Raw genomic sequence first — 70,527 nt, 5'->3', positions numbered from 1 at the left:
TAATGAGTTTAAGTCTTCCGCATTACTTTCTGTTGATATTAAATTGAAATGTTAAGGTTTAGATTGGTTGGTTCGCTCACATAGGAGGGTAAGTGTGGGTGCCAGTCGCGGCGCGGTTTTGGGTCGTGACATATAGAGATGCTCAATCAACCACCATTGAAGTAGAATGTTGCAACCTTGGAAAAACGGGAACCCATTTTTACACAGACTTAAAGATCGATAAATGTCGGCCAAAATGACTGGGGCCAAACTACAGTACTTCTTTTCTTCTTGTTTTCTACCAATTCCTCTGAACATGGCGTCCACTACCATCACGACCCGGGTGTCGATTTCATTTTCTTCATCTTTAGGGAACACCATAGTTCCTAAAAGGCATGCGGAGAAAGCGATAGTCTGGGTTTGCCTCCAGGTACTGTGATTGTGGAATTCATTCGGAAATAGTCTGAAATAGTTGTCGTGCCCCCATCTCTCAAAAAATCTCATTAGTGGTATATCGTGGGTTTCCAACCAATTTGCATTTACTAGTAACAATATGTTCTTCAATTCTTCACTAGTTGGCCTATCTGGAAGGAGGATGTGATGATTGAGACATTTTTTCCTTTTGCCACATGTCCCGATAGAGTCCAGACAATCCTTAATTTCCTCTAGCGTGGGCGTTATTTCAACATCTCCGAATCGAAAAACCATCTTCTTATCGTCCCAAAACAGAGTGATAACCTCGATAAACGTGAGCCATACCTTGAAGTCCATTATTGAAGGTAAGTGACCCAGGTGAACCGAGATTTCTATCTTTTGACAATCTTTGAGGTTGTCCCACCATACGCGGAGGATGTCTGGCGTCTTGGTGACCATGTTGAAATGAAGGAACTGACTCGACATCTACAAAACATACAACAAGTTAATTGCCATTCCCCACGACACAACAAGCATTTAAACACGCAACATCCTTCAGATTTATCACACAAATATGATCGTCCTATCGAGCCGTGGGATCTTTGGACGGTCATTCTAATGGGCCCAACACTCCTTGGGTGTTGGGTCGTCTTAGGCCAATGCGCTATTTTCGGGATTGGATTTCGCTCTATCTTAGTTTAACTAAGAGTAGGTTGTATTTAAAGTGGAAAGGGTGACCCAAGCGGACTACTTGGGCTGGGACAGTTAACGATCGTTGACTATCAAGTAGCCAACTACACTCGTCAGGGTGCCCCGAGAAAATTTTTGGTTAATGAACGACTGCGAACCCGCATAATCGTCCTTTAGTGGGAATGAAAATAATTGTCGTTTGACGGAATATGTCATGCCATGAATGAAACGGTTTATAAAGCAATAAACACATAAAAAAACATACACATAGCCAAATAATGTTAGTTTTAAGGTTAGAATCCTCTCAAATTCCCCAGTAGAGTCGCCATTTCTGTTTTATCCGAAATCGGAAAAATATTAATTTGAAGAGTTTTTGACTTTTTAGAATCGCCACTTAATTTTTGAAGAAAAATCAAGAAAACCATTGTTTTCAAAAGACTTAAACAGACAAAAATCACTTGAAAACATTAAAGAGGGTTCGGGGATTCTTATTAACGTCTTAGGAAAGTTTGAAGGCACCTAAGACGTTCCGCTAACCTACGGCTATCCGACAACTAACTTTATTTGGCTAATACATAAAATTTCGATAAAAAGTAGTTTTCAGAGTTGTTTCAAAAAATTAATGTCTAACTTCTACCTAAGTGAGATACCTAACTTGACGAAATTATTTTGAAAACATATTCGAACTTGATTTTCTTTTAAGTTGTTAAAACCAAACGGCATTTGCGGGGATTTGAGGGGTCTCTTAACTTAAAACTAACTAACCAAATAAATCAAGTAAATGAATCAAGAAATAAGAAAGAGGAAAACAGATTTGGGTCCAAATCCGGGTTCTGTTCGCCTTGACCGGTTTTTGGACCCACTTGTTTTGGGTTTTTTGACCCGTTTTTCTTTTCTTTCGTACCTGTCCTAGACTAAATAAATAACTACACAAAATAAAATAAAGTAAAAAAACGACAAGGGCTTATGCCCAAAAAAAATACAATGCGAAATGCGAAAATAAAATGATCTTCTAATCCATCTTCTCCGACTATCTTCAATTCTTGAAACTTCGGATCTGTTCTCCAATTTGGGGGGGGGAATTCGATGAAAAGAAATCGAGTCTTAATGACTCTCTCATGATGCAAAGGAGGAGGAGTTCATGACGAGCTCGGGTAGGTTTCACATGCAACAAAATGATGGTAGAAAAAAATTAATACACGAAATTATAGACAATATATAATTTGATCAAAATGAAATTAAATCTAGAAAGGCCAATTATGGAATTTGAATTGAGCCAAAATGTTTGACTCTACAGGAAGACCAACTGAACCAAATTAGTGACAAAATTAACGAGCAATTAGGGATATTTGCTGATGACACGCATATAAATGCATATGTATTCCTATGAACATGTTATATACACGGATGCACATCACTTGCTAATAAGAAAACCCAAATGTTCAGAGAACAAATACATGCATGTTGCCTAATTAATAAATAAGAGCACCACATATTTTGACCTTATGACTTTATTTAATGAAATTTAATCAACTTCCATTAGCACACTAAGGGAGACTAGCAAATGAAGAAAAACAGATACAGTCGTTTAAGCAAAGTAAAATAAAGGTATGAAATTGCGCCGGTCAGTAAACAACCTAAACATAAATGAAGCTCGTTATATATACATATATATATATACGAATCCACTAATTGAAATAAGGTAAATTGGATAATTTAAATAATAAAACAATACTAATAAATGATAAGAAGAAAGGTAGCAGCAACATGAACTAACAAAAATACTATCACGTCACCGAGTGCTTCAAACCACAAGCTTTGATGTAGATACATTAACTAGAAACAATTGCAGTAACAAAAAAAAAACATGACCGCCTCGCTAAGATTTTGTTAAAAATGAAGCACAAAATGGACAGAACGATTTATGCTAAATAGTAACATGATTTAATGACAAACAAATACAACAGATTGCAACAAAACCAGTATACTAAGAACATTGTTATACTATGTCGAACTCTAGTTCAAAACTAAAACAAAGAATAAAGAATGAATTATAATCAATCACAAAACTACGGAAATCATAGATTAGACGGTAAAGCAAGAAACCTGCGGTATATGCATGACAATAAGCCTCTTAATGATCTTTCCAAAGGGTAGCGGAAGAGAGATAGAGAAGTCAAGAGCAAGCAAAGGAGGCAAAATGGAAGGGTAACACCATCAGTATATAGCCAAATCACGAGGGATGCACACATAACACATCATTTGTCAAAATAATGAACCAGCATGACAGAGACTAGAGGACCAAAACTTCAGACGAGCGATACAACAAAAAATTTTTGATATGAGCTACAACACCGTTTACCAAATCACAAATAATTTTTTTTCTTGAAACCTTAACATATTCCAACAACTAGTGAGTAAAGCTCAAATAGATTTTCAGGGAGGTATTAAATGTCACACATAGAAATCGTGCAGCTGTCAGCTTGCACTAAAAAAGGCCAAAATCGTAATGTAATATTACATTTAGAGGGCAGCGAACAGGGAACGAAACAAGCAGAGATGAGCGAAAACTATCACGCCAAAGAAATTGAAAATTTCACGGGACTCCAAAGTCGACGAATGAAAACAAACAGAGTCTGCCCAAGGAACTTAAACCCCTTTGTAAACTATCCCTTAGTTTCCTGGAAGTATTTCAGAATTTATCGTGACTACTCAACAAAATTTGTTAAACTAGAGTTTTCACAAATATTTCCACAAAAAAAAACCCTTTTACTCTGCGGCTCCCCAAAAAATCCTCCCCCTCAGAAAGTTGAAGAGAAATATATATAGGGGGTATTAGGGTTTCGGAAAAAGGGAAACAAGGGTAGAAAGGGGATGACCAATTCTTTTTCCCACCCAAATTCGAATTTTTTTTCAGAGGATAAGGATGAGCGAGCAGGATTTAGTACCAAAATGTACCAGCCACACTGGAACTCGAAGGAAGGTCATCCGATCTTGAGCAAAGGACGCGTAAATCGTGGAGATCACTCCATTTGGCCTTCTCAACGTACAAACTGCTTTTCCCTGAGGGTTGTACGAATAGAGAAAAGGGAAAAGAAGAGAGTGACGCGCGAGTGGAGAGAGGGAGAGAGACGGACGCGTGATTGGATTTATCCATGTAGAAATCACTAAAATCTCTGGGTTGGACGCTCTGAGGGAGAAGAAGAGAACGAGCGTGTCGCTACGCGTCTCTTGGATCATATCAACAAAAGAAAAATCAAGCAAGTCGGGTCTGGAAATCTGGGGATGGGAATTGCAGAATTGAATTGGCTGCTTTCAAGGAATGGGTTTAAAGGAGATGGGTTGGGTTTCAATGGTTGGGCCTGGATATGTGAATAGGCTGGAATGTGTTAGATGACCCAAAATATTACCAATTTAACTAAACTGACCATTGGCCCATCTGACTAAGTTTAAAAAATAAGACGAAATAATATAATTAATTAACAAGCTTCTTAATCTCAACGAAATAAAATAATTGATGTAACAATTCAAAAATGTCATTACGCTAATTGGTAAAATATTTAGACAAATAACATCTCTAGAGGTGAATTTTGAATAATTTTAAAAAATATGCTAATCATATGCGCAATTATAAAAACATGGCTATTTGACTAAAAACTAAACAGATGATGATATTAATTTAAAATAACTTTTAAAACATTTTAATTTCAATACCTTAGTTATTTTATATCGTTTAAAATCTAGAAGCTCATTAATTAATTTATTAAAAGGGTTAAAATTGGGTGTCAACATTCACAAGCAATGATTTCACTATCTCTGACATTTAATGTCACGACATCTTGAGTATTTATCAATATTATCAAAGATAAATTGTCTTTGATTACATATTCTGAAATTGTGCTCTTAACTCAATTATTTTTGCATAAACAATTTTGTGAATGTCAAACTACAGGTTGACAACAAACGCACATGTGATTATCTTATAAATACATCTTTTTATCATGTCACATGATAGGTGAACGAGCCCATATTCACCTTTTTTACTTTTAAGAATTTAGAGATTTAATCTCAACATTAGTTGATCCAATCAACTTGTCATGAGAACAAACAACAAAAGAATTCTGGAAGAATCTTCTAGTTTTTCAATGTATGTTCATTACTCAGTAGCACATCTTTGGGATGACCAAATTATTCATGCCAACTAATAAATTATTAGTACTTGTAAACTGCAAGTTTATTATGTCATGTGCCTTTTTGCTTTAGTAAATTCTCAATTTATTACTATTATATGAGAAAATTTCAACTTTAATACTCTGAGAGTACATTTCAAATATTTTTTTTCCTCAATTACTCTACCTCTTCTAAAGGTGAGTCGTGATCCCATCACTAAATAAACTACTTTGATTATCAGAAAATTATGCATGTAATCGTATTATTTGTGCTAGCATTTTTTGCAAACATCAAGTTGCGAGATAACAATCGACACACATGAGACCATCAAGAAGAAACATCTATTAGGATCATTAAGTATCTAAACAATCCACTAGGTGGATGAATATGTCCACAAATATTTGTATATGTTCCTACAATGCAGAGGATTCAATCTCAACTTTCTATATGATGGTCTCACAATTAACTTGTCTTGCTAACAAACAGTACAGGAAAATTCGCCATTTAAAAAAATTTAGTTTCTTCCATGGATGTCCATTTTAATTTTCCATAATTCGTCTAAACATTATAGACTAACGATATCCTAGACAATCGTGTCAAACTAAGAAAGTATTGGAATTAGTAAACTTCTTATTTACCATAGAATGTGCCTCAATTGTACTAATTCTTATCCAATACAAGCCTGAAGATAAAACATGAAATTTTTCTATAATAAATGTCTTCTTAGAGACAGACATTCTGGTGATACCGCATCATTGACGAAAGCTTGCTATCTTTTTCACGTCTAGCATGATGTCTTATCACCTCGTTCACTCTAAAGAATGGATATGTATTTTTACCATTTATCAAAGACTCTCATTCTTAATGAATGGAACACAATCATCTAAGTATATCAAATTATGATAACTTAGTACCTCATTCTATATTCATGTTTATCATTTAATCAATTGTCTTCTTTTAGACATTTATGCACTGCTACATTCATTTTGGGAAATGGATCTGCTTCAACTAGATATATTTCATGACTAGTTTTATCAAAAACTCATTATTTCCCTTAGTCATCATAATATCATCAATATGGTGCATTGAGACTCAAACCCAACGTCTTATGCCATAAATCAATGAGGACTTGAATCCAACATCTTTCATCACAAAGCATCAAGACTTCTGATGTCTTACCCTCTTGGTGCTATTGGACGTAAATCCATCGTCTTATTCTTTTGGTGCGATATAACTTAAATTCATTGTCTTACCCACAATGAGGCTCAACCTCAAGCCTTTGAAAATAATTGCAATTTTATCACTTTTGATGATCATTAATATGATTATATATTATAATTACACACAAAATTGAGACTAATGATTTCTTATAATCAACATTGGCAGTTAATAGATAAGTTTAACAGATCACGTACCTCATATAAAGATTGAAAATATATATTTCACTAAATTGTGCTTATTTAATTATTAAAATAAATTAAGGAATTCTCTTCCCACTCGGTTAAAATTAAACGTATAGAAAGTCGACAAGTCTCTTTAAATACTTACTTTAAATGGTACCTCCAGATCTGTTACATAAATAATTACTTCCTCCGTCCGGTAATGTTTGTCATGGTTTCTATTTTTAGAGTTAAACTATAAAAACTTTGACTAACATTTTAAAATGTATTTTTCATCATATTAATATGCAAAAAATTATAATTTATAGTACTTTTCATATAGTTTTAGAGTATCTAATTTTTTTGTTTATAATATCGAATTAATGTAATCTAATTTACCTTTGAAAATTAGTCAAACTGACTTTCGATAAGCGCAACATGACAAACAATTCTTGACGGAGGGAGTATAACATAAGAATAAATCATACCTTGAAGATATAAGAACCTTATTGCATAACTTATGCAAGATCTCTTTTGCACTTTTTCCGTCTTCTTCATAATTCTTTAAGAATAGAACAATCGTTCTGATAACGTGTTATGAAACTATATAAATTTAGAAGAAGAAGAAAGTAGGGAGAAGAGAAAATACTTCTTATTTCTCTTGAAGTATATTCAGGATTCATAAATCTTCTTTAAAATGAAGGAAAATCCTTTATTTATAGGGAAAACTTAACTTAGTCCTCAAGTAAGATTCCTAATCATATCATAAAAGGACTCCACATAATTAGACATTCACTATAATACAAATTGTTTATAACAATATTTTCATTTGCTAAATGTAGTTGGATTTTTTTGAATTGATTAATTAATTAATGTTATTTGACAAAAAAGTTATTTCCTTAAAAAGAGGCGCATCTTTTTATTAGTGGCTAAGTAGTGCTAATTAATTGAGGTCTTTCGGTTGCTAACTGTTTTTTGGCTACTTAATGCCAATACTATGTGCCAATTCCTCATATTATATTAATTTAACATTCATGTTAAGGGGTGTTTTTAGTTGGGAATATTATAGTAACTTAATATTCACGTTAGAAAATATATATTTTTAAAGTAGTCTAGATAGATATACAATCTTTCAGTAATGCTTCCGCTAGGCATATTGTTGTCCATCGATTTCTTTGACATAATTTGTGGCAGATCTTTTGAAAAACTACATAACTAGACATACTTCACTGTCATATGTAATTACTTTACCTCTTGTTCAAGACAATTACACATAATATCAATTTTAATAATCATACCATGTATTTTATAAGATTTAATGAGATACACATGAAATTAATTAAATATGATATTGAATCATTGTCTTAAAATTTAAACTCATTAGTTAATAGTCCATTAGCAATTCAAATTATTTCACTCACATTAGTCGTTTTCCTTCCCTAATCCCATTACTTGTACGTATCTCTCACCCCCACTCCCACCTCCCTATCTCTCTCTTCCGTAATCCTCTTAATGTTTATATCTTCTTAATCAACATTATAAATGGAGGTTTGTTATTATTTTTTTTCATTATTCTTATGCATCTTGAAGTGTAATATTAGGTCTCAAGAGGAAAGAGATACAAAAGGTATTAGATGTACACATATCTAAGTAAGCGTTTATATATCTGAGTAATGATTATAAATATTTTATGAGAAAATTAGTATTTATTTTGTTGCTCGACGGTGGCAAGGGTTCGTAAGTTACTTGGAATTTTTCAACTAATTATTTCTTGTTTCCCCTAATTTAACTGACAACGATAGGTATATTATTGTGCCCTAATTTATTTGTTGCTTTTAGGAATTCTAATATTACTATTGTTGTGAAACTCACGCACATCACATTTGAAACATTTATAAATATGAACAATTAAATACTTTATTCCACTCTCATAAAGATACTCTACCTTCATAATTTGTTGCTAAATTCATGTGTTTCAGTTACATTTTATATTAAGATACACATTGTTAGATGTATGTGTTTATTATATATCTCAGATACATGCTTTTGGATATAAGGTATGAAATTGATATTTGATCCATCAAATTATATCTATAAATGATACATATTATATAAACAGATACATGAAATTAAAAATTAGATCATGTAAATAGATACATGAAATTAACTAGATACATATAACAAGTAAATGATAGTAAAACTAGATACTTTTATGATACATATGAATGTACTTATATGATACTAAAGGGTCGCTTGATAGAGTGTATTTCGAAAAATAATGCATGTATTAACATTGTGTATTACTTGTACCTTGTTTGGTACTTTTTTCTAACCTATGTATAACTAATGATCGCATTAGTTATACACTATATTGTTTATTAAGGTGTGTATTACCAATACCATAATTTCTAGGTATTAACAATACAATGATTTTAATGCACGCATTAGCTCAATTAAAGACTCAATTGCCCCTAAAATCACTTTTTACATCCTTTCCTTCATAATAATGGAAGGTTTTGAAAATATTATTTTCTATCTAATACATGTTATTTTTAATGCATCGAACCAAACAATGCATAAATATAGTCTATGTAAAAGTAATACAAGCATAACTAATACATGCATTGTTAATACAAGCATTACTAATACATTCTATTTAGCAATAGTATTTATTCTTATATACTTTACCCAATGATCCCTAGCGTTTAGTTTGTTGGATACATCACATAATTGACAACAGATAAATCAAATTAATGAATTTATTAATTTTAAGAGTAATAAAATGAAATTAATCAAATTACATGATCAAGATATACATATTTTTGACTTTTCTTAATAATATTAATGAATTTATTATTACAAAAAATAATAAAATGAAATTTAATACTCCTTAATTTCTATCTTATATTAAGAGATTTGATTAATTTAAATATTCAAAATTAATTGTCCATTTTCCCGAAAATCCTCAATTACTCATCTAATTAAGAAATTAATGGCAACAAATTAATTTAAACAAATAAAACATGTATCTCAATTTTAAAATTTGACGGATACATGTATTTCAGTGGATTCAAACTTTTCCTAAGCACGTAATATGGTAGAACAAATAATTTTTGAACTATTAAAATCTTAGTAATAAGGACTTAATCTAGTGAGATTTATGTTGTTTGCCCGACTTTTTTTTTTTTGCATAATACATAAATATGTCATTTGACTTGACCTTATCTGACGTCTGTGTCCTCCAACTTTGAATATGCACAAATAAACACTTAAACTTGTATAAAATTGAGAAACATTTGTCCTACATAGCACCCTACATGACAATTTTGTGCCTATATGTATCATGTCATGTAAGATGTATGTTTCTACTTGTTCAAAGTTTCCACTTGTACACATCCAATGTTAGGAGGCATAATGTACTTGAATGGTGTATTTATGGATTGACAGCATTTTGGAAAGACTCTGTCCAACTCAAAGAGAAAAAATAATTCTCGCCCCTACAATACTTATTGCCTTGTAGAGACAATTGGTAAAAGGTAGCAAACCAATTTCCCAAAATTAGTTTGCAAAATGCATGCCTATGATTCAACATTCAAGCTATAAAAATTGCAAACATCAACCACTGTACAAGAGGTGTAAGACCACAACATGCACAAAACAATGCAGGGAGTCCCTCACAACTAATTTACCTACAGTGGCATAAGGGAAAAAACAGAATGGCCCTCCTAATCTGCAACAAACCTACTAAACTATCATACAATCACAACTCACTCTTGCTTCTAAGTACAAACATCCCTCACTGACGCCTACTAGACTGCACAACACTATCCCAAACCTCAAAACCATCAATTCTTTGGCTTTCTGATATTGTTGATTCAGAAGGATCAGATTCAACTCCCTGAAACTTCTTTAATTTTGCAATTTGAACCCACATATTTGCCAGTTCGTTTTCAAGATAGGCTTCTCTTTGTTTGGATTCTTCAACCTTACTCTGTAATTCAGCTTCTTTCTGATCCCTTTCCACAAGAGCAGCTTCATATGAAAGCTCCCTTTCCCGGCTCAAAGCAAGTTCTCTTTTCATTTCTGCACTCAATACATTTTGCTCATTTCGTCTCGGATGAGGATCTCTTCTTCCATTTCGCATGGCAACACTTGGCTTACGCTGGGTAGAGGAACTCTTCTGGGTGGTGGCTAGCTCAGCAGCTAATTTCTCATTATGATTCATTAGCTTCGCAACTTCTTCAGAAAGTGCCTTTAATTCAACAGCTGCTGCAGACGCTAGCCCTTTGGCATACATACTCTCTTCTGCCAATTTCTGGTTCCGGAGCTCCAGTTGCTCCTTCGCCTCAACCAGTTCCGACACTTTCTTGTGGAGTTCTTCAATCTCTCTTGCCTAACAGGAGCAAAAGCAACAATTCAGTTTACATATTGTTGTGGATGAGGTAGTGGATACATAACAGAAGAATGTTAATTATAACTTAATATGTATGGGGTACTTGTTGGTACCATAAGAATCTTGAACATTTTGTGTGTAATACAAACATGAATGCACAGACATAAATCTGTAATTTCTCCAAGTGTCATAATCGAACAATGCCCCACCAGTGAAGTGTCAATATCTTTTGTCTTTTTCTTTTACAAAAAACAAGTTATGTTATTTCGTACCATATAGTTCTTTTCTTTGTAGAATCTTTCCCCCCAAAAGTAATGAGAAGAATTCTAGAATGGATGCTACCTATGCCAGGATCAAGGATAAATGGAAACTTTTTGGTAAGACCTTCTCAATTGTAGACAATATCTTATTACGAGTAACTCCAACAACTTCATACAATTCTTTTCTTTGTGGGGTCTTTTTCACCTACAAGGTAATGAGAAAATTCTAGAATGCATGCTACCTATGCCAAGATCACAGATAAATGGAAACTTTATTGATGAGACCTTCTCAATTGTAGACAATATCTTATAACGAGTAATTCCAACAACTTCAAAAAGAGGCGATTTCGGTGAACGAATAATCATTGAGTCCTCTTTCTGGACAACACATAAGTTCCTGCTATTTTATATATCCCAGAAAAAAAGGGCAAAACCTATCAGTACTGTCGATGATATTTTAAAAAAGGGAGAGGTTTTTAAGGAACCCACCTCATCCTAATTCATCGACATTCAATTAATGAATTACAAAAAAAGGAGTACTGATTGGTATATAACTTTGTAAGACTTCTCTTCTATTTTTTGGTATCTTCTCTATTTCCATTGTATTTGTATTTATTTATCATTGCTTCTGCTGAATTTTGTATTCTATAATGACAACTTTATATTTTGTTGATTCATGAAATATTAAATATGACATCCCTTCCAAAATTGAGGAAAACAATTTCCAAACTCCACTTCATTGTTTAATCCCCCACCCCCCCACCCCCAAAGAAAAAAAAGTTTTTGAAAAATATTTCAAATTTTATTATTTTTTACGCCACCCGTCAATTTTTTAAAAAGAAACCACCCCTCTAACCCTACTCCCCCGCAACCCCTACCCAGGCCATTCCCGTCAAAAAACAAATTTTAAGAAAAAATTGTTTTTAGGAAATATTTCAAATTTAATTTATTTTTTTTCATTTTTTAGGCCACCCAAAAAATAACTATTTAAAAAATTGTTTTTGAAAAATATTCATATTCGTTTTTCAAATTTGAATTTTTCTTTCCTGGTTCGGATTTTGGAAAGGTCATCGGGGTCTTGTCCTAGTTTGGATGACGGGGTCGGATTCTAGATCAATTATTGGGGTTGATTTTAGGATCAAAAATTATTTTCCAGAAGAGTACTTTTTAGTCTCAAGCCAAAAATAAAAAATATTTTTCATTCACCAACCAAACATTAAAAAGTATTTTCTACTCACCAACCAAACATGAGAAAATAAGTTAGAAAATTCACTTGTTTTCCCTGAAAACATTTTCTAGGAAAACAATTTTCTTTCATACCAAACACACCCTTATTCTTTATTTATTCTCCCATCTATACTTTTTTGTATCTATTTTTTTTGGATTATATTTGATTTGGCCTTTGATTTTCTAATTTTATATTCCTTTTGGCTTTTAATTTGGGCCACCGTGGGATTATTGGGTAAAGGAAGAACATCATAATACTCTCCCACAACCTCCTTAGAGATGTAAAACTTCAAGAGAAGTCTTCATTCTTACTGCCTGTGATGATAAACTTCGCCAAAGCCAGGAGGAGCTATGTGGAAAAGCTATTTTCAGATCTCCTCTCACTCACAGATTCCTCATGATGAAATGGCTATAGATACAAATTGTTGGTCTTTAGCAAATAAATTAGGGAACAACATAGAAAGGCTTAAGAGAATATAATGCAATGTTGACAAAGGAAATTGTTTTATTAATAATTTAGAGACATATAGTTGCAATTCCTAACTAAAAATACAAAAACATGCTAATGACTTATATGCAAAATCAAATCACAAAATGTAGGAAAGTAACTCCTAAATTCACTTAACAAAATAACAATTTGAAATCCTAAAAGTTAGCTAATGATAGACTGCAAAGCTTTTGGAGATAATGCAGTTATCTATTTTATTTTAGAGATAATGCAGCTATCTATTTTATTTTTGCAATATCCTGAGACATATTTTCAACAAATGAGTTGGCCCTCAGTAGATAAAACTGGGTCTGTTTTTAAAGCTGTTTTGTTCATTCAAATGTGGCTTCTTGCTGACCCATGAATGACCCTATATTTAAATTGCGTGCCCCACCCCACCCCTCCCTCGCTCGGGTACACGTGTCTCTGATCCCTTGCTAGCGGTATAATTTAAAAAGGATTGCTTGTTCATTGTTATAGAATGTATATAGACTTGATTCCTAGTAGAATACATTGTCTTATTTAGATAGTAGATTTGTAGCAATTAGCAGATTCACAGGAATCATCTTTCATTTCTTTCCTAAGTTAGCACACAATCTATTGTATTTATACATTGCTTACCTATTGAAATAAGACATCTTCTATCTGATATGATTACGTGGTATCAAAACCTATAGGCTCGATTCATATTCAGAAATTGGGAACTCTTCATAGGCTCTATTCATATTCAGAAATTGGGAACTCTTTGTAGGCTCTATTCATATTCAGAAAAAAAATTGGGAACTCTTCTCTGTTTATTCAAGAAAGAACTGATCATTTCAGTCATCTCCGGCGTCGCCTTATCTGTTTCAGCGCATCCCGAGTTTTCGCTGGTGTTTAAAACACCCTTTGGAGAGTTTTGATTTCCAGGTTACTCTCTTCCCTGTAGCTTCTGCAAATTCAATTTGGTATTCATCTTTTGTGCTTCTGCGGCTGCACTTCTTCTAGGATTCAAATTATTGTTGGATTTGTGGGTTGCTTGTGGTGGTTATCCCTGGTTTCTTAGTTCTTTGTTGTTGCTGCTGGGATTGGGATCTGTAACTCTGGGTTACACAATCTGCTTAAATTTTTTCAATTTTATTCTATTTTACGTTGTAATATTGATTTTCTCAAAAATTTGCTGAACATTGACGTTGTGTCTCTGCGATTGAGCTGCCTGTGGGTCCCTCTATTAGCCTTTCAGATTATTCTCTAGATACCATATCTGCATTTCTCTTCATTTAACTACTGAAGTTAAAACTAAAAATGGATGGAAGTGAGAGAGAAAGCAATCACAGAACTCAAGCAACTAATGTTGTTACTAGTCAGTCTTCTGATATTATCGCTTTGGTTTCTACGGAGAAATTTGCTCAACATAAAAAATCATTGATGGGATCCGATTCTGTTAATGCATTTTCTGAGCCAGATAAGATATGCCTTATTACCTCCTCAAATAAACGGGTTATTGATTCAGGTGCCACAAATCACACGACAGGGAATCCTAGTATTTTTTCTAACTTTCGACCACACAATTAACCATCTCCAGTTACTGTAGCTGATGGTTCAACTTGCAATAATGTTGGATCTGGGACTGTCAAACCAACGTCCAATATTACCTTGATATCTGTGTTAAGTCTACCGAAGTTAGCCTTTAACTTGATTTCTGTCAGCAAAATTACTAGAGATCTGAATTGTTATATCTCGTTCTTTCCGAATTATTGTTTGTTTCGTCATCTTACGACAAATCAAGTTATTGGTAAAGGACATGTATCTAATGATCTCTACATCCTTGATGAATGGGAGTCTCGATTAGTTGTCCGCTCGAGTGTAGTGTCTCTATTTGAAGCACATTGTCGATTGGGACACCCTTCTCTGCCTTTGACGAAGAAACCTTGTCCTCAGTTTCAAAATATTCCTTCGTTGGAATGTGAATCATGTTGATTTGCAAAACATCATCGCAGTTCAATGGGTCCAAGGGTTGACAAGTGAGCTGAGTCAACTTTTGAGTTAGTTCATTCTGATGCTTGGGGACCATGTTCTGTCGTTTCCAAATCAGGGCATAAGTATTTTGTCACGTTTGTGGATGATTTCTCTCGGATGACTTGAATTTATTTTATGAAGAGTTTCTCAGAAGTGTTTACCCATTTTTGTGCCTTCTGTGCTGAAATCAAAACTCAATTCAATGCTTCAGTACATATTCTAAGGAGTGACAATGCTAAAGAATATATGTTAGAATTGTTTCAGTCATACATGAGACAAAACGGTATTCTTCCCCAATCTTCGTGTGTTGACACACCCTCTCAAAACGGCGTTGCTGAGAGAAAAAACAGTGACCTACTTGAGACAGCTCGAGCACTTATGTTCCAAATGAAGGTTCCTACGCAGTTTTGGGCAGATGCGGTCTCTACAACTTGTTTTCTGATAAACCGCATGCCATCGATTGTTCTTGTTGGTAATATGCCTTATAGTGTTCTTGTTCCAAACAAGTCACTATTTCTGGTGGAACCTAAAGTGTTTGAGAGCACATCTTATGTTCGAAATGTTAGACCATCTTTTTCCAAGTTAGATCCCAAGGCATTAAAGTGTGTTTTTCTAGGCTATTCTCGCCTTCGGAAAGGATATCAGTGCTATTTTATAAAACTCAGCAGATATCTTGTGTCAATTGATGTGATATTTTCAGAGACTACACCGTCTTTCTATGCACCTCCCATTTTTACTAATTTAGTCTATCAGGTTACTCGTTTTGGACAAAACAATCAGACGATGTGGCTCTCCCATCCCCTAGTTTTTCTATTGAGCAGGAATCGATTGTGCCTTCAAAAGCCCGAGTAACCACCGATTGTTCTTGTTTACTCGAGGAGGCGAGAAAACCGAAGATACATGTCCATCACCAATTACTTCATCACCAAATCTTGATCTCCCTATTGCTCTTCGCAAAGGTACACAGACTTGTGAATCTACATATTCCATTGCTAAGTTTGTTTGCTATGATCGTTTATCCTCAACATCTAGATCCATGATTGTTTCTCTAGATACTGTTTCTGTACCTAAAACAGTGAGCGAGGCTTTGAATCATCCTAAATGGACTGAAGCAATGCTTGAGGAAATTCATGCCTTAGAAGAAAACTCGCACGTGGAATTTGGTGGATTTACCCAACGGAAAGAAACCAGTGGGATGTAAGTGGGCGTTCACGGTTAAAACTAATCCCGATGGTTCTGTGGCAAGACTTAAGACCAGACTTGTGGCTAAAGGGTATGCTGAGACATATGGAGTGGATTATGCAGACACATTTTCTCCGGTTTCTAAACTCACTTCTATTCGCTTGTTCATTTCTCTAGCTGCTTCAAAGAATTGGCCTTTACATAAGTTGGATATCAAAAATGCTTTCCTTGATGGTGATCTTCAAAAGGAAGTATATATGGAGCAACCACCCGATTATTTCTCTCAAGGGGAGTATGGGAAAGTCTGTCATTTGAAGAAGTCATTGTATGGCTTGAAGCAAAGTCCTTGAGCTTGGATTGGCAAGCCCAGTGAGGTAGTTCAAGAGTTTGGGTTGAAAATGAACAAATGTGATCACTCGTTCTCTATTGTCAATCAACAGCTGACACTATCCTTCTTGTTGTATATGTTGATGACATTATCATCACATGCATCTCTTCTCCAAAGTCTTTTTTGCATAATAGGTTTCCTACAAAAGACTTAGGTCAGTTGAGATACTTCTTGGAAGTAGAAGTAAATAAAAGCAAGAAGGGAATTTTTCTATCTTAGAGAGAGTATATTCTTTACTTGCTTGCGGAAACCGGGCAGCCAAACCTTGCAATACTCCAATGGTTCACATGATGCATCTAATGAAAGATGATAGTGATCCTTTTGATGATCCACACAAATATAGAAGGTTAGTTGGGAATTTTTTATTTATTTATTTTTGATGACAAGGGAAACCCGCAGCCACTACCCTTTGGGTGCGCACAGGGTAAAAAACCCGCTCCTATGCAATAGCCCGCAAACCACATAGGAGAGGTAACCCGCACTAGGCAAGCCTGATGCGACGAGCTCGACCTAGAAGGCAAACCCCTTGCTTTTGCTGGCAAGGGGTTTCGAACTTGAGACCTCCAACATGGAAGTCCCAAGTTCAAACAACTGGGCCACCCCGAAGGGTGGTTAGTTGGGAAACTAAACTACCTTACTGTGACTTTTTCGAATATTGCTTTTGCGATAAGTGTTGTTAGCCAGTTCATGTCATCACCTACGATCAAACATTGGGAAGCTTTTGGCACAAATTCTATGTTACTTGAAAGGTGCTCCTAGACTAGGAATATTGTATAACAATCACGATCATACCCGTGTTGAGTGTTCTGCAAATGTTGACTATGCTGGATCCAAAATTGATAGGAGATCGACTAATGGCTATTGTGTCTTTGTTGGATGGAACCTAGTTTCATGGAGGAGTAAGAAGCAAAGTGTTGTATCTCGATCAAGTGCAAAATCTGAGTACAGAACTATGTCCCAGTCTACGTGTGAGATTATGTGGATACATCATCTTTTAATGGAAATTGGCCTAAAGCATCATACACCAGCAAAACTTTGGTGTGATAATCAAGCGCTCTTTATATTGCCTCAAATCCGGTGTATCATGAGAGAACTAAACATATTGAGGTTAATCATCATTTTATTCGTGAGAAAATTTAGGAGAACTTGATTTCCACGGCTATGTTTAGACAGGAGACCAACTGGCTGATTTGCTCACAAAGGCATTGCATGGAGCTCGAGTTGACTGGCTTTGTAACAAGTTGGGCATGACCAATATTTATGCTCCAACTTGGGGAGGGGGGGGGGGGTTATAGAATGTATATAGACTTCATTCCTAGTAGAATACATAGCCTTTCTTAGATAGTAGATTTGTAGCAATTAGCAGATTCACATGAATCATCTTTTATTTCTTTCCTAAGTTAGCACACAATCTATTGTTTTTATACATTGCTTACCTATTGGAATAAGACATCCTCTTCCATCTGATATGATTACATTCATAATCAAACAGCTATATACGATATCCCTCTCTATGAAGGGTTTCTTTGCCCATTGAAACCATCCTCTCCGGCGGCCACCATGGTCTACAATTCGCACCAAATGGGATTAATAAAGGTAAGACCATTATCATCTAACTTAACCTCTTTCGGAACTTCAGCCCCTTCTACTTTGATTCTCATCCTAACCTATTTCAAGTGATTCATTCATGATGTTCCCTCCTCTATTTCCAGCCAACCTCCACAGAGGTTCCCAATGGCTTCGAATATTTTCTGTCCAAAGATGGAGAGGAAGACCCATTGCTCTTATCCATGTTAAAGTTTTCCCATGGTCGCAGCATCCGGCAATAGGGCATCACCATTTCAAATGTATCTTCATGCTTCCAACACCATTCTCCCAGTAAGATATGCTCTTCCATGTGTTTGTTCGGGAACTTAAAGTAAGGAGTAGCCACCCATTTCATATCTGTTAATTCCAAAAGTATTCTTCCAAGTGCTCACAGCCCACTTATGTTGGTTCTTCAAATTTACATTGAAACCTCCCACAATGCACCAGCCTAACAGTCCATTATAAAGATTTGCAGCACCGCCGGAAATGATATGTTGATATGAGATACATTAAGCCTCCTTCATCTGCCATTTGCTGGCCCTAACTGAGTCTCCATAAGGAATCTTAGGGTCTGTTTTCCTAGGAATATTTGTAACAAATGGTCCTTTATATTCATTGATGAAGTTATCAATCTAAAATGCTATGTCTCCCCCACCCTGCATTGAATGTAATTTCTGGAATAATAATGATAGATCTGTTCCCTCCTTGCACTGTAACGATGCTTATATCTTCCGAACTTGTGTTTTCTCAAACAAAAGAAGTTTGCCTGTTGCTTGTGTTATTACCACCTTCTCGTATGAGTCTCGGAGTCTTTTGATGACTCTTGTAACACTAAAACCATCCATTCAATGGCTTCCTGCTATAGGTTGAACTGCTCATCAAATTACTACTTCTTCCAACCCATTCATACCAAACTTCGGCTCTGGCTGCTAGTCTGGTAATGACGTAAGACTTAAACCTACTACAGATTCTGTTTTACCCCATGAAAATACACCAGGCTATAGAGTAATCATTAAGAGATGATTAATAAACAAATCGTAGAAGAACTCTGGAAATAAACCAGAGGTCACCAGAGAAAAAAGATTTCCCTCCCCCTCGAAAGCTGTGCCTGAGAGCCTTTCTAATTTTAAAATAGTACTTATTTTGAATATGCAGATATATCATGTTACTTTATGCAGATAGATCAGGTTACTCTCTTTGAGATTACACTTATTAAAAGAGTAGGCTATTGAAAGAAACAATGCTCTAAACCTGATCCTAATACAATCCATCCCTCTAATTTCAGAACTCTCTATTTCATATCTTGCCCGAAAATGAAATGTTCTAAACCAACCAGATAATCTCTCCTTTTAGTCTTGTCTGAAATATTATTCTGAACCAAATATTGGAATACTTATTCAAAACATCGAAAATATCACTTTAACCTACACAATAATGGAGCACCATCTTAAGTAGAAAATGACGCAACACAATCATCATGAACTATCACACTTAGTTCGCATTACAATTTATTTTTTATGAATGTGGTGTCCGGGCCAGCTTTTGTGCACCTTGACTAATTCACTAGATACCTGCCACCTCCCACCAGCAACAAGTACCAGATAACTTTGTCCACCAAGGCTAGGACAGATGGGAAGAATCACTAGATCACCTAGTGATTTTTCCCCATTTGAGTTTTGAACCTGAAACCTCAGTATTCTCAACCACTTCATTGACCACTAGGCCACACCCTTGGGTGCAGTTCGCATTACTATTAAAGATGAGAGACTTATTGAATATGAATATCACAAGAATAAGTCATTCCATAGGGTATATACTTGTGGCAGAAGCGGGAAACAGGGTACAGGCAGCCTCTTTCAGTCGGAAAATAAAAATAGATTAGGCATGGCAAAGATTAGGTATTGCAAGGAGAAAAACATAACAAGCGAAAAGTTGCATAGATGTACACTTATGTATAAACAACAGTAATATGATTATCCAGGATGTTTCATCAAAAAGAATATGATTGTGAGGTTGCGTATTTAACGGTAGGTGGCAAAGGCGATAAGAATCCTAAAGACATTTGCAGAAGGTTTTCTTGATGTGGAGAAACACTTTGCAAATCAAAATGGGAACAAAATGTAAAATGCTGAGAGAATATGACCTTAAGCTTGAAGCTGTTATTATCCCTCTAGTAAGATTCTTTTTGTTCCATCTTTCTCATTCTAGCAAATCATTTTCTTTTGTGTTGCAACAAACATATAGATCCCGAGGTATATGTGTTGAGTGGCCAACAAGACAGTAGGTGATATGCAAGAGTTTCTACTCAACAGAGAAAAACAGATGAGAACCTGGGCCTGTAGGAATAATGATTCTTTTGCATCCTTTAAGGCAACACTCTCCTTTTCAGCTCTTAGTTCCACAAGTAAACTTTTGGTTTCAGATAGACGTTGTGAATGGGCAACTGATGGATTGCGGTTTCTCTGGTCTAGGGCATCAGAAAGCTGTTGCTTTAAGGACACAATTGCTTCTTGTAGATTCTCACATTCATGGGTCTATCAAAATAAGAAATCTCATTAGACCAGATTCCATGGATCAATCAAAATTCCATGAGGAAACAGCTGAAAGAGGCAATCCACCTTTTGATTTAGCTGGTCCTGAATTATTCGATTATCAGCAGCTCTAACCTGGCAAGAGCAATATAACTGGATGATGTTTCCTACAATTGAAAGGATATGCATAAAATCGAACTACAAGGAGAAATGGAAGAAGAAATATTCTTAGTGAAGGCATGCAAGTCGCACTACCTCAAGTTCAAAAGACTTCTCATTCAACTGTGCCAAGAGCTCAGCAACAGACTGTAGAGTCCAGACAAAAGAAAAAACAGTGTAAATGGAGAAATATACTATCACAGATCTGCTGCCACCGGAATAGTAGAAGAAACCAGACTGTTTTATTTTTGATGAAGTAAACCAGCCTCTTTTATTTGATAAGGTAATAAATTATTGATGTAGAAGAAGCCAAACTTACAACAGTTTCTTCCTGGTTATCCAGCTTATCAGAAGGGCTAATAATGGACTCAGCAATTTGCATCTCCAGTGAAGCTATTTGTTCATTCTTCATTCTTATTTCATCCTTCAATGTCCTAATCTCCATCTTAAGCACTCACAGAGTTAATAGTCGGAAAGTATTTGCATTTAAAAGAAAACAATAAGATGAAAAAGATATTGTTTCATGACTTATACTTGCACTTGTTCTTTATTTGGACTCTGTGTAGATTCCTCTGACAACCGTTTTAAAACACTTGTATGCAGTGCCACTTCACCGGACAAAATCCTTTGCTGCTCTCTCAGAAGGTCAATTTGATCAATTGTCTTCATGCTAGCCTATTACACAAGAAGTAAAACTATGAGTAACAAGACCATGAGAAAGCACTGTAAGCATGACATTGTCAATTTATGCTTAAACACAAAGCTGACAGTGATTCCATGTGGGAGCTTTCTAGTATTTATTTCATGATATAAAACTTTGGATCCAATCACTAGTTTTCCCATCTGGCACTTCTCAGAGAAACTTCACACACCCTAAAAATGGAAGAATTTAAGAGCAACTGTTCCAGATCAACACTATATTTAACTTAATCTGCTAATACAATATTGGGGTTTGCTATAAGACATTCAATAGATATACTAATGTTCACTTCTTTATCAAACAGTGCAAAAATTATTAACTTTCATACCAGAGGAGTCTCTGGGTCCAAAAGGCTGTCTTCTGGAACTTCTTTATCTAATCTAACATCAGATAAATGCTCTGCTGATGGCGTGCTTTCTGTCGGTAAAGAGTGTGAGTTTCTTGATTCCATGTGATTTTCGGCTTGAGGAGTGGATGGTGTACTAGTTGACTTGAGTCCACTGGATCTATCACTAGTGCTAGCCAAGGTACCTGACCCACTGTCTCGTCTCTGCGAATAAAATAAGAATTTGAAGCAGCACAAGTAATAAGGTAAGGAAGTCCCGTTGAAAGCAGTAACTCAGATTATGGCGACTATTATCACTAGTTTCAAAGGCTTGATTGACCCTTGGGATTCAAAACATACAAGAATAGAAATTATTGCAATATAAACTGCAGTAAATATGCAATCAAGGCACACATAGAATTAAACCGACCATGCTAACCTTGATTAACACAAACTTCTTTTTGTTTTTTGAAACTGGTAATTTTATATACATCTCATTCTTAGCAAAACAGTACTTAGGTTGTACTGGAACCATATTTACAACATTTACTTCAAATTCCTATTATCTTTATCCTGAATTGAATCTAGATCATTAATTATAGAGATAAAATCATTAGAGCATAACTGATTACACCAAAATCTTACCATCAAAAGACAATTTAGCTCTAATCATTGATCAACACAAACTTCTTCATTTTTTAAACTGTCAACTTTGTAGGTATCTCATTGTGAGCAGAACAGTACATCCTATGTACTGAAACCACAATTACAACCTTAACTTCAAAATCCTGCTATCTTTATCCTGAATCGATCTAGAACATCAATTGTAGAGATAATATGATTCGAGTATAACTGATTACACCAAAAATATAGTATCAAAAGATAGTTTAGCTTGATCTTTTGCTTACTATCTCTATACTATCAAAACATCTAGAGTTTCTCTCCTTCTAGATTGTCCACCAAATGCTAGCAGGGACAATTCTCCATTTATTACTGCTTTTTGCCTGCAAAATAGCTTCCTCCCAACTCCAGATTGTTCGTAATCTTCACGGGCATAGTCCAAAGTATTCCCTCAAAATTAAGAATATCCTCCACAGTTGTCCAGTGACTTTGCAGTGAAAAGATTGATAGTTGACTATCTCAGCAGTCTCACCACAGAAGAAACACCTAGGGCATAATGATATCCCTCTCCGCATCAAATTATCTTGAATCAGTACTGCTTCCTTGGCTAACTACTATACAAAGCAGGCCACTGTTGTATGGTATTTTGACTTTGGGTGGAGTGGTTCATCCAATTGTAAGCATTACTAACTTTGAAAATGCCCTGTTGGCTTCCTTTACACCATAAGGTATCTGGTTCTTCTTCCAGAAAATTAAACTGGTCTATGTTTTAATGAAAAGGTGTGTCACTCTTTGAATCTCCCGGTCACTTAACTGCCTTCCAAAAATGAAGCTCCATCCTTGAGGTGTCCAGTGCTCTGCGCACTAGTCTTCTGCTGGTGAGACACTAATAAATTCATGTATGGAAAAGGTTTCTTGGCTTGCCTGCCTCATGCCATTCATCCCTCCCGAAATCAATTTTTCCCCATCACCCACTTTGATCTTAGTGTTAACCATGAATTCACTCCACAGAGAATTGATAGACCTCCATAAGCTAACTCAAGAGGGTATGGTTATGTCCATGGTCAACCAATTGTCTTCCTACCATACTTTGCACTGGTTACATCCTTCCAAAGAGGCTGATTCTCATTGCTATATTTTCATAACCATTTCATTCTAACAGACTTAACTCGGAATTTTCAGATTCTTGATTCCCAATCCCCCTCATCTCTTTCCAGTGATCACTAAAGTTGTATCCCTTCATTTCATTGTTTCCTTTCCAGAGAAATTTCCTCCTGATTTTATTCAGCCTGTTGATAATCCCCATTGGAATTGGAAATACAAACATCATATAGGTTGGAGGGAATCAAGGACTGAGTTGATGAGAGTCGATCTTCCACCCCTAGATAAATAATGAGTCTTCCATCTTTCCAATTTCTTCCCGCACTTCTTAATTACACTACTCCAAATTTCTGAAGGCAGAAATTTGGCTCCCCATAGCATCCCCAAGAAGATGGTTGGAAGATCCCGTACTATTCACTACCTAAGATGCATTTGGTGTTCTCTATATTTTGCACAACATTAATAGGGTATAAGAAGTTTTTCCTCTGGTTAATGTGTAAACCATAAATCCCTTCAAAGAGCACCAAAATATCACCCTCAAAGGTTTGAATTTATCTCCATCAGCATCATAGAGTATAGGTGTATCATCCACATATTGTAGATGAGTGATCTCTACACTGCCTCTCCAGTTCTGGCAACATCAAATCCTATAAGCCATCATTCAATTTTGTTATCGTGATCATATTGTTAAGCTAATCCATTGCTATTAAAAATAGGAAAGCTAACAAAGGGTCTCCTTGTCTGAGGCCCCTCTGTGCACTGAAAAAGCATGTTGGTGAGCCATTGATGAGCACAGAAAATCTCACAGTTGAAATGCAGTATTTAATCCATCGGATCGATTTCTTCCCAAAATCCATTCTCTCCATTGCATCCAAAAGATACCCAGTTGACATGTTCTAGCTTACACAAAATTTCAGGCTTCTTTTGCCTCATTCTGTAATCTACTGCTTCATTGGCTATTATGACTACGTCCATGATTGTCTACTTTTAATGGTCACTTGTATTAAATCAACAAGTTGGGTAATCACATTTTTTAACCTTTCGGTCAAAACTTAGAGAAACAGTTTACACGTGCTGCCAACTAAGCTAATTGGCTTGAAATCCCTCAGCTCTTTTTTTTTTTTTTTTGGACACAGGTAACAGTTGTGTGTATTAATCTTCAGCACTAAAGGCTGGGATCCCAAATTTACATCATGGAGCTACATACAGTTGCGTGTACTCAAAACTAAACAAAACTAGATCCTACTTCATCTTACAAAGAACCTAGGATATCTATAATAGCTATAGGATCATCTACATACTCAAAACTGCACCAATAGCAAAAAGTGATTGTGCAATTCATTTTAATCTTGTGTAAAGGACTACTGATGTTCTCATATCATCTCATATTTCTCTCCTTCCATATGGTCCACCAAATCATTGCTGGGACAATTTTCCATCTGCTTTGGTCTGTACTGCCACTGCCTTCATTGTTCCAGCTTTCTATAGCCTGACTTGCCCTTTGTGGCATGGTCCAGTTTGTGCCCCTTTTTCTTTTGATGAAGTAAGTTGTTTCATTACTGGCATCAAGAAGATGCAAAGAGTACAAAAGTAGATATGCTAGCTCCGTTACATGATAGCAGTTAAGACACGGGAGCCAGTCACCAATTCAAAAAATCTAGAGAAGGCTTAAAACATGACTATGTCTGGCCTAGAGATAAAGAGCTAATAAAATCTAAGAAAGCAGTGTAACTATTCACATAAGACGGGTTGGACCAACAAAAAGACTGAACAAACGCTTTGAGTGAGTGATAAACACTGTTGATTCCTTTCGGTCCATAGGCACCAAAATATACATGCTGGAATCATTCTCCAGGTGTTCCTGATGGCCCCATCAACTGTCAAATGGCCCCAACTCACAACAACTTCTCTGATAGTTCGAGGCATCACCCAGTTCAAACTGAATAGGGAAAGGAACATATGCCATATGCCTGCAGCCACCGCACAATGCAAGAAAAGATGATTTACTGATTCTGCACTTTCCTGACACAAGTAACACCTGCTGACCAGCTGGAAGTTTCTTCTACAAAGATTGTCCACTATCAAACAAGCATTCTTTAATGCCAACCAGCTGAAGCACATTACCTTTGGTGGTAGCTTTGTTTTCCAGATTAGTTTCCATGGACATAAATCTGTAATATTATTCTGGGCGTGCAACAATTTATACCCCTTCTTTACGGTGTATTCCTTTGCCTTGGGTTCCCAACACATGATATCCGTAGCTTGCGGATTCATGTTGTAACCTTCCGGTCTACCCATTAATTCAACCAGACTGTCAAGCTCCCAATCGTTGAAGTTTCTCATAAAAAGTAGATTCCATTGATTGTCCTCTCTGTTCTGTGCAACTGTAGAGTCAGAATCACGTGCTATTAGGAAGAGAGTTGGGTAAAGCTCTTTCAAGATGAAATTCCCAAGCCACCTATCTTTCCAGAATTTCACTTTCAGGCCATTCCCAACTTTGAAAGAAATTTGTTGAACAAAATCTTCGCAATATTTGCGTATATGTTTCCATGCCCCTACCCCGTGTGGAGAATTGCTTTGCTTAGTACACCAGTGGTTTACCATGCTTGGCTGCAACCACTTTCTCCCATAAGCTATTTCCCTTTATTCCACATCTCCATAGCCATTTTAACAACATGCTTTTGTTATGCTTGGCTAGGTCCCTGATTCCCAAACCCCCTTGCATCTTTGGTCTGACCACATTACACCATTTAACTAAGTGAAACTTGTGCCCTTCACTGTTACCCTCCCAAAGGAAGTTCCTCCCGACTTTATCTAGCTATTTCAAGACCTTGCCGGGCAATGGGAATAGTGACATGAGATACGTAGGGATACTATCCATGACACTATTGATGAGAGTTAGTCTACCACCCATAGAAAGATATTGCCTCTGCCTTTAGTCTACCACCCATAGAAAGATATTGCCTCTGCCAAGTAGCCAGCCTTTTCTCCACCTTCTCGATAACACTGCTCCAAACATCAATGGACTTATATTTTGCCCCCAAAGGGAGACCCAAGTAGGTTGTCGGGAAAGACCCAACACTGCAGCATAATTGTTCAGCTAAATCATGAAGATCAGGAACTGTATTCACTGGGTATATCACACTCTTCAGCATATTGATATGGAGACCTGAAATAGCTTCAAATATAAGAAGGCTCAGATTAAGATGCTCTACTTGGGATCTTTCAGCACCACAAAACATCAAGGTATCATCAACATAAAGCAAATGTGAGAAACTGATACTAAGGTTTCTATGTTGTTTCCCACTGTGAACCCCTCAATCCACTGCAACTGCTTGGCCCTGTCCAACATCTTGCTGACGCCTTCTATGGCAAGAATAAAAAGGAAGGGTGAGAGAGGATCACCCTGTCTGATGCCTTTCTGAGGAGAAAAAAATCCGACTGGGCTTCTGTTAACTAAAGCAGAGTATTTGAATGTAGTGATGCTGTATTTGATCCATTTAATCCACCTATCTACAAAACCCATCATCCTCAACATATGCAATAGGCAAGTCCAACTGACTTGATCAAAGGCCTTTTCCATATCCAGTTTACACAAAATGCCTAGCTGTCCACTTTTGAGCCTCTAGTCTAGAACTTCATTAGCTATTAAAACAGCATCTGCGATTTGCCTGGACTCGATGAAAGCATTTTGTTGCACCAAAATCAGCTGCCCAATCACAATTGTCTTTCCGTCAGGACTTTGGCAAGGATTTTGTAAACACTGCCTATAAGGCTTATCGGCATGTAGCCTCGGAGTTCAATGGCACCTTTTTTTTTTGGAACCAGTGCTATGAAAGAGGTATTGTTGGACCTGACCATGTAACAACGCTGATGGAAGTGATGCATTGCCCCCAAAACATCAGTTTTAATAAAATCCCATGTCTTCTGGTAAAATGCCATAGTATAGCCATCGAGACCTGGAGCTTTATTGGGAGCGCAAGAGTTAATTGTTGCAAGTATTTCGTCTTCCTCAAAAGCTCTTATTAACCATTCCTTTTGCTCCATCGTAAGGCTGGCTAGATCTTCAAAGGTTGCAGTAGGCCTCCATTGCTCTTTTCCAGTGTACAGATTTTGATAGAAGTTGAGAATTTCATTATTGATTTGATCTTTATCATCGATAATTGCATCTCCCACCTTCAGTGTATCAATCTAATTGTTCCTCCTGCGGGAGTTTGCAACCCTTTGGAAATATATGGTGTTTCTATCACCCTCCTTAAGCCAAAAACACCTGGATTTTTGCCTCCATGACACTTCTTCCGCCTTAGCGATCTGTTGTAGTTCCATTTTTAGGACCATCATTTTTTCTTTTTCTGCTTGGGGTGGGAGCCTGTTTTCAATTGACTACTCAATAGCCATAAGTTCATCCAGTGCTTTGCTCTTTCAGGTTTCCATCTTGCCAAAGATTTCTCTGTTCCAGTCGGTGATATCTTCTTTAAGACACCTCAATTTCTGAGAAAATAAAATCTGGACTACCCCTGATAGAGTAGTTCTGCCACCATTCTGTAATTTTATCTAAGAACCCTTCCTCTTGCAACCACATGTTTTCAAATTTAAAATAGGAAGGATTGTCTTCCCAGTCACCATTTACCAAAAGTACAGGCCTGTGGTCTGACATAACTTTTGGAAGAGCAATTGGTTTTACAGATTTAAAGGTGTCACTCCATTCAGGTGGTATCAAAAACATGTATATTCTAGAAGCTTGAATAGAATCTTCTCCTCGGGACCAAGTATAGAAAGCACCCTGTAAAGGGAGGTCAATTAAGTTCAGATCTTGGATGGTATCTGAGAAGCTTTTCATGGCTTTCGATCTTCTGATGCAGTTATACCTTTCACTTCCAAATTTGCATACATTGAAATCACCACGGATGACCCACTGTTCGTTCCAGATACCTCTAATAGCTGCAAGTTTGAGCCATAGATCCTCCCTTTCTGGATTAGGTGAGGGCATAAACACATGTGAAACACAATCGGAATTCTTCCTGAGAACTCTCTAACATACACAAGAGAGTGTATGAACCTTGTTGCACATCAATGCAACTCCACAACCTTTTATCCCAGAGAATTATTATCCCACCCCTACTACCACTTGCTTTCAGCTCAGTTCAACCAGCCCATCTATTGCCCCATATTTGTGTAATCATCTGTGACGACCAATCTACTATTTTTGTCTCCTCTTGGCAAATTATGTCTGCTTTCCATTTACCCATTAAAGATTTCACTGAACTTCACTTAGCTGCTTCATTCAGCCCCCCCCCCCCACGTTCCAACTGATAATTTTTATTTTCATTCAGAAAGAGCTTTGTGAAACCTGCCCCTATCCTCCTTTGCCATGCCATCATAATTTAAATCACATTTCATCCTTTCTAGCTCGAGTTCACCTTTTCTTCGAGACTATTTGCTGAACCACCTTCAGATTTTTATTTATTCAATTGCAGCTGCCTCTTATGTTACATGTGCAAAATCATGTCCAGGATTTCATGGTCAAATCCTGTTATATTAACCCCAAAAGCCTTGCATGCCTTGACCATCACTGTTTTGGTCCACCTGGAGGTTTCAATTACCGTAGGGTTCTGAATTTCAAACACTCTGCTGGATTCTTTTCCCCTGAAGCTAGTAAATAAAGGCCACAATTGTCTAACCACATTGCAATGAAGAAACGGATGGTTGATTGTCTCTGCCTATAGCGCACAAAAAAATGTAGGACACATGTATTCCCCTCTTAATTAGGAGGATTAACCTGTGTTAGTACCGCCTCTTTAACTACCAACCAAGTAAAGACTGCCACCTAATATGGAATTTGGACTTTCCACATAAGCTTCCAAGGCAAAAATCTGAGTTGAAATCCCTCAGCTCTTTGGATCCTTTCCTCTTTGGGATGAGTTATAAATGTAGCATTAAGGCTTCTTACAAACATTTTTTGTTCATAGAAATTTTAGAAGGTCATCATAGTGACCTACTTCAACACCTCACAACATTTTTAAGAAAAAAACCCATGGTGAAACCATCTGGACCAGATGCCTGGTAAATTGCACGTAGTTTTAGACACCTCAAGATTTCACTTTCTCAAAGCTTCCTTATGGTCTCCTTTTCCTCCTCTATCAATCTGGGACAATTTGTGAATAAGTAGGCAGGTCTCTATCTTGTGGCTTCTGAATATATCTTCTTATAATAATCCACTATTACCCATTCACTTCTAGCTGGATCCTGAGATAGTATCCCCTGAATTAGAAGTTGGTCAATGCTAATGTATCTCGTGTCTGGATTTGCCCTTTTGTGAAAGAACTTGGTGTTTCTAACACCCTCCTTTAGCCACGGTGATTTTGATTTTTGTCTCCAAGAGATCTCTTCATTGTTAATCAGCTCCTCATATTCCAGGAGAGTTGTTTCCCTTCTTGCTGTCAATTCTTCTGTCCGTTTTCACACTTCCGGAGCATCATCAAAATCTGCCAACTTTTAGAGTAAACTCTTCCTTTTTGACCCAAGTTTCCTTGCTCACTTTTGCTTCATTCCTCAAGCTCGTTTTAAGGCATCAATCTTGGATGCAAGAATGAAATCAAGTCTTCCAGAGAAATTGAAATAGGTTCACCACTCCTTGATTCTAACATTGAATCTTTTTGTACCTAGCCAATAGTTTTCAAACTTGAAGTAATTTTGGTTCTTATTCCATGCTCCCTGTGAAAAATATTGGAGAAAGTATTATTGAATTGTGTATCTAAATTGTTACATGAAGTCCCTATTTATAGACACTACATTGGAAACCTTTTCCAACTAGAATTCCTTCCTATTCTTACTCCTATTCTAATTCCTATTCTAAGTAAGAAATACTTATTCCTATTCTAACACTCCCCCTCAAGCTGGTGCATACAAATCATATGCACCTAGCTTGTTGCAAATGTAATTACTACGAGGACATGTGAGAGACTTGGTGAACATATCTGCAAGCTGATCATTGACTTCACAAATTTTGTAACAATATCTCCTGAGAGTATCTTGTCTCTGATAAAGTGACAGTCAATCTCAGTGTGCTTAGTCCTTTCATGAAACACTGGATTTGATGCGATATGAAGAGTCGCTTGATTATCACACACAAGTTTCATCTGATCAATTTTGCAAAATTTTAGTTCTCCTAGTAACTGTTTGAGCCAAACTAACTCAGAAGTTGCTGTCGCCATTGCTCGATATTCTGATTCTGCACTAGATCGAGCAACCACATTTTCTTTCTTACTCTTCCAAGACACCAAATTACCTCCAACTAAAACACAATATCCGGATGTCGAACGTCTGTCAGAGGGTGATCTTGCCCAATTAGCGTCTGTATATCCAATGATATGCTCATGACCTTGATCCTCAAAGAGTAGTCCTTTGTCGGGGGCTGACTTTATATATCGAAGAATACAAACAACTGCTTCCCAATGACTATCACAAGGGGAAGTCATAAACTGACTTACAACACTCATGGGAAAAGAGATGGCTGGTCTAGTCACTGTGAGATAATTCGACTTTTCAACAAGTCGTCTATACCTTTCAGGATTACTAAGTGAGTCCCCCTGTCCCCGAAGAAGTTTAACATTCGGATCCATCGGAGTGTCAATAGGTCTACATCCCATTATTCCTGTCTCCTCAAGTATGTCTAAGGCATACTAGCGTTGAGAGATAACAATGCCTGATCTAGACTGAGCAACCTCAATACCTAGAAAATATTTCAATCTGCCAAGGTCTTTAGACTGAAAGTGCTTAAAAAGATGTTGCTTTAAATCGGTGATACCATCTTGATCATTATCGGTGATAACAATATCATCAACATAAACAACCAAATAGATACATCGACCTGGTGCAGAATGTCGATAAGACACAGAGTGATCAGCTCCACTACGAGTCATGCCAAACTCCTAAATTACTGTGCTAAACTTCCCAAACCAAGCTCGAGGAGACTGTTTCAGACCATAGAGTGACCTACGCAATCGACATACAAGGCTACTAGACTCCCATTGAGCAACAAAACCAGGTGGTTGCTCCATATAGACTTCTTCCTCAGGATCATGCAGAAAAGCATTCTTTACGTCCAACTGATAAAGAGGCCGATGACGAACGGCGGCCATAGATAGAAAAAGACGACAGATGCTATTTTAGTCACAGGAGCGAAAGTGTCACTATAATCTAGCCCAAATATCTAAGTATACCCTTTGGCAACAAGGCGAGCCTTAAGTCGATCAATCTGATCATCTGGACCAATTTTGTTTGCATAAATCCAATGACAACCAACAGTAGATTTACCTACAGGAAGGGAGACAAGCTCCCAAGTACCACTCTTATGTAAAGCAGACATCTCATCAACCATAGCCTGCCTCCATCCAGAATGAGAAAGTGCTTCACCTGTAGTCTTAGGAATGGAAACAGAGGACAAAGACGACACAAAGGCATAATGGGGTGATGATAGACGATGATAACTTAAGAAGGTATAATGTGGGTTAGTATTTCGAGTAGATCGTATACCTTTTTGAAGTGCAAGTGATGGGCTAGGTAGAGGCAAATCCGTAGTAGGAGCAGGGTCTGGCGCATGACATGAATCATCTGGGACTAGGGTTGGACGTGGACGGCGATGATAAGTTAGTAGTGGTGGCACTGCAACTGGAGATGTAGACGTAATTGTAGATCCCTCAAAGGTTGGCACAGGTAAAACTTGAGGTATGGGTAAGACCATAGAGACATCAGTATGATCAGAAGATATATAGTAAGGCTGAGACTCAAAAAATGTAACATCAGCGGACATAACGTATCGATGAAGATCATGTGAATAACAACGATACCCTTTTTGAACTCTAGAGTAACCAAGAAAGACACATTTGAGGGCACGAGGAGCTAATCTTTCCCTGGGGCTAAATTATGAACAAAGCATGTGCTCCCAAAGACACGAGTGGGAATAGGATAGAGATGTGACTGAGGAAACAGTATGGAATGTGGAACTTGATTTTGAATAGACGAAGAGGGCATTCTGTTAATTAAATAAAAAGCTGAAAGGACTGCATCGCCCCAAAAACGCAACGGAACATGGGATTCAATGAGGAGAGTGTGAGCAGTCTCTATGAGATGCCTATTCTTTCTTTCTGCGACACCATTTTGTTGAGGAGTGTATGGACAAGATGTTTGGTGAATGATTCCGTGGTGAGACATAAATTGCTAGAATTGGGATGATAAGTATTCTAAGGCATTATCACTACGGAAAGTACGAATAGAAACACCAAATTGATTTTCTATTTCAGCAAAGAAACTTTTGAAAATAGAAAATAACTTAGAACGATCTTTCATTAAAAAAACCCAAGTACATCTTGAATAATCATCAATGAAACTAATAAAATAACGAAATCCTAAGGTGGAACTGACTCTACTAGGACCCCATATATCATAATGAACTAATGAAAATAGACTCTGAACGACCCTCAGTACTACGAGAAAACGTAGCACGAGTGTGTTTCCCAAATTGACACGACTCACAATCTAACGTAGATAAAGTAGACAAACTAGGCACCATCTTTTGCAGTTTGGATAGACTCGGATGTCCCAGACCTTTGTGAATTAGATCTGGGGAATCTGTAACGGAGCATGCTGTCAAGGAATTTGAAGAGGTAAGATAGTAAAGGCCTTGTGATTCATGTCCTGTTCCAATCATCTGTCCCGTGCTGCGGTCCTGTATGAGAAAAAAATCATCGAAAAAAGTTATGCTACAATGTAGGGATTTCGTCAAACGACTAACGGATGCTAGATTAAAAGGAGAACCAGGAACACAAAGAACAGAGTCTAGGGTGACAGAAGATAGGGGTTTGGCTTTTCCAACCCCTTTTTATTTTGTCTGGATCCCATTGGCTAAAGTAATAGCTGGAAGAGATTGCGAATAAACAATATTGGATAAAAGTGATTTATTACCAGAAATATGATCAGAAGCCCCAGAGTCCACGACCCATATTCCAACAGTACTAGATTGCGACACACAAGCAAAAGAATTACCCGTGACAGATACATCAGGTTGTGCAACCGAAACTACTTGTGGAGACGTTTGCTTATTTGCACAATACTGAAGGAACTCATCATATTCTATCTGAGCAATATGAGCATTATGGATGGTTGATTAGGTTGAGCACCATATGCTACTGGTGGAGATGACTGTTTACTTGCGCGATTTCGAAGGAACTCATTATATTCCTTTAGAACAAGAGGATCATAACTGGGTGGTGGACCATGCAAAATATAACATATGTTACGAGTATGTCAAGACTTATGACAATGACTACACTTGGATCAAGGTTTCCCAAAACTTCCTCCCCCTCGCCGATTCTCCGTAGACTAATATGTACGCTTTTCAAAGGTTTGAGATGCGAGAATAGAGTCAACAGTGGGTGATGAAACGACTTTGTGACTAGGAGGTGCCGCAAGACGAAGGAGGCGAGAGAGTAATTCATCGATTGTAGGAATTGTAGGGCTAGCTAAAATCTGATCACGCACAGAATCATTATCAGGAGGAAGTCCAGCAAGAGTAAGAACTAGTAACAATGTTTGTCTATGTTCTTGTTGTTTTTCCACATCCGTAGTTACTGGCATCAACGTGTCGAATTCCTCCATGACTGCCTGTACCTGTCCCAAGTAGGTAGACATATCGGATCTTGTTTCTTTAAGTTGGTCAATCGAGATATCACATCATAGAATCGAGAGATGTCATTAGTGTATAAAGCACGCGCCTTTTCTCGAACTGTATAACACGTTTGGAATGGGCGAAACAAGGGCATCAATTTGGAATCAATCGAACGCCATGGGAGACTACATAATTGAGCATCTACTTTCTCCCAATGTGCTTTGACTTTTGCATCTTCCTCACTAGTCTTTGCCTTTACATCTACCACATAAGTCTAGTTCGTTTAGTGATCGTGCACACCTTGACCCTTGCACCACAATTCAACTGACGAAGCCCAAGATAAATAGTTTGAACTTCCCAATAGAAGTTCTGAAGTGATTGTAGGGCTAGAATTTCCAATCCCTATATTTTTAGAACCAAAAACATTACATCCAAAAGACATTATGCTAAATTTATCTCGGGAACAACAAAAAAATCTTGATTATTGAGATCTGATCATCGGAGAATTCAAATCTCGAAAAAAATTTAGCCGAAAACAGCCTGAAAATAGTCGGAACCCTAATTTCGACGATAGAATCTGGTCGAAATCAGAAAAAAAATTACATAGTCAGCCTCGGAATGAAAAGGAGACTTAGATAAAAAAAAAATTGTCAAAAAAACTGGCCGAAAAAAGTCACATGCGCCAGCACATGGGGCTGACAGTTCGCTGGCGACCGGCGGCGCGTGTAGCACTGATTTCCGGTGGGGATGACTGAGCTTTGCTCGCCGGGAAATTTCGCAGCTAGTGGTGGTGTCAATTTTATGAAAACAGTGACGGAAAATAATAATTATCCGGACAGCAACTAGGTTACCGGAAAATCTTAATTTTTTTTCTCACAATTGCTCTGATACCATGTGAGAAATATTGGAGAAAATATTATTGAATTGTGTATCTAAATTGTTACATGAAGACCCTATTTATAGACACTAAATTGGAAACCTTTTCCAACTAGAATTCCTATTCTAATTCCTATTCTAAGTAAGAAATACTTATTTCTATTCTAACACTCCCCTTGTAAAGCAAGTGGTGCATGATCTGATCTTAGCCTCTGAAGAGGGATTTGTTTAAGGTTGTCATCCTACTCTCCTAAGATTAGTATCCTATCAATCCTAGAAGCTATCTCTAGGTAATCCCCTTTGAACCAAATATAAGTGTTGTCTTCTAGCTGTGTATCAATTAGCTTCAAATCTTCAATGAAATCAGAAAATTCTCTCATTCCCCTTGTTCTTCTCAAGCAATTTCTTTTCTCTGATATGAATCTAACATTTAAGTCCAACAGACAGCCGAATGTCCTTCCATTAATCACTTACATCTCCAATCTCCTCCCACACTAGCCTTCCTTCAATATAATAGGAGAATACACCCCTGTGATGTGACAAGAATAATTATGTAATTGTGCCTCAAACTTGCAGGTTCAAGTCCAAACACCTGTTTCCAGAATTTCACACTTCCATTCCCTACAATCCCACAGCAGCAGTATCCCCCCTCTAGTTTCACTAGCCTTCAGGCATGCAAACCTGACTCATCTGCCTCCCCATATCTGTTTCACCTCCTCAGATAAGCCCCCTCCAGTTTAATTTTTTAAAAGACATATGATATCTGCTTTCCATTCTATCACTAAACTCTTTACAAATCTATTTTTATCTCTGTTGTTCAAGCCCCTTACAACCCAAGATACAAATTTGAACTTCATCAATAACAGTTTAGCTTATTTCCTCCCCTTGCTCCTTTTCCCACTTCTTTTAAATTTTAGATCAAATTTCACAAGACTTTACAGCACTTGCAAGCCTTTGAATCTGTTCTCTTACAAACAGCCTCAGCCTCCATTCTTCTTGCTTGTCTAGAACTATCTACTTGTAAAAGTAGTTCCAAATTTCCTCTTTACAGCCCTGCAGATATGCCCTAATACTTTACCCAGTTTGATCATGTTTTCTTGCATCCATAAAGATGCCTCCCTTCCCTTGTTTTTTAATTATTACTTGCTGAATTTGAAGTAGTTCAGCCGCTCAACCTCCCATCCCCAACTATTATGGTTGGATTTTGTTCCCCTGCCTTAGGTAAACTTTCTTCGTCTTTTGTAATATCATCATCTCCCAATTCCTTGCCATCTGTCTCTAGTAGTATTTGGTTATTCTATCAAATCTCCTATCGTATTCGCCACCTCGTTCTCCTCTAATAGTGGTTGTTATGTGGCATCCAAGGGTGTGGTTGAGAACCCTGAGGTCTCAGGTTCAAACCTCAGCAGAGACATAAACATTAGGTTATTCTTGTCATCTGTCCTAGCCTTGGTGGACAGAGTAAGCTAGTACATATTGTTAATGGGAGGTGGCAGGTATCCCGTAGAATTAGTCGAGGTGCGTGAAAGCTAGACCGGACACCACGGTCATCAAAAAAAAGATGGTGGTTGTTCTGTGGCTTGCATGTCTTCTTGAACTACGTCTTGGAGAAGACAATCCTCTAGTGCTTCCAGGGATTTGACTCTGTTGCTGAGTCATCAAATATGCTTGGCTTGCAATATCAGCCCCATCCCTCCTTGAGACTGGGTTCTTTGTGTTGGGCTTCTGAAGTTGACCCAAACATGGGACTACATTTAAAATACCCATGTGCCTCTCACGTGCTGCTCCGCCAACCTTTTCAATAGTTGTCAGTCTGATCCCTCACACGTGTTCTCTAAATTCAAAATCCCTAAATTGAAGGGATCTTGTACTTTGTTACAATTCCACACCCAGATCGTCATTGTTAAGTGTAATGTGCTTGTTACTTTGATAAATAAACACAGTGCCTATGTAAATGCCACTAACATCATTTCAGAAACACGAACAGACATGTAAGAAGTGAAGCAGTTGTAATAACAATAGAGTAGATTCCAAATACCCGTGGTTTAAACCAGTTTAGCAATCCATTTTTCCGAGTCTTCTTCTCCTCTTTGAATGTATCATCAGAAGTGTCCACATTGCCATCAACCGAAACATGCAAATCAACATTTTCATCTTCCAAGATGAGATCTCGTCTTCGATGCGGAAGATATGCAAGCTATACATTCAACAAAGGGAAGGAAAAAGGGCAGTTAAGACCTGGTAAAAACAGTACTAGTATGTAAAGGCAGGTTCTTTCCTTGTTTCAAGTGCTACATCATATTATAACCAGTTACCATTGGAAAGTCTACTAAGCACTAGAACTTTATGAACATACTGCAAAAGGCAAGTATCAAAACAAAGGAATCATTATGAGTAACAGCACCTCTTCTTCCCCAAAGGAATGTCTTCTTCTAGGACCAGCCCGATGAGGAACTCTTGAGGACTGTGAAGTTTTAGTGGATACTAGAATTAGCTTTGTTAGACGCTGTATTCTACTAAGCAAAGCCGCTTTAGCTTCCTCTTCTTGTTCCAACCTCGACTGTAGTCTGACTTGACCATCTTCTAGCTTTACAAATTATGTCAAAATAGATGGACTTTAGTTAGATAATGCATTATACAATAGTCACAAACCATTGTACACTCCAAACACAATATCAAACAAAAACTTCCAATTTGCTATAAACCAAAAATGTTAATGACAATGATGTACTAACTGTAGAAAAACCTAACATATTCACAGTGATTATTCAGTGAGATCCAGATGTCTGAGATAGACAGCAATGACTTTGAGATTCAGTCGATAACAGGAAAGCTGCTAAACCATTGTATTCCTTATCATATGAAGGCTTCAATCAAATAACAAAAACGCATATAGAATATACACAAAAAAAAAATACAGGGCAGGAACAAACATAAAAGACTTCCAATATGCCAGTGCATAAGATGTAAGTCTAGTTACTGTCTGGCAACTAAATTTCTATTGAAAGTATTACTGAATAGTTCAAAAAGGGCTTCAGAACACAGCACCCTATAACCAGTAATAAGACATTACAAGCCCATTATCAGTTAAGGAAAACCAGAAAGGTACACACCATATAGCAAAATAAACAACTATATCTGGAACAAATTAATCTCGAACAAAGAGAAAGATGACAAACACTGACAAAGCCACTACTATGACCACCATAAATGGATACCCTAAATAATTATGTTTGCACGATTTATTTTTATTTGTTAACTAATTATGTTCGCCTTACTCATTTTTATTTTTATTTTTCAGTAAGGATGTTTAACCTATTCATTCACATTAGCTTAGCAGAAGGTACCACTTCCCATCCCTTTTCTGTTATCACTTCAACAAAGACCCTCTTCAAGAAAACCAGGCTGAAATTGATATGCAAATTGATAGTGAGGAAATGGCATCAACTCAATCCCACTAAAAACTATCTGAATAGCTGTAATCTTTTATAAAGTTGAATGAAACAAACGTACGACCTTTCCCAGTCAATGTTGCTGACTGATTTATGGAAAGAATATAGAGGCCAGAGGAGAAAGCAACGTCATCCAAGGTTACCTTTTGTTTCAGGAGCACAAGATCTTCTCCACTATCTTTCATTTGTGGAACTGTAACGATTCCTCTCTTTAGTTGTTCTAACTCTTCTTTTAGACGACGAATTTCATTTTGATATTTCTTGATAAGTGATTTTTCATCAATTATCTGCAAATTGACAGTTTCCATTTCAAACACTACTGACAATCCACAATAAAAGATGACATGTATCTGGACTTGTCTGACCTTGTTTTGTGCTGCTTGAATCTCAATGTGTTTAGCACGGTGAGCGAACTTTAACGTGTTATGCGTCTCTTCAGAATTGCTTGACGAAGGAGTCACAGTGCATATTAGCTATTAGAGATGAAGAAAAAACATATTTGTAAGGTATTCCCTATAATTTAAAGATCTGGTTAATAAGGATCATTAGTATGATAATCAACACATAAAGAAAAAAGAACTTACAGATACACGTCCTTGACCACTTAATGATGATTGAAGAAGCCTGGTCAATTTTGAATCTCTATATGGTATATGAGTAGCTTTCCCATCAGTTAACTTAGAAATAACCTGCAAGAAAAACAAGTAAATGCTAGCCCAAAATAAATGAAAACCAAAGATAGGAACCTTCTTTCCTTTCTTCCTTCTTTTTGTTCTATTAATCACAAGCCTCTTCCTGTCTAGTTATTTTGTGACGAAATGAAACCTTTTAAATAACTTTCCATTAGACTCATGTATCATATAATGCTCACTCAACATTTTCTAAACCCCTTACATAAAGTCATTACTTACCCATACACACTAAATACCTCTTTTAACCTGACCTTGTCATCAAATACCCAAGATGATAAAGCTATAGTTTGGTTCTTCAAAAAATAATCATCAAAAATTCCAGGTTTTAAAATCTTTTGTCCGTTGTGCACATTACAATTGTGAGAAATATAAGAGAAAAATATTATTGAATTGCCTATCTACATTGTTACACTGAGCTCTATATATTGACACTACATTACAATTCGTATCCAGGTAGGATTCTTCATACTATTTATGTTCCTATTCCTATTCTAACACTCCCCTTAAGCGGTGCATACAAGTCATCTGTATCGAGCTTGTAACAGATGTAACTAATATGAGGACTGGTGAGGGACTTGCTGAAGATATCTGCAAGTTGATCACTTGATTTCACAAATTTTGTAACAATATCTCTTGAGAGTATCTTTTCACTATCATTCACAGTCATTTCTCAATGTGCTCAGTCCTCTCATGAAATATCGGAAGTGATGTGATATGAAAGGCTACTTGGTTATCACATACATGTTCCATCTGACCGATTTCTCCAAATTTTAGTTATCTAAGCAACTGTTTAATCCAAATTAGCTCACAGGTTGCTATATTCATTGCTCGATATTCTTGATATTCTACTTCTGCTCTAAATCTCACCGGAGGTGATGACCATCTAGGCGGAGAGTGGTAGGTCAGTTTGTGGTGCGTTGGTTGGGGTTTGATCGCAGGGAGATATTGGACCTCTTCGTGGTGTTGGTTTTCACAGATCACTAATGAAAAGTGGAAATGCACAAATCAAATTTAAAAAGTCAAAAGAAAGACGCACAGTAATTGCTTTCTTGTCCTGGATGCTTCTCAACTTGGATTTGATGCCATGTGACAAAATATAAGAGGAAACTGAACTGTGTATCTACATTATTACACTAACTCTATTTATAGACACTGTACTTCAATCCTTATCCAAGTAGGATTATATATACTATTCATCTTCCTATTTCTATTCTAACAGAATGTCAAGTCAATATACCTGATGACTGATCATAAAAACGGGTACTTCTTGTATATAAATAATTTTTCTTAAATAACTAAGCTACTTAATTACTGAAATGTCAAAAAAGATGATATTAGTCCAGAAAAACTATTTCACTGATGATAAAAAGTCGTTTGGGTCCTTACAGTTCCAAGAGTCAGTAGGCTTTTGTTGATGTAAGATCCCTCCTTTCGGCGTACACCGGTGGTTTCAGCCTTTGAGCTCTCAGAACCTGCCAAATCAATAAGGTGCTGCAAGCATATCTTTTTAATCAAGAAACAGAAAAGTGGGAAATGAAGAGTGAAAAGTTCTCAATCAAAACAAAGATGGAACTCTTCAGACAAATAGCAAAACTTGACCTGATATTAGTTGTTAGGAAGTGAGGACTAGTTTAAGCCAGTAACAACTTGTTTGGATGGTCGTTAAGCATCATTTCATAATGTATTGTATTATATTGTTTTGATACATATAACGATGATAAGTCGTATCATCTCTCTATTTATAATAACACACGCTAGAAATATGAATAATAAACTCACAATATTACAAAGAAAAAGTTGGGCATGAGTTGGATTATTATAAAAAAGATGGGTGAAGGGTAAAATAGAATTATTAAATAATAAGTACGGACAAAATGAGAACAAGAAAAAAAAAACATACACCTAATCAGCGTTACATAGAATGGCACTTAGATTGTTACAAAACAACCAACTTAACAATACGATACAAAAAGATTTAAGTAACAATCAAAACATATATTGTATTTGAAGAAATAATACAACATAATACAATAGGTAAAAACCATCCAAACAAGATGTAAGAAATGTATGATTTGTTCAAAGTAATTATGTTGAAGTCTAAAAAGTCTAGAGCAGAGTTTTTACCAGCTGTGACAAGGTAACAGCCCCTCCTTCACTATATTCACCGCAGGGGCTACTTTCTATTGTCTGTCAAAAGAAAGATAGCTAAAATTACTATATACATTATTCCAATGAAACTCTATATCCAAGTAATATTAAATAGCATAATGAAACACAGATTTATAGTTCATTAGTGAAAATATAAAATACCAGTGTAAATATTGTATGACTTCTGCTACTGAGTATATTGAAGTTTGTGGAACCAACATGCCGATGCTCTGCAAGTAGAAAACCAATTTTCAAAAAACTGAAAACATACTCCCTCTGTCCCAAAATATGTGGCACCCTTTCCTTTTTAGTCAGTCCCAAAAATAATAGTGTTTCCATAATTGGAAACAATACAACTTAGAAATTCCTCACTTACCCTTAATTAAATGATATATAGCTAATAACGACTGAATATTCATCCTAAGCTTTTAGCCTATTCTTGTTTAGTTGTCTTTTAGTTTCTAGAATAAGAGTTTATCTCAGTCACTTCATTATCCTATTTTATCTCCTATAGTTATCATGTACAAACTTTGTATATATCAGGACTCTGTATCAGCTGGATATAGCCCTTTATATACTGCACAACACAAGTTAATAAAAGGATCAATTTATTCTTCAATATTGCTTTACTCTTTAGTAGCCACAAATATTTAAGATTTATTTTAGACCGCAAGTTTCAAAAGTCTTCCTTTTCCCTCAAACATTGTGTCAAGTCAAACGGTGACATATAAATTGGGATGCAGGGAGTAATATATAACTGTAAAATCTGACGAAGTACATAAAAGAGATGAACAATTCCTAATAGAATGTACTTCACAAAGTAATTGCGAAGACAACAAAGAGGATCAACAGCCTTTTTATTGTTGTTTTTATATGTTTGGTGCAAGTGTTCCTTTATATATATGTCATAAAACTTGGCACCGCCTTGATGCAATTAATTAAAAATAATTCAATAGGTGCAATAAATAAAAGTATTTTTCAGACTCAAAATCACTGTAAATATGAGTACACACTACCCTTCCCAGACCCTACTTTCCATATATAGGAGATATCAGGGATTAATGTAGGCATATTTTCAAAGATATTACAATTAGGGTTAACAAACATTTAGGGGTGTAAATAGTAGACTTTTAGGCATGAAAATCAAAATTCTTTATATAAATGGGAGCGCTCTCAATTTGAGAGCATTCTTTGCCCCCTCCCTCCCTTGTTGTTTATAAAAATTAAAAATAAGAAACAACTGTAGACAAAATTATTGTACGAACTCACAGGACGGTGATCGAAAGCCGTGAGTTCAAGTTTTTCTTTCTGTGATTGAGCTTGTATTATATGTATTGTTGTCTCTAAAATTGGAAGCCTTATGGTAGGGCTGATTGTGGCTTTGGGTTGTTAATGGAGGGTGTGGCAATATACCGAGTTTTTGGTTGTGGAGGACTGTTTTGAGGATCCCACTTTGTTATTAGCTATTAGAAATGTGTCCATTATGTATTTAACTTGTGGCTGTAAAAAGGGAAAAAAGGGTAGAAAGAAGCATATGTAAGAAGGATCCGACGAGCAAGTTGCCGCCTAATAGCCAACATATTGCCGATATGGCTAGAATGTGTTAATGGGATGTTTGTAATTACTGTAACAACATGAAGTAGCATCCAGAATTGATAGGATCTTGATTTCAGAAGAATGGGATGCTAACTTCATTAATTTGAAACAAGTACCCCTCCAAAGATTGAGTTCAGACCACATTCCATTAGCCTTGCTGGGTGGATCTTGGGAGAGAAACAAGAACTTCTTCAAATTTGAAAACTGGTGGCTTGAAACTGAATGAGATTTTGTTGACAGAGTGAAAGGATGGTGGAATTCTTTCGACTTCACTGGAAGACCTGACCATGTTTTAGCATCCAAATTCAAAGCTGTTAAAACTAAACTACAGGAATGGAGGAAATATGATGCTGGAAATCTGGGCAATCAGCGGAAAAAGCTACTTGAACAAATGGCAGTAATAGATGCAAATAGAGAAGATAGAATTCTCACAGAGGAAGAGATAACAGAAGGCAGGGATTATGTTGGAGTATGAGGAGCTGGTCAAAGGGAAGAAAGTCTGTGGAGACAAATATCAAGAGCATTGTGGCTCAAAGAAGGGGACAAGAACACCAAGTTTTTTCACAGAATAGCAAATGCACATAGAAGATATAATAACATAGATCAGCTCATGGTACAGGGAGAAATCACTCATTTAAAAAAAAAAAAAAGTGTACACTGAAACAGCTCAATGGAGGCCTACTCTTCAAGATGCCCAATGTCCAGTTATAATAGAGGAGGAAAAGGAAGCTTTACAAGCCAACTTTGAAGAGACTGAAGTGTTGAGAATATCTACATCTCATCAGAGAAAGCTATTTTATTTTTTTTTTTGAAACTGGTAAATGTGTATTCCTCAGCATTAAGGGCATGCTGGACACCATCAAAAAGTGTTTAGATAAAAAAAAACTAGAAAACAAGATACTTACAGAGATCTTAATAAATCTACAAACTGATCTATATCCCTAAACCTACTTCTTTACACCAAAAGTAGAAAGATATTATACAACTCCATTTAACTTTCTATATGGAATTGGATCCATCTTCATAACACCTCCCATTTCTCTCTCTCCATACTGTCCACCAGATGCACTGTGGGATGATCCTCCACCACTTCTTTTGACTTTTGCTGCCTCCCCTTTTCATCCAGCAACTAAGCAAATCTGCAGTATGCTCCGGCATAGTTCAGCTTGTCATTGTTATCTTGAGAAATAGAGACCAAAGTTGTGTTGTAAAAGTGCAGTGCAAAAAGTTTCATGTCTCATTGCATAAGAAGCACCTGGAAACTATGATGGCCCCTTTTTTTTTCAAAACTTCTTGTGTCAGGCATGCCCCTTTAACCACCAACCAAGTAAAGCATTTTACCTTGGTCGGGGATGGACTATTTCATAAGTTTCTCCATATTTTTGGTTGCCCTCTACACTTTACCCTTTCTTCCATTTTACAAACCCTTTTAACAGAGAATTGCCCATCAATATTGTCTTTCCATCTTAATGTATCTGGTTCAACAGTAGTGCCATTGAAATCATCAACCCTATTTAGCAAATCGGCTGCTCTATGGCATGTGGAAGGTTTTGTGCCAGTGGAATCTTGCGGGATGGATAGCCTTGACATTCTACCAACATCGTTCGGATAACTTAGCTTCCTTTAGACTAGTAGCAGACTTGAGGCTATCGCTGTTTGTTGCACTTCTGTATCTTCTCCCACTAATTCTGTTGTTTCAACATGTTCTTGGAGGATCAGTGCGGTCACTAGAGGCGTGGAACTGAGATAGTATAGGTTTGGAGCCTTTACTGTGTGGATTAGACGGTGTTCCACGGTGGTTGTTGCTGGATTGGATCCTATTGGAGATACCATCACCCACCGGGTCGTTCTTTCTAGCTAGATGAGGTGCTTATCACTGGCTGGGTGGACTTGGTGATTTCGGCGATCGCCCCCAGGCCTCTCATTCTAGCCGGGCTAGGAGTGTCGTGGTTGGGTATCCCTGGGCTGGGAGCTGACTGCATGGTAGGACGACTCGCGATATCTATCTCACCCCGAGTTGTCTTTCTAGCAGGGCTGGGAGTGAACTGTCTGGTTGGGTGCCCCCTGGGTCACTCTTTTTAGCTGGGTTGGGAGTGCACTGCTAGCTGGGTGGAGTCGGATGGGTTATCTTGGTTGTTTTGGGTTGGGAGCCCGGTTTTCTTCTTCCTCAGTACACTTAGCTATTCTTTGTACCTATCAGTTTATGGGGGTCAGTTCAGGTTTTATTTAAACTTACGCACGAGTGTACCTTCTGGGCATATGGGGTCCAGTTAGGTTTAGTTTAGCTATACTTTCTTTATTTATGGTATGCTTGGTGCTTTCTTTTCATATCCGCTTTAACCTCTCTATGTTTAGATTCTATCCTTTCTTGTTGTTTCTACACTTTTTACTTCTATCTTTTTTACTCAGTCGGCCTTTGATGCCTACTGAGTACATGTTGTTTTGGTACTCATGCTACACTCTGCATCAATTTCGTGATGATGCAGGTACCAGTACCAGTTACCAATGGTGATCAGTTCCTGCCTTCTTTTGCAATTGTGGTTTGGAGACGAGAGTGAGTACTTGGCGTTTTGGGTTTATCCTGTCTCCTTTTGTTTTGGCTAGTCTTGTTGCTTTTTGAGACACGCTTTGTTGTGGTCCACTTTTGGGACTTGTACTCTTTATTAGACAGCTCCTTACTAGTGACTTCCAGGTTCTCGGAGGTTTTCTGTATATATTTATTTTGGTTTGCTTCCGCCTTGTTGTCCTTTTTATAGATTATTGTTTTCGTTAGTTTCTACGGTCACGCTCATTACTTGATGTTCCGGATTACGGGTTGGCTTACCTACTAGTGGGCTACAGTAGGTGTCATCATGACTCAAGAAAACGGGTCATGACAGAAAGGCTAATTGATGAGTTCAAAGAAGATATGATGCAAGCTTTGGAAATGTTTGATGTTGGTCTTATGACATATTTCTGTGGAATGGGGATTACACAAGGAAAAGATGAGTTTTCCGTTTGCCAGAAAAAGTATGCAAAGGAAATTCTCAAGAAATTCAAAATGGAAAATTGCAAAGACATTAGTACTCCCATGAACGGAAAAGAGAAACTAAGTAAAGACGATGGAGCTGAAAAGGTAGAGGCGATGTACTTCAGAAGTTTCATTGGGTGTTTGATGTATCTTACAGCAACACACCCCATATATTGTATGTTGCAAGTATTTTATCAAGATTCATGCATTGTGCTAGTGAAATACATTTGCAGGCAGCCAAGAGAATTGTGTGATACATCAAAGAAACCATCACCTATGGAATCAAGTTTCGGAAGAGGAAACCTGTGAAGCTCTGTGGGTACACCGACAGTGATTAGGGTGGTTTGAGGATGATGCAAAGAGTGCTTCAGGGTACTGTTTTAGTCTTGGTCCTGGAATTTTCTCATGGAATAGTAAGAAACAAGATATTGTGGCTCAATCTACTACAGAAGCTGAGTTTGTGGCAGCTGCAGCAGCAGTAAATCAAGCACTGTGGCTGAAGAAAATTCTGATTGATCTGCATATGGAGCCAACTGGAAGCATTGAAGTGCTCGTGGACAATGAGGCAACAACAGCTATATCTCACAATGAACTAAGCACTTCAAAATCAAGTTTTTCTTCTTGAGAGAAGTGCAAAAAGATAGAGATATAACTCTTCTCTACTGCAAGACGGAAGAACAATTGGCTGATATATTGACTAAGCATTTACCAGTCAGTAAGTTTGAGCTCCTCAGACAGATTTGGAGTTTGCAGTTTCCAAAGCAAGGAGGAGTGTTAGGAATTTGCTTTTGAACTGCAGGTAATTTATGTTTAGTGCTTTATATTAAATAAGACTTAGTCAATTAGTTGTTAGCCATGTATTCCTATTATTTAGGAGTTAGTTAGTGCTTTAGGGAATCTCCTAGCCGTGTTTAATACTTTTTATTTCATTCCAGTCTAACAGATGTAATGGTGAGACATCAATAAAAAGTTCTTCTGCTGATATTCTTCTTGACTTCTCTACTATCTAATATCTTGTACTTCTAAAATTTACCAACAGCCCTAGAAAGTTGCCAGAATTTGATGCATGGCAGCAATTTTGACCTGATTTTCCTTCACCAGATGTTTCTCACCAATGCTTTGATACCATGTGAAAAGTATCAGAGAAAAATATCATTTAACTTGTATCTGCATTATTGCACTGGGCCCTGTTTATAGACTCTACATTACAATCCTTATCCAAGTAGGATTTCACGTAATTTCTTATTCCTATTCTAACTCTAACAGAAACATTTCCGTTTATATTTTCTTCGTTGGAGATAGTTATACTGACTTATAAAAGCATAAGCTTATACCTTCCCCAGCAGCAATTAGGGAAAGAGCATGAGCAGGGGACAAAACAACTTCTTCCTTGATTCCTTCCACAAAGGTCCCCTAAAATCAAAAAGGAGAACAACAAATGAGAACACTGTATTTAGAAATCAGAACATTGAAGTGCAGCGTGCTACATAATTTCAAAGTTGTTAGCATCAAATAAAAGAGTTCAACATACTAAAATAGCTTAAGATGGAGAAAAATGAGCATAAGCAAATACTTTACAAACTAACTGCGCATAAGCAATAATTTACAAACTAACCGGAACACTACCAATTACTTTAATTCGAAAAAGAAGACCACTGCCGATTGAAAAATAAGCACTAATGCTTAGTTTAAAGCAGCAAGCCCGACAAATGTCAATCTCTGGAGTCTGGATGTGCAAGTGTGTGAGATTTAGGCTTGTAGGAGAAGGCCCTTATTGTGTATTAAGCAGCACCCTGGCCATCCCATCAGGAGGATGCTTAGTAGCATTTAATACAGGAAGCTGGCTGGAGAACCCAGAAGAAGTCAATCAGAGAATGACCCTACAGGTGCTATAACTATATTGCTTAATGTGTGCACTAATCGAGTACAATAGTGATGTTAGATAACAGTGACATTAAGTAAGGTATAAGCAGCAAACAAAACCCTAGATTGGAGCTCACAATAGAACCATAGATATTCTGCTTTTTTACAAAATGCCCGCAATACTAAATTAATTTATATCCAGTCAACATTCTTATGAAGTTGTGAACTACAGTAATCCAGCTAGTCCCTCTATACATATACATATATATCAGTTATGTAAGTAAAATCCCCCTTCACTGGAACTTCTGTTCTCAATCGACAATCACTTTAGATTTGCACAAGTCATTAAATGTCACAAAAGACGCTACCACTTGATATGCTGAAATATTTTTTTAAAATTTGAAGGAGGAAGTATCCGTGGTGGTATATATTCTTTATCAGATCTGTAGTTGTATGTATACCTTGCAATAGACATGTTATTTATATGAACTTAGTGTTGTCCAGCTTATTATCTCAAGGGGGCTCGCACAATTTTTATTATGTGCCAGCAAAATCATTCAAGCCAAACTTGGGTCGCTTAAATTGGGGATTATGTATACACGAATTATCTCTGTTAATGTTCCCAGATTCTCTCCAACATAGCAGGTAAAAGCTCTCATTAGCTGAGCCCTTTTTTTAGATTGAAAGGTTAAGAGGAGTTCTCCTTTTAGATTGATAAGAATTGCTAGCCCAAAAGAAAAAGAATAATTGCTAGCCGAGTTGCTCCAAAAATTTTGTTCAACGGAAAAGGTAGTAAAAGGCAGATGTATGAGGGGCTCATGTCACTAGTTCAAATCTTACCAAGCGAATACTTAAAGGAGAAGGATAAAGCATAGGCCCATTATCCCTCAAGTTTCGAAGTTGGAGTACGGTGAATTCCTCAATTATCAAAATACTTTCCACAATTAGAAGACACCTTTGTAAAGTCAGTCATGTAGTTAAAGTATTTATTGTTCACATTGCAAATAAATGATGCAGGAATAAACCTTTTGTTTACATTCCAGAGGATTAGCACCTACACTTCTGCCAAGGTTTAAACGGTTTCAATTCTTTTTAGCTTAGGGACAGAACAAGTCCCCCTTATCTATCAAATAACCACTGAAGTGGTTTATTTTAACCAAAAAATGAAGAGAATTTCCAGTAGAGTTCACAAGGTCTTTTTGTTTTTCTACTCAATGGTGGTTCAAAAGTAGCTTTGCTTCGCAAAAGATTTCTCAATTTCCAAGTTATCATAGTAGCCAAATAGTTCATGCAACTACTTAACACCCAAGTTATCACGTGCTCCATGGCCTGTTATGGTAAATGCTACTAACCAATGAGGCAATGATTAGTCCAAGCAACGGAAATAATGTGCAATAACCAGCATCTTCTTTCAGATAACAAAGTTTGAGGTGTTGTTGTTGCTGAGGTGAATCTAGTATTTGGAACAAAGTGCTGACAATGCCATTAATGTAGCATTCCTAAGGAAGCAACTACTCATGCATGTAACTTATGATTGTTCTCCACTGCAAGTTCACGACATTTTTTTTACATGTGTAGATATATGTGTCCAGTAGGTTGATCCCTAAACCTTTTTTATTCTTTTTGATCGAGTAAAATTTCATTGAATGAACTAAGAAGGTGCCCAGAATAGATTGATCATGCTAAACTAAACTGCACTCCCTCCCATATGTAGAAGTACAGTTTGTTTATATTAAAAGGGATACCTAGCAGAAAAAACAAGAGTTCCCAAGCTAAATTGCACGGACTCTTCACTTCCGATGTCGCACCTGTGACGGGTTCTCCAAAAATACACTACTTTTGGAGAATCCAACATGCACCCGTAGACATTTTTAAAGAGTCCGATCAACATAGCTTCCAAGTGAATGGAAGTTAACAAAACAACAAGTAAATCATACAGCTAATGACTTGATGCAGCATCATAAAGAAAAATAGGTGTTTATTAGCATTGTTTACGTGAACATGCATAAAAATCTTAATGGAAATGAAACCTGAGTGTCCTCTCTGATTCTTAAATTCTGTCCAGCTGGATTTAGCAAGTCATTGACAACCTGAATAAAGCAAATGTTACGGATACAATCAACTAACACAAAACTGTTTCAACATTAAACACCTAACCCAAACTGTAAGCATCAACCCTTTAGTTCTCAAGTAACCACAGTTAAACAGAAGAAATTAGTAGTCTGAATGCATGGATATTTTAAATGTGTAACGTAAACAACTCAATGAATCATCAAGATGATGTCAAAGCCTTATGAAGTCACACTATACATGAATCATGCTTACACGTCAGATAATTGATAGCTTATTTCTAAAAAACAGAAGATGGAAACATATGGGTCATAGTTTCATTGAGCTTGCTCATTCCACCCATACATTTTCAGATTAAAGAAAATTTTCAAAAAGAAAATTGTTTCAGAACTTCCGTATGACTGGTAATGGTGTTACATAATAAATACATGTTACTCAGTTTTTAATATTTGTGCAGATGAATTCTTATAAGCCATTCTCAAGTTTTATCTATACGTGAATTTTTATTTGGCGGAATGGCCTAAGAGACGCTCCTACTTGTGTCGATGTTTGTCATCCCAGCTCCTGTACACTTGGAAGTTTCAATTAAACACCTGTAATTGTTACATCACGTTATTTTAAACCCCTATGACCATTGACCAATCCTATGTGGCAATTCGGTGGTTGAGTTGGAACAATGCGTGAATTTCACGCGTATAACGAGCATAAACATTAAATTTTGGACTAAAAATGATTAAAATAAGAAAAGGAAAGAAAAAGACCAACAACAAAAAAGAAAAAAAAATTCTGCCACCTCTTTCTTCTTTCCACCCTCCGTTCTTCCCCTATTTCATCCCCCCCCCCCATTTTCACCACCTGAAATCACTATTTGAGAAAAACAATTAAGATCAAACTGAAGATCTATATTTTATTTTGGAAAGAGGTTCTAAAATTGTTTGTTTATGATGCCAGTGAAGATGGTTTTCATTTCTTTAAAGGGTTTTGAATCTGTTTGGTTGAAGCTGAAATCTTTCATCATTTTTTCGTTCTTTTATCTTATTTTTGCCGTTGGTGCTGAAGGAAATTTAATTTTGTAAATCTCTTTTATTTTTTATTATTGAAAGAAAAAAATTGACAATAAATTGGTGGAACAAAAGAGGATGAAGATGGTGGAAGGAAGAGGAAGGTTCAGTGAAGGAAAAGGTGGAGAATGGAGATGGTGGGTGGGTGAGTGGGCGGGGGTAGCCCCAAGGTGGTGAAGGTGATGATAGATTGAAAAGGAAAAAATTCAAAAAAGGTAGTTTTTTTAAAAGAATAGTAATATAAACTAATAAACTAATATGACGTGTGATAAAAATCCGATGTGGCCACTGATTTGTCATTCATATTGGAACGTCTTAAGAGCACGGAAGGTAAGAAGGGTTTTAAATAGTGTGATAAACAGTACAGGTATTTAAATGAAACTTTAGAGAGTACAGGGGCCGGAATGACAAACCGGAACAAGTAGAAGGGTCTCCTAAATCATTCCGGTTTATATTTAATGGTAGCTATTTGTTGAAAAGATGAAAATCAAACTTTATCATTATCCACAGTGGTGGAAATCAAGGATATGGGGAAGTTCAACATTTAATTAAAAGGGGTCAAGTAATTAGGATAAACAACAAAAGAAAGTAGATCAAGGAAAGGAATGGCAGTTAAACGGTGAACTGTTGAAATTCTAGATGTATTAGACTCCCTCTAGAACACTAGAATAGCTCCAGCTTCTTGGAGTCGTTTGATGAAAATGTGGTGCATGTACAACCACTGAACTGTTTGAGTTTATAGAAATATACAAAGATGCCAATTTCAAAAAAAGAAAAGTAGATCAAGGAAAGGGATTAACAGTGGACAAGTACTATACATATATTGAGCAGAACTACGAACTTAAAGTGAAAAAGCCAATTTTCATAAATGGTTGGAATCTCACCTCGTTGTAGATCTCCAGGTATGAGACACGAAGCAGAAATTCTCGGCTTGGAGTCTAAACCAGCAACAAATTCAGCCAAGTATTTATGTTGGAGTATAATCCATAAAAGTTTGCACTAACAAGAAGTACCTCTTGGATAATGCTGAAGGCATCCTTCACAGCCAATGGTATAATACCAGGAGATCTTTGATCACCCTATGATGAGACACAAGTTACATAGAATTATCAAATTCATCCATCAAATGAACAGTAAGTTGATTACATAGGCCCCTATATAGCATAATGTACAGGGAACTGCAACAGCAGCTCCAATTTAGCAAACAAAGAGCCAGCCTATCATGTGAAACCTACACTTGCCAAGGCAATTTAAAGATTTGTGAACTCACTGTAGAATGAATCAGCCTTATTTAAAGCCATCATGTTGTAACTTAAAGCAATGAAAAGGGGTTATCGCTTCACAGGTGATCCCATCCACTTTAAGAAGTTTGAGCTTCAAAAAGCGGTGCACAAAGTGATCCCATCAAGGATCCATCGCCTCTTTGAGTTTCAACCTTGAGAAGTTGGATTAATATTGGCATTGGATATTGGATGCTGAACTAGTTATTTTAATTACAATTTAACTTTTTCTGTACTTAACCCGTAGATGCTTTCTATTTTCCCAGAAAATGTGTGCTTCACTTTGTTGCTTTTTTCTGTTTTTTGTTTTTAAAAACACTATTATGGATGACGCACGAGTTCAGGTATTTCAGGAACTAGACAGAATGGTATACTATCTGACAATGTTCACAGGTACAGATTTCATTGTCTATTCCTGAAGGTTGTCTTCATTTTTTTTCTTATTCCAATGTTTGTAAGCAACAGACACCCCATCTTCCAGTATGTATTTTCAAGTTTATCATTAAATATCTTTGTTCTTATAAATAGTAAGACAATGATCTGATATAGTTTTAACTGCAATATCAGTAAGAGACGAGAAGCTGCAGAGAGAGAATGGCAGTTCACCCTGACAGTCAAAAGCCCAAGACATTGGAGACAAAACTGGCGACTAGTTAGTAGATCCGGCCACAGCCAAGGTGTCGGAAGTTCCAGGCAACCAAATCACAGAAGTGGCTTCCCAGACGGAACAGCCATGCACTGACACATACTGAGAGGAAAAGTAATTTCCGTGAGTCTCAATCATGTGCGGCGCTTGTAACAGATTCTAGTGCAACACCACTGTTTCCAGCCCATCCAGTTTTCAACACATTTTATCGGCTGGGATTCTGTCAGCTTAATTCAGAGCATATATTGCCATCTGGCTGAAGAAAAAAATGTTAGGAGAGAGATCTTTCTCGATAAGTCAAGAAATTCAGATCAAGGAAGCACAGGCATGGCCAGCTTTGAACCTGGAGGTTATAGGAAGATAGACAGTGGAAAAAGCCGGGTTTCAATTGGACTTGTGAACACATGCAGTTGAGAAAGAATTCTTGAAGACCAAGTAGGAAGCTTCCCAATATGGGTTGGATCAGCTGAAGCTACAGAGGACTGGGCAGTGGAGAGCAAGAGTAGTAACAACACTGGAAGTCCCACGGCTAGGGGCATCTGATTTCTTCCCGGGTTCGCTGGCCAAAGGGAAGCACCGGCACCGAGGGTGTTGTAAAGGGGGAACAAATTTAAGCAGATAAGGAGAAAGTACAAGAACAATAAGGAGAGGGATGAGGGAATGGCTGGAGAGGGACATAAGGAAAGAGGAGGTAAGGGAGGTGGTGAATAGCTGTAAAACAAGAGAAAACTCCTAGGGATCTGATGGTTTCTTTTTGGCTTTCTTCCAACAGTACTGGAACAAGGTTACATAAGAGGTGAGGAAATAATAACTCCATCTGACGAAATCAAAAGTTCGAGATGAGACTCAAAGTATATCCTTAATCGCCATTTATTTGAATAGGGAAGGAGCAGCGAGCATCAAAGACTATCAGTAAAATAGTATTAGGTGGGTCATTTGGAAATAAAGGAATCTTAAATGTTTTGGAGGCAAAAGAGAGCACACACACAAGTTGAAGTTCAATTTCTTTACTCATCTTAGCCTTTTGGTGCAACATGCAAAATGTATATGCTGTAGAGAGCTTCTTCGAGTATTCTCAGTTATCTCCCAGGTTAGAGTAGGTAGGAACTGAGTTTTTGGAAGGTTCCTGGATATGAAATTGAAATACTTGTAAGGCTCCTGATGTAGTCACTGCAAAATCTTGGTGCTTCTTTAGCTTATAAAATGTTCACGTATCCAAAAGAAAAATAGAAGGGTGTTTGAAGGGATAGAGCCTAGCTTTATACATTTGAGGAATAGCTTCACTCCTTTAGTCAATTCTTTTATGCACTCACGAAGTTCCTGACTAAAAAAAGAAATAAAGATTAAATTTGGCTACAACCTAGTCATCATCGAAAGGATTTAAGACAGCTCAACTTCACTTTTTTGTAGTAACTATCCCCACATGAAATAAGGACCAGAAGCAGTAACAGATATTTTCGTGTGGTATAGTTACTACAAAAAAGTGAAGTTGAGTTGTCTTAAATCCTTTCTATGATAACTAGATTCTAGCCAAATTTAATCTTTATTTCTTTTTCTTGAGAAGGAATTTAATCTTTATTTCTTTCTTTAGCACAAATGTAGAACCAATTAAAAAAATAAGAAAGAACAGAGTGTTTTACCTATGAAGGACTTTTCATCTAATCCAGTTTGTTACCTGATTTTTGATTTCTTTAATATGATATTTTATAACGGTTCCTTTAGATATTTTCTTTTGTCAAGTAAGTTCATATGTATTCTTTAGATAATTTTTTCTTTTTCCTTTTAGGGATAGTCTACATTTCCTTTGGCAGCTACTCAGTCCAACCTTCCATGAGTGGCATGAGTATGACTGCAACATGTTTATTATCCATACATAAATTTCGAGAGAAAATGGCTTATTTATTTCATTCACACACAAAGTCAAAATCATGTTCAACATGTACACTAACAGAAGTATGTTTACAGAGATACATGATGGAAGAGGAAAGGATATGCTCTCAGTAGATAAAATCAACAATGTGGAAACAATTATCTTACATGCATGGTATGGGTTTTCCCGCTGCTTGTAACCCCATACGCAAAGATCGTGCCTGCAATTGAAAAAACAAGGATGAATATCTGACTGAAAATGAGAAATATCAGCCTCTCAAATTTCATCCAAGGATTTGAAGGAAACTCATTCCAAAAATCAGTAAAATTGTGATACCTATATACAAGAAAAGGAGCAGCCCATGATATTAGCCAGCTCCTCCAGTTTAAATGCCACTACTTGCTATGAATCACAATTCCTTGATCCCAGTCAAGTTGGTAAATCTTGTCAAGTAGTGTTTTGAATATAGATATATCTTACGCCTACATTACATACTAGTATTCTAGCATTCAATCTGTAAGATTGATCTGATATATTCTCTCAGGTCACAGTTACTGATAGTTAACTGGATTTGACAAAAGCCCTATTTCGATACAAGTATCATTTACAGGAACCTTACTTCACCTTCAGCTCAAGTTATTCTTTTTTTACACTGCCTTTCTTCTTTTCGTTTTCTTTTTTCTTTTGGTTTGATAAGTAAAGTTAATAAGCTATTGACTGTTTTAGGTCATGGATGCAGCTTACGCTTTAGAAGTTTGGAAGATCATAGATAAGAAGATCTTTTGGTTCAATCTCAGAAGAGGCAAAAAATACTAGGTGCTCTTCCTATCTGTCCAAGCTTTGATCGACACGGCTACCGTGATGGCGGTGGTGAGGTAGCAGGAACCCATGGAATTAGTCAAGATGCATTCAAGTTAGCCCAGACATCACAGCGAAAAGAAAGATAAGAAGATCTTTTCAAGAAACTGAAATTACTTTGGACAAGGAAAACACCCTCTAAGTAGTGGTTGCTACAGATAAACCAGCTACCTAACAGAGTTTTAACTACAGGTCAAATTCAATGGAAAAAATATCATCCCTCAACTAACTTTCTGGTAGCTTGCTCACTGAAAGCCACAAGACATGCCATATATGGCAAAGGTTTCATGCTGGCTGCCACTTCTCTTTAACACAGGTATTTGCATTTGATAGGCACTTATTCTAAGTCAAATGAGCATTCCACTATAACATTGTCAGCTTTTTGTATTCTTTTGTAGTATCGATTATCAGAAAAATATGCAAGCAAAAATGGTAGTGTTCATGAGCAGCAAATGCACATCCAAGGCTACATAAACTCCATTTACTTGTGTAAACATAATCCTTGATCATAAGATAAGAGCTACATACCATTTATGCCTTCCATGGAACCACCAATAACATGTTGTGCAGCAACATCATAGACATGACGTGTTGTGGTGGTAGGACCAAAAACCCTATCTGTAGAGAGTCAACCACATTTGTTAGTTAGCCTATGAGAATAGTTAGGTACAGAAGGACCAAGGCATTATAATGGACAAGACAAGCATGTCTCACAATCAGGCATTGAAACAATTGTCAGACTCAATACACAAAAAGAAATAAGACCGAATAATGATTATAGTTTTGCTGAAATAAGCAGTCTGGTAGTGAATAGTGAACGCAAACAGTCTAACTACTGTGAAACACTAAAGCTGCAATAAACAATCAAACACCTGATTCAAACAATCAAGTATGTCCGATATAGGATGCTGAAAGTCCTTATGCTAAATCTTCAGTCACAGACCCAATTCCTTGAGATGACCTCAATTGACGAAGTGGCTCAAGTTTCAACTTCTTGTTCTTTCTAGCTAAAGGAACTCATATACCTTAAGCAGCATTCAGGATGAAGCAATTGGTGATTATTTTATTTTTTTTTTGCGGAATCATTTGAAAATGTTGTAACCGGATATATGATTAAGTTCCCCTTTCTACCATTGAATGCAAATTAGTATTTCAACAATTTGTTGATTTGGCATGCTAATTTATCATTTGCTCAGGTATGTTACAAACATTACTATTGCACTAAATATTTTATTTTATTTTATTTTTTGGCAAGTACTGCTGCACTTCATAATATTATGACGTAGTTGACAAACATTTCTATATCAGTAGAAATGGTGAATTCTTTTATTGATGAAGTAAATAACTTCATATGATGGCATCAAGAAGATGAATGGCTGTACAAAAGACATTACAAAATGTAACGAGTTAGCTCCATCATATGAGTGGCTATTTTAAACTAGGGAGCAAACAAAATTCAAAAAAAAAAATTGTCAGTTATGTAGAGGGACGCATTCTGCCAGCTAAATAGATACTTAATACATCTAGCCTTAACAAAGTGATTTGGAGTTGATAAACCATAAAAAGAAATTTTTGACTAAAGTCATAAATTTAAGTGCTAACTGAATACAATTCTTGGTTGAATAATAGGGGAATAGAAAGATATGAACTAGTAGCATCCAAGCAATAAGGAAGCTAACTCTTATGTTTCTAAATAAGAACAGTGCATTGTCTATACTATACAGAAAGAATGGGAATATACATCAAGACATACCATATGCATAAGCAAGTGAAGGATTACGCTCATTTCTAACAATAGTTTCTCCATCTGCGTACCATGAGATTTCCTCCCCTTGTCGAATCTCCCTCGGGCTAATCACATTAACGACCAAATTAATTTCGAAAAAAACGATGCCAATTTCAAAAACTGATGAGTAAAGTCAATTCCACCTTAGAGGTCGGAAACGCACTGTCACCGTAACATTCTCTTTGGGTCTCTCTGTCTCTACTGACACACTCTCCGAGTAATAAAACTGCGGCTTACTCCTAGCTGATGAGGAAGCCGGGGAGCTCACACCATCTATAGAATGTTCTGGAAACTGCTTAGATGACGATGTTGTTGATGACGTAGGCGAATTCGCTACTCTTGAGCTCAATTTCTGGAATTTCGAAGCTTGTTTAGTCGCCATTTTTATCTACAGAAATTTATCCATGGAAACAAAACAGATAAATATAAAATCTGAAAAAAAAAAAAAACAGAACAATCAAAACCTACATTTATAGACTCAAATTAGCAAAAAGAAAAGGTATAAAAGTGAATAATTGCATGCATTTAGAGTTGAGATTGGAGAAAAATACCTTAATCTTCACTTTAGTTTAAGATCTAAAAGTAGGTGATAAAAAAACAGCATTATTCTCAGAATATCACTTTTAGGTGAGAAGATTGTGTTTGGATTGGATAATCTGTTTCTCTCTCTAACTATAATAGCTTACCTTGGAAGCGATGCACACTTTTTTTCTCTCTCTTACTTATTTCCATGAAAGCTTAAACCAACTATCTACTGTTTAGCACAATGACACCATAACTGTGCCGTGTGTGTAGAGAGAGAAAAATGGAGAAGAGACAGAAAAGGACAGTCCCACACTATTGCGCTGGGTAGTGGGTGAAACAAAAAAAAAGTCGACTCGTGAAGTCAATAGTGTTGAAAATTGAAATGGTTGTTTGTAGATAAAAGAAACAGTGAAGAAGAAAATTGGCAGGGTGGATATGTTAGTTTTTGTAAACTGTGGGGGCGTTTTGTTTCCCTCTTTGGTATTATTGTTTAAATTGTAGGGGGCAACAACAGCAAATTTATGACATTACATATTTGTTCACAAGATTCTTGTGTCAAAGATGGACGAGAATTATGTAGGGCAGTTTGGGAGTAGTTTGGTTATGAGCTAAGTTCAAAGTTATACTTTTAGATATTAATTAATGTATTAATTTTAGGGAAAATTATGGAACCTATATTAGGTACTATACCTATCGTTTAAGAAAATTGTAATTTGTGGTTATAATATTTTTAATTTTATTATTCGTTTAATTTATATAATTTTAAAATTTGTATAATTTAATTTTTATTTGTATAAATTTAAAATTTTGTATATGTTTATCCTAGTTATTAGTGCATTGACACGTGTGTTGCGCGTGATTGTCAATTCTGAAAATATATGTTACATTAAATAGTACTTATTTAAGAGAATATTTGAATAATAAGCTTAGCACAAAATAATTATGTAGATTTTGTGAATCATCATCATATATATATATATATATATATATATATATATATATATATANGAGGTTCAATCATGTTATTAGTTGGGTCTCACTAATATTACTTTAAAGACAATATTTATTTTGTAATTTTCTTGTCATCTAACCAGATGTACTTATTCGCGCGAACCTAAGAAGATAATCAATGAAAAATTTTATTAGTTAAATGCAATGATGTATATATTTATTTCAATTTAATGAGGTTCAATCATGTTATTAGTTGGGTCTCACTAATATTACTTTAAAGACAATATTTATTTTGTAATTTTCTTGTCATCTAACCAGATGTACTTATTCGCGCGAACCTAAGAAGATAATCAATGAAAAATTTTATTAGTTAAATGCAATGATGTATATATTTATTTCAATTTAATGAGGTTCAATCATGTTATTATTTGGGTCTCACTAATATTACTTTAAAGACAATATTTATTTTGTATTTTTCTTGTCATCTAACCAGATGTACTTTGAGTAGCTAATTTATGTTTAAAAAATAGAATTACTGATTCCAACAACAACACTTTGCAGAAACACGAAGTTACTAAAGTTTAAAGAACCAGCAAGAAAGATGAACAGAAATTAATTCACAAAAAATAAAAATTTGTAAAGGTACCGGAATCTAAAAATTAGAATATAAAAAGATCAAGCCCACTGAATGCACACTTTCTCCTTAAGGAAATTATCTCCCTCTAATATGCGAGGTTTGATTTGGAATATGTCCTCCCAGGATAAAATGACCTCAATCACCATCATATTGATACTCAAAACTCTGGTGTCAGTGAACCACTCAATAGTATTAAAGTACACGAAGAAATTTTTGTGCAAAAAAAAGAAGTCAGAAAAATTCGCAAAAAAAAAGTCTGAAGAATGAATGGTATTTATAGGCAAAAATAACTGGTTCTGAAAGGTTGCAACCCTTTCAAAATCCACACGACCGTTCATGAAAGTTGCAATCTTTCAAACGGTCATGGTTGTTCCTACAAGTTGCTACCTTTCAAAACAGTCACTTCCAACGACGGAAAATTCAAATAAAACGGGAAAGAATCAAAATAAAATGGGCCTGCGCGGATCCGAATCGATCAATCAACTAATTAATTGAAACGTTTCTGCTAATTAACTAATTAATTGAAACGTTTTGGCCATTTAATTTAATTGAATTAATTAACTAAATAGCTAAAACAAACTTTGTCCAAAAAATAATCTCTCCATCGATCATTTTCCAAAGTCGAAGTCGAGCGAGCAACGACGACGACGTGAGGGGGTCTTTCTTTCCAACCCTTTTAACAATTAATATGAGTGTTTCTATATTTAAACTCTCCTATTTTTCTTTGCATCATCGATGAGGAACAATTATCTTTTCACTAAAGCATATAAGGACTTTTCAAGTCCCAACTCTTCAAGTTCGTCTCTTTTCATCTTCCCTCCATTTCTCATTAACTCTTGCTACATATTCAACAATCCCCCACATGAATGGAGAATGGTTATAACATAGGAATTCACGGATAAGTGTGTACTTTACAAGGAATGATTGATTGCGTCTGGATAAGTAGGTTTTCCTTTGGACTTTTCGTAGTAAACATATGTCGAAGGTTTTCCTTTGGACTTTTCGTAGTAAACATATGTCGAATATACTCGGTCAATCGTTAGAGGTGATATCTTTGAACCGTCGACCTTTGGTGTATACCTAGACAACCATATGTCACACAATTAACTCTTTACTGTTTATGGTTCTTACGGTTGTGTTCGTTTTAGCCATGAATACCTTCTGGTTTCATGAGTGTATAGAGAATAGACTTTTGACATAAAATTCTTTTTGTATCAACTTACACTTCACACTCACATAGGTGGTTTTTAACCATGTTATCTTGTAGATACACTATTTGGTCAAATTTTCCAAACTTAGCAAATAATTAAAAACCTTAAGCTTTATTAGCTCATTAACAAGCCTTAAAGTCTTAATCTTATTCTTGAACATTGTCTTCATCATGAGAATGGATTGAGTAGATTGAAAATGTCGAACTATCAGTCATAACTTTATTTTTCTCCTTGAATCTAGCTCTTGCGATCTCCAGACTGCTAGATAGAGTTACCGCCATGCTGACTTGTCCTAAGCCGTAAACTCATTCTCTTAGATAATCTTTCAACTGCCTCTCTCACTAGGCCTTTCGTTAGTGGATCTTACACATTATCGCTTGACTTCACATAGTCAATTGTGATAATTTCACTAGAGCAGTTGTCTTACGGTGTAATTTCTTCATCTTATATGACGAGATTTCCTTTTGTACATGACGCTCCATGCGCTACCTATTGCTGCTTGACTATCGCATGTATGCAATAGGTCCCACGGGTTTGGGTGAAAATGGAATATCCTCTAAAAATTTCTGGAGTTATTCAGCTTCTTCACCAGTCTTATCTAAAGTAATAAATTCAAATTCATTGTGGAGCTAGTGATACATGTCTATTTAGACGATTTCCAAGAGACTGCTCCTCTACTAAGTGTAAACACATAACCACTTGTGGATTTTACTTCATTTGAATCAGTGATCTAATTTGCATCACTATATATTTTAATCACGACATAATATTTATTATAATACAAAGCATAGTGTTGTGTATGTTTCAAATACCCTAGCACACGTTTCATTATCGTCCAATGAGTTTGATTCGGAATATTAGTGAACCGACTCAGTTTGATAATACCACATGCTATATCTGATCGCGTACAATTTATAATATACATCAAACTTCTCAACACTCTGGCATATTCCAATTGAGAGTCACTTTCACCTTCATTTTTTTTTTTGAAATATAAAGCTTAAATCAATTGGAGTTTTGATAACATTGAAATTCAAGTACTTGAACTTATCCAATACTCTTTCAATATAATGAGATTTAGATAATGCTAGTCCGTGAGAAATTTTGAGAATCCTGATCCCTAAGATCAAATCAGTAACTCCTAAGTCCTTCATATCAAACTTTCTAGACAACATGCACTTTGTAGCATTTATATCATCAATATTGTTACTCATTATTAACATGTCATCAACATACAGACAAACAATGACTTCATGATAAGAATATTTCTAATGTAAACACACTTATCACATTCATTATTTTTGAATCTATTTGCCAACATTGTTTGGTCAAATTTAGCATGTCATTGTTGTGTGCTTGCTTGAGCCCATAAAGCGACTTCACAAGTCTGCATACTTTCTCTTCTTCACCGGAAACTGCAAAACCTTCAGGTTGTTTCATGTAAATTTCTTCCTCCAACTCTCCATTTAAGAAGGTTGTCTTTACATTCATTTGATGGATTTTAAGATCATATACTGCCGCTAGTGCTATTTTCTAATTGATGTTATCCTTGTTACTGAAGAGTATGTGTCAAAGTAGTCCAGACCTTCCTTTTGTATGTATCCTTTAACTACAAGACTATACTTATATTTGTCAATAGTCCCCTCAACTTTCACTTTTCTTTAAAATATCCACTTTGATTCTAGAGGTTTATTTTAGGAGAAAGATCAGTTAATCTCCAAGTATGATTACTTAAAATTGATTCAATCTCACTATTGGCAGCTTCTTTCCAATAAGTTGACTTAGACGAAGACATAGTTGTTTTAACTGCTTGAGGCTTATTTTTAAGCAATAGTGCCAAAAAATCTGGTCTGAAAGAGGTGGATTTTTGTTGGCGAGTGCTACGCTTAGGATCCTCACTAGGTAGTGTATTTTCCGTTGATTATTTTAGTGGTCGTTTAGGTCTTTCATTTGTCGACTCACATTCAATTTTATACGGATAAATATGTTTAAAAACTATGCATTATCTGATTTAATTATCATATTAACATGAATCTCAGGATTATCACATTTGCAAACCAAAAATCGACAGGCCTTATTGTTCACAACATATTCAATAAATACAAAATCCACCATTTCGGGTCAAATATTCACCCCTCTTAGGTAAGGGAACCTCAACCTTGGATAGACAACCCCACGCTTTGAAATATTTCAAGTTGAGTTTCCTTCCTTTTCACAACTCATATGGAATTGATTGCGTTTTGCTACGGGGTACCCTATTGAGTATCTTATTGGCCATAATGAGGGCTTTCCCCCAAAGGTTTCGCAGTGAACCAGAACAGATTATCAAAGAATTCATCATTTCCTTAAATGTTCTATTCTTCCGTTCCGCTAAACATTTGACTTGGTGTATAAAGTGAAGTATTTTGATAAATAATACCATATTCCATTTATATATCTGCAAACGGAAATTCGTATTCTCCACCCCTATCACTGCGAGTCATATTTATCTTTAGATTCAATTGGTTCTCCACTTCACTTTTGCATTGCTTAAGTGCATCAATTGCTTCATCTTTACTATTAAGCAAATATACAAAACAAAATCGAGTGCAATCGTTAATTAAAATTATAAAATACTTTTCCACCACGAGATGGTGTCAACTTCTTATCGCACATATCTGTCTAAATTGAGTCTAAAGGTTTTGAATTTCTCTCAACAGACTTATAAGGATGTTTAACAAACTTACTTTTTATATAAATTTCGCATTTCGATTTATCACATTTAAAATCAGGCAATACTTCTAGAGTAATCAATTTTCGCAAGGCTTTATAATTTACATGTTCCAAACGGGCATGCCTTAAATCATTTGACTCCAATAAGTAAATAGAAGCAGAATTCTTATTGATACTGTTGACAACCATTACATTAGTTTGAAAAGACCCTCATTGAGGTAGCCCTTTCCTATGAACATCTCATTCTTACTTACTACAACTTTGTCATCAACTAGGACACACTTAAACCCATTCTTAACAAGTAGTGCAGCAAAAACTAAATTCGTCCTAATAGCAGGGACATGCATAACACAGTTCAAAGTTAACACCTTGTCGGATGTCATTCAACATTACTTTTCCACTTCTTGCAATCCTTGTTGTTGTTGTGTTTCCCATGAACAAATCTTCATCGTACTCAAGAGGAGTGTACATTGCAAAGACTTATTTCGCAGAGCAAATATGTCGAGTGGCACTTGAGTCGAGAAACCACTTCTTGGATTTTCAACTTAGTTACACTCTGAAATCATTGCACACAAGTCATCTGCATCTTCCATTTCTTCCATGATGTTTGCTTGAGTTTTGCCTTTGCCTTTGACCTTGTCCTTTCTGGGAGTACGACAGTTAGAAGACCTATGACCAGCCTTACCACAATTATAAAAGTTACCTTTGAATTTCTTTTTGGCCAGTTCTGACTTTTGTATATTAATTCAAATGATTGTCGAACTCTTACGAGACTTCTTTTCGACGGTTTTGTTATCTTTCTCAATCTTGAGAAGAACCACAAGATCTTCGAGCTTCATTTCCTTTCGCTTATGTTTTAGGTAATTCTTGAAGTCGTTCTATGAAGGAGGCAACTTCTCGATCATTGCATCCACTTAAAAAGTTTCATTTACTACCATATCTTCAGCAATCAGATCATGGAAAATAAGTTGAAGTTCCCGCACTTGTGATCCAAAAGTTTTTTTATCTCCCATTTTATAGTCTAAAAACTTTGCAACCACAACTTTTACAAGCATGCATCTTCTGCCTTATATTTCTTCTCAAGTGCATCCCACAATTCTTTCAAAGTTGTTATTGTACTATAGACATTATATAAGTCATCTTCTAAAGCACTCAGATGTAGCCTTTACATAGGAAGCCTGTCTATTTCCATGCTTCTATAGTCATAATTTTTCCTCTGTTTGGCATTTCAGCAGCAGGCACTGGAGTTTCTTCATTGATAAATTTCTGCAAACCAAGAGTGGTAAGCCAGAAAAATACTCGTTGCTGCCATCTTTTGAAATTAGCACTAGAGAATTTTCTCGGTTTCTCTGCTAGTGGTATAATAGTTCGGATTGGTGCAGCGACAACCATTATAACATTGTTTTTCGTCATTTCTGATAAACAAAATCGATACAGATTCAGTAACAAATAACTTAAAATTGCACACTTAAATGAGTATAAAACCACAAAGGTTTTTGTCTCCATCAGAAACACAGATTAAAATAAAAATCTGATTTCCTTAATATCGTTGTCAATCTGTGTTAAAAAAAATAGAACTACTTATTCCAACAAAACATTGCAGAAACACAAAGTTACCAACATTCAAAGAACTAGTAAGAAAGATGTACATAAATTAATTCGCAAAAAACTGGAATATGTAAACATACAAAAATCTGGAAAAATTAGAACAAAATAAAATTATGCCCACTGAATGCATAGTGTCTGTCCCCTTAAGGAAATTATTCCCCTCTAATATCCAAGGTTTGATTTGGAATATGTCCTCCCAAAATGATCTCAATCACCAGCGTATTGATATACAAAACTCTCAGCGTATTGATATACAAAACTCTGATGTCAGCAAACCACTCAACAACAATAAAGTAAATGAAGAAATTTTTGTGCAGAAGAAGAAGTCCGAAAAATTCTTAAGGAAAAAGTCTGAAAAATGAATGGTATATAGAGGTAAGAGGAACTAATTCTAATCTCTCGATCACTCATTTTCCAAAGCAAAAGCCAAAGTCGAGTGAGCGACGACGAAGTAGGGGGGGGGTCACTCTTTCCACTCTTTTAAAAATTAATAGAAGTATTTCAATATTTAAACTCTTCTAGTTTTCGTTCCACCGCCAATGATGGAAATATGTCTTTTCACAAAAGCATAAGAGGACTCTTCAAGTTCTCAACTTTCCAAGTTCCTCCCTTGTCATCTTCCCTCTATTTCTCATTAACTCTTGCTACATACCCAAAACTTTGCACATGTATTTCACATTTAATTGATTAGATGTCATATGAACATGTGGAAAGAACAACTACATTTCATATTTTAGAACTATTTTTTGTATATTAATTTTTATTTTATAAGTTATAATATAATAGATGACGTTCATGTTGTTGCCTCTCATATTTGACATCCTGATTGACTGTGTACATAAATCAAAAATTGATTGTCCATAGTTAATTGAGAAAGATTTCATTTTTTAATCGAAAAAATAAAAAATAAAAAATTAAATAATATATTATATTTGTGAAATCATATATATAATCACATGTTTATCTTACATCCAACAAATATATAATTCAATAATTTAACGATTTTCAATTTATTCAACCAAGCATGATTTGTCAAAGGAATATAGCAACACCGTTTATCGCACATATATGGGCGATATAATAATATGAAAAATTGGTCAAATGTTAATATAAAAAAGTTTAAAGATAGAAATAATTAATGTAATTACTATGAAATTTATAATATTATAAATAAAAATGTAAAAGAGTGTGAAGAACGGTTCAATAATTAGTAATAATAACTAAGAGAATTTATAATGTCATAACTAAAGAATTAATGTGCAATAACGAATTTCTAATAAATTTTATACTTACATATATTCACATACTTTCACATTTCTTGTGAGATTTTTTTTAAAAAATTAGAACTCGAAACATTTTAAAATAATATATTTTGAAGTAAGAAGATCTTGTTAACTTGATAATACATTTTTGACATATATAAAACTTTAAGCTAAATACAAATGCTTGCCCCATATATATATATATATATATATATATATATATATGCATTAATGATAATATTTATCTAAAAGAATAAGCTATTATGTAAATAATAAAAATTAAACTAATATAAACATCAACTGTGTTATTATAAGTCATATGAACTTTTCTTCGTCTAAAATATTGAAATATTAAAAAAAATAGTAAATTAGTAAAACAAGGGCTATATAGTAATAAATAATTTGACGAGAACTTCTAGACAATCTAAATCACTTAAGTAGCATTGATAAATAAAGTCATTTTTTTGTCTTAAGCATAAAAAATAAATCGTGAAAATTCTCTAAATTTTGGAAAAATATATTCAGAAGCATATATATACATCACAAGAGAAACTGTTATAAAAAATGAATGTATTTAGATTACATCATGTTAACTTCATATATTGGAACATTACACAGTGTTACATATATTAAGCAAAAAAATAATCATTATATCATCAAAATTATTTTCCTCAAGTACTCAAGGGTACGGAATATACACGCTTAGGATAGAAAGACTTACTTCATTAGAATAGTGACACCTCATATTCCTCTTAACTTTGAACTCACCCAATGCTAATAAATTACACAAAAAAAAATTAAAATGCAAGAAGAAGAAGAGTAGAAGATTAAAAGATTGTTGAAATATGGGAGGAAGTCTCTCTATTTATAGTCAACAAAAGGTAGTATGAATAAATATTTTTATGGCTTATTTGAAAAGTCATGACATTTCCGAGAAGTCCCAACCCTTTGGAAAAGTCAGAACTTATCGAAAAAGTCACAAGTCTTTGGAAAAGTCACAACTCAAAGAAAAATCTCAACCCTTTGGAAAAAGTCACAACTTATCAGAAAAGTCATAACTCATCAAAAAACTCACAACCTAAGATAGAGATATTATAGTAATTTGACATTCAAGTTAGGAGTTCATGCTTTTAAGGTAGCATAGATAGATTTGTACATATTTTATGAAAAATTTATAATAAATTACTCTAATTTTATATTGGCCAGCGAAATACACAAATGAAGTTCTGAAAAATTCCTAAATGTATAAAAAACAAAATTTGTATATACTTACTATATTTGGATATTCACAAGGAAAATGTACAAATTGCAGCCTCCATTGTTGTCATGACCCACAAGTATACCCTAGAAGATAGGGCATTCCTCATGTCGTGGCACGACGTATTTGACCTTTCGGAGGTCTCATATAAGCCCTTCGACATCATTCATTGCATAACATATATGAAAAGTAGTACAGAATTAAAACTTTACATAAACAACTAATAATACTTCAAAATATCTTTCATAGAAAATCATAAGGAAAGGCTAACTCTCAAGTCTCCATCTTAGACACATGAATATCTTGGGACATACATTAAAATATAGAAATATCTAAGTCTATTACAATGTCTTTAGCAAAGAAATCTAAACATAGTGATATCCTCAAATCTTGTGAGGACATACCAATACTTGCTTGAATGAAATGCTAAGATCCAAGCCTCTCTTCATGTACCCCCTTAAATGCCACCTACACTTATAGAGACAGACAAAATATATGAAATTAGTACATAAGAATGCACAAAGTATGGTGTAATGCATAAAATCATGCTAAAGGACATTTGTATAAAACATTCTCTTTTAAAAGAAAATTTCATATCAGAAGTATAAGAACCACATTTAACACCAATCTCACATATACGTTATATATCAAGTAACCCACATATTAGCATTAGAAACACTTCAAATCATGTAGCATGACATCCTCCTCCCAAAGGTTATCCTAAGACTTACTTAAATAAATCAAGAAGAGACCGCCCATACACCCTCCTCAAGCTTACCTAAATAATCCTTAAGACTACTTAAGATTACACTACTAAAAAAAACAGTGTTTAGCAATGAATATTAGCGACTGACTATATCTCGTCACTAAATAACAACGGATTAGCAACTGAATAGTTATTCCATTGCAAAAATTACTAATAATTTTTTGAGTTACAATATAGCGACAGATTGGTGATGGAACATTTTTTTGGTCGCTAAAAAATAGCGGAAAAAATTGTTGCCCTAATTTTCGCTACGAATTTTGCAACAAAGTAAGTGTGACAAAATTTATTAATATTCCGTGACAGAATTTGTGACGAAAAAGCGTTGCTAGATTTATAAATGTATTTTTATGAAATTTTAATTATATTTTGATGGAAAAATTCGTCGCTAGAATTTAATCTAAATATATATAATTATTTATTAGGGATGGATGTCATAATCCGTCACTAAGTTTGTTGCAAAATTATTTTAACTAAGTTGAGAAATTTCTTAATCTCATAACAAAATAAGAAACTACAAAACCTTTTCCCTAAAAAATAGGGTTTTCTTCCTTAGACTGTTTCAGCTTCCGCCGTCTCAGCTCCCATCGTCTCAGCTCTCCGTCTCCCTCATCCTTAGTCTAGAAATGTTTCCACTCTTTTGCTGCTTCAAGTGAAAGGTAATTTCTCTTTTTCATATATGTTCATCTCCTCTAGAAATAGGGTTGTGCTATGGTTTCGTGATCCCTTGAAAGGGGTGGAAGTGATATTTGCAAAAAAAAAGTTTTTTTTTTCATTTTAGCTGAAATTCTTACCATTGTGAGATTGAGTTTTGTTTGGTGATTCTTCTTACAAAATATATTTATCTTCATCTACTCTATACGGATAAATAGCTAACCCAACTAGAAGCTAGCTCAATTAAGCTGCCATTGACATGTGGTTGATGTTGATTTATGGATTGATGAACCTTCATGTTTCAGCCCTTCTCTTGCTTTCTCTCTTCGAGTTGAGTTGTTCCATTCCATAGTGTAGTGTAGTTGTCAGGATGTCCGATACTTGATAGAAAATAGTTGAGATTTCACTTATTATATGTGTGTTGACTATAGAAATAGATGTTGTGTTAATGATACCATGGGTAGGAGGGAAAGATAGCATCCTCTGTTCTGGCCTCCCCACTGTTGTCCACACGTTAGTTGAGTTCTTGTAATGTGCTAGTTTATCTACCTTGTGAAGTTTTCTATGAACTTAGTGATTAATTTAAGCAGTTTTGTTCTTCGTATATGAGGCATGTGCGTCCGTTAGGTCTTTGATGAATGACCTAGTTACGAAATGCATGATCTCATTAGCTTGAGTTTACCATTTGGAGTTGTTTTTAATGGACTTCCTAGTAGCTAAATTTTATAGTGGAGCATAGTTACTAAGTTGATAAAACTATCTACTGTAGTTATAATTGAAGCTTCTCTGACTTAACATCGTGTCTTATAAAATCATGTAGCAGAAATGCAAATGTTTTTGTGAAGTTCAGCTCAACTTCTTTTTCCTTAATTTCAATATGTTGGTGGTCTAGTTATTTGCATGAGGATTAAGAGCTCCTCAGGTCACTTTAGTGTTAATGTTGACTTGCCTCAGAGCTTATAAATAATAAGTTAGATGTCGTTGGATGGAGAGTCCAGTGTCCCCCAGTTGGTTATTTAGATTGAGAAAGCATTCGAGCGTCATTTACTGTGTGACAACTCGCCTGTCATGTTGTTCCCTTGCCATGTATAGTTTGTTGCTGATTTTAGCGTGGCAGTTTTTGTGCTTTAGTTTACTACTTGTTTGAAGGTGAATAGCATCTCCCTCATGTTGTTCCCTTGCCTCTCCGCAAATACATATGCATATCATGTGTTTGAATATACGTGAACTCTTTCATCTAACCATGTTTTCCGTCTCAACTTTCTGTCTCCGAAGAAAGACATTGACATCTGGTGTACGTGAAACTGCAAGAAAGACATTGACATCGATTAAGCGTTCTATTTCCCTTTTTTGCTTTTCTCTCCATTGTCATCCTTCTCACTGTTCCCATTTTCAAACCTCATGAAAAGAATTTCTATTGAAGGACTTGTTGATTTTTCTATGTGTTTGGTGTTTTGTTATTTGTATGCTTGTACTACTAG

General features: G+C 35.9%; 1 protein-coding gene across 2 annotated transcripts; it reads right to left on the bottom strand.

Annotated features, from left to right (window-relative positions):
* Positions 1-10,097: 10,097 nt before the first annotated feature.
* Positions 10,098-58,403, bottom strand: LOC107014516 (kinesin-like protein KIN-7K, chloroplastic). 2 transcript variants are annotated; one of them, XM_015214446.2, is made up of 24 exons: positions 58,017-58,403; positions 57,609-57,853; positions 57,433-57,530; positions 56,208-56,297; positions 54,989-55,041; positions 52,039-52,104; positions 51,910-51,963; positions 49,925-49,984; positions 47,366-47,444; positions 41,588-41,655; positions 41,402-41,464; positions 40,664-40,768; positions 39,170-39,274; positions 38,951-39,058; positions 38,729-38,872; positions 37,538-37,720; positions 37,172-37,330; positions 21,873-22,094; positions 21,379-21,519; positions 21,164-21,289; positions 20,941-20,991; positions 20,773-20,820; positions 20,485-20,688; positions 10,098-11,025 (listed from the first exon to the last, which is right to left on the bottom strand). In XM_015214446.2, the coding sequence occupies exons 2-24, from the start codon at positions 57,845-57,847 to the stop codon at positions 10,429-10,431; spliced, it is 3,063 nt and encodes a 1,020-aa protein (XP_015069932.1). In that variant the 5' UTR covers positions 57,848-57,853; positions 58,017-58,403; the 3' UTR covers positions 10,098-10,428. The 2 variants fall into 2 exon arrangements, with proteins under 2 accessions (XP_015069932.1, XP_027770927.1); XM_027915126.1 differs by having other exon boundaries at positions 58,152-58,403.
* Positions 58,404-70,527: the final 12,124 nt, after the last annotated feature.

Source organism: Solanum pennellii, chromosome 3 (assembly GCF_001406875.1).
Source record: "Solanum pennellii chromosome 3, SPENNV200".
Lineage (NCBI taxonomy): Eukaryota > Viridiplantae > Streptophyta > Magnoliopsida > Solanales > Solanaceae > Solanum > Solanum pennellii.
Note: the sequence above shows the minus strand (reverse complement) of the source record. Positions and strands in the feature narration are given on the sequence as shown.

What these genes read in the sequence shown, in the direction of transcription:
- LOC107014516 (XM_015214446.2), bottom strand. Translation starts at nt 57,847, where the DNA reads ATGGCGACTAAACAAGCTTCGAAATTCCAGAAATTGAGCTCAAGAGTA. An exon ending in TTGTGCTCCTGAAACAAAAG is followed by an intron (nt 37,721 to 38,728) that starts GTAACCTTGGAT and finishes TAATTTGTAAAG; the next exon opens with CTAGAAGATGGTCAAGTCAG. An exon ending in ATTCCTTTGGGGAAGAAGAG is followed by an intron (nt 37,331 to 37,537) that starts GTGCTGTTACTC and finishes TTGAATGTATAG; the next exon opens with CTTGCATATCTTCCGCATCG.